Raw genomic sequence first — 72,089 nt, 5'->3', positions numbered from 1 at the left:
GAAATGTCTCAATTGAGTAGTCAATTGCGAATCAAGTGGGAGTTAGAAATAATCATGTGAAGACATGGAATTTAGTGGGAGCAATCATCTTGTGAAAGTTTACAACTCATTACTCATTAGGAATGACGAGCTAATACCTTCTTTCACAAAGAAGTATTTGAGTTTTCAATTCTGGATGAAAATGAACTATGATGAATCCAATTACATCAAGAGATGTTGGATTAGTATTGAAGAGATACACATCGAATCAACAAAAAAAAACATAGGTTATTCATGCAAATGAAAATGGAATTGCCATTAGCAGTCATGGTCGTTCATTGAACCTAAGAACGGTTGATCTCATGATTATTAGTAACTAATGTTTCCGCCATTAGAATAATCATGCACATGTCCAATGGTGAATCATATGCATAAGAGCATGATGATTCATTGGCAAGCCATACAAGAAACGTCATGAATTCTCGAGGAGAATCCGATGAGCGATTTCAGTGTTTGACAGAATACTCTGTTATGTGTCAAGAGATTGCACATATTAAAATTCAAACAACATGTGAGGATTTATGAAAATCCTAAGCTTTTCAGCTAAAAAGAGAAATAAGAATTTTTGAATAGTACTTGGTTGAAGTAAGAAGTTACTCAAAACTAATCTTTCATAAAATACTAGGACTTGTGAGAAGTGCTAGGCTAATCATCTTGACAAATTGTTGCAAGACTCTACAAAACATATACCTAGTGCATTGTGTGTGGGTAGAGTACTTGATCAGTGCAAGTCATATCATTCACCACAAATTCGTTTGTTATGTGATAATCGACAAAGAAGTTCTTTCAAGAAAAGGAGCCGAAACCGAGGTTTTGAACCTAGATTTGTACTTGGTAAGGTTCATGCTATGAGAAGATAACATGAACGTAAAGGAAAATGCGATTATAAGAAGTTTGAACTCATGGACACGTGGTATGTTAAACTTCTATTGCAATCAAACAAGTGTTTACACACTTACGATATGCATCACAAGGTTGTAATATGGTATTGACTACCGGAACGTGATGTCGACATTTGTCGTTTGAGTTATTATTAACTCACCTTATACTTTGTTACATCCAAACGGGTTGTGGAGACAATTGAACCCCGTTAAAGTGAACACGGATTAGCATTGTATTTGCCCATATTTACTTACATGAGGTGACGTCTCGAAGTAACTAGAGTGTGATGCGATTGATGGCAAGTTCAAGTGCCATAGAGTCATATGAGAATGACTAGTCGATCACATAGGCAGACTCTTAGGAACATTTTGTCGGGCCTTATGACCGCTTATAGAGTTCTGGCAAATTTATATAGCCTGGTCGTGGCGAGAGCTACTATAGTATTCGAATGAGTCGATTCTTTTGACTAAAGACTATTCGCCTAAGATGGCACAGTTTCAGATTAACTTTGATTTGTGTTACTACGACCTTCGTAAATGGGGTCAAATGGGCACATTTTGGGTTATGATGGTCAAGCTAGTCGAAGGGAATGAGTGCGATAGGAATTGTCCACCCCTAGTCAAGGTTATAACAATATCTCAGGGCCACTCGAGGAGTAATGAACTGGAAATACGTGGCCACGCTCGGAATGTATCCATGGTGGATAAATCCGGTCAATCAGTTGTTCTCCAGATCGAGGAAACCACTCTCGATATGATCACTTGCAAGTATGACCTGAAAGACACCTTGCATTGAGTGGGAGATAGTAATAGGACAAGAGAATTGGTGACGCACACTTGTCGAGGACAAGTGGGAGATTGTTGGAATTTGTGTCCTCCGACAATAATGCAATCACAACTGTTGATCATGATGATCACATGGGCTGACTAGAGTTTGACATTAATGTCGTGAGACGGTGGTGATCAGTTGATCCCCTTAGGTCATACCTAAAGGATAACACACTTAATTGATCATTTAATTGATCGTATGACGATACGGGTCAATTAAATTACTTAAAATTGACGGACGATTTTGGAAGTAATATTTACGTGTCTTATTGAAATTGATTAAATAAGATACGGTCTAAGTAATTGAATTGTTTCATTACTTAGATGAAATTATTGTTTAAGGAAACAATTGAAATTGAATGAATTATTATAAATACAAGTTATTGTGATTTATAAATTGGTAAAATATTTTGGTACAAGCAATTATGAATTGCTAAGTCGATTTTTTGTATATGACGTATTTTTATTAATACGTTGATTTTTAATATGTTAAAAATACATAACAAATTTATGTGACATATGACATGTGACATGTGACAAATTGACATTTTGACAAAGATAAAATGGAGTCCATTTTATCCGTGTTAGCCGAAAATAATGGGAGGATTAAGGAAATATTATGTTTATTGTGTGAGTGGTAAGCATAATGATTTCTCTAATTTTCTAGCCATGCAACCTAGTGATTATTGTGAAGAACAACTAGTGCATGCATTGGTCCCTTCTCTTCCCCCTCTTTACCCGGTTTTTGATGGAGCAAAGCCAAGAGTTTTGCTCTATTATTTACCTTATATTCACTATAATGTTAACTAGTGAAAAATTCATTCTATCATCCATCTAAAATAAGAACTTTTAGAAAGATAAAAACCTTCCTCTTCCTTCTCTCTTAACCGGTTTTAAGAGACCAAAATCAAATATTTTTGGGTCAATTTTTATACAAAATTAATATTGTTCTAGTAATAATAGTATTAATTTTATTAAGTTGTTGTCTTGGGTATTTTACTTTGGGAGGGATTCTACACTTGAATCCTAGTTCATCCATTAAGGAGAGCACAAGAACAAGAGAGTAGGAGAACTCTCTTGTGCCCATATAAACCGAAATACCAATGTAAGATGAAGATTTCTTCTTTATTTGATTATTGTTTGCATGCATAAGATCACCATTTAATTTAATGACTAAATTAACAAAAAACATATATGAATATGTTAGTAAAGAGATCTAGATTTCTAACAACTATTCCCTTTGTTTAGCCACAGCTCATCATGACCCAAGAGATGCCTATTTGACCTCATTTACGAAAGTCGTAGAGCATAACTTAAAGTCACTCAGAATCTGTGCCAACTTGGGTGAATAGTCTTTAGTCAAAGAATTGATTCAAAATAATACTATAGTAGCTCTCGCCACGACCAGGCTATATGAATTACCAGAACTCTATAAGCGGTCACTGCCCGACAGAGTGTCCCATACAGTCTGCATATGTGATTGACTAGTCATTCCTTATGACCCTATGGCACTTGAACTTGCCATCAATCGCATCACACTCTAGTCACTTGGAGACGTCACCTCATATAAGTGACTAGGGGCCAATAATATGTTAATCCAGTTCACTTAAATATGGTTCAATATTGTCTCGACAACCTATTTTGAAAAATAAGTATTATTTAGAAAAGAGTTTTGAATAAAACTCAAACGATGAGTGCATTATCACATATGTAAAATTGATACCACATCAATTACTACATAATCTATAATCCATACTTAATATTGTATATAACTATACATCTCAATTCAATTGAAATGGCATGACTTATCATGCTTAGCCTATATAAAGGCCTTGGTTAGCAAGTTTTAGCAACACCTTGAACTTTCCTAACCTTAATATATACTTTTTCCCTTTGTTATGTATAATCTTTATTATAAAACCCTTGAGTACGTGTCTAGATCCAATCTAGACATAGGCTCTCTTGCGTTAGGATAGCTCCCACTGTCCTCACAGCGAGTAGGGATAGGGCCTTCGGTTATTGGAACGAACTACGATAGTTCCTCCAATTCACAAAACCGAATCCTAATATCATCTCTTCCTTCTTGCATATCTTATTATTGCAAGTGTATTCAATTTCCGTTGTATATATCTCATTGTTCAACTGCCTAAGACGTTTCTATCAGATATCCTCCTTTAAAAATATAGCCAAGATGGTTCTCCCATCATCCTTATGTGTTTAGAATATGGTTTTTGTGTAACTCCTTGCACATAAAACCATCTCATTTCTAAATGCTTAGCTTCATATCCTTAGTACTTCCTGAGTACTAACTAATGAACTATGTGGCTATATAGAGACTTCTCTCAAAGATTCGATTTGTAACATCTCGTCATACACTAAGTATACGATGTTAAAGAATAGTGTTATATCTTAGTGTAATGAATTAATCCCGCAGCGGAAGAATGTGGATTCAATTTCTAAATGTTCAATACTTTTGAACTTGTCTAAACTCTCATCAATATAAGAATATTCATTTAACGCTAATATCCTCTTAGAACTATCTTTATAGGTCTGAATGCCTTAGAAATGTATTATTCCTCTCCTAAGTCTTTCATCATTCACAATGATCAATATGTCATTCACATATAAGACTAATAACACCACATTACTCCACTAAACTCCATGTATAAACAGAACTACTCGACAATTCGAGACATGTTTATCACATGATTAAAACATACAATTCAACTCCTTAACTTCTACTTAAGATTTCTTCTTAAGTTTGTATCCTACCTTAGGATAGTCGCGATTTACAAAACTCATTCAATATGATTTTAAAATCCATCTATATCAAATCATATCCAAATACAATGAAGCATTGTTGTTGCGTGCAAAACCCTTTGACATCAACCAACCAAGCTAAATAAACATTTTCATGTTTATGCTTATTTCGAACTCTTGTGGAGTGAGACTAGATAAAGCATCTTAATAAGTTACAGGTTTGTTACTTTCAAAAATAACATGAATCCTGTACACTTTCGGTTTCGAAGAAATAATTACTGATTTTGACCAAGAAGGAACATCTTCCTACGTCTTATTCTCAGTTTGTGGCTCTTGAACATTTTCTCCCACTTTGTCTATAAGAAATAATCCTCTTTTCTTTAATAGACAACATCACGAGCCACAAACCCTTTGTTCTCGTGATCATTTTGGAAGAGAGACCACATGTTTACTATCGAAACAAGCTACAACTTAGGTAACATGCCTAATCATATCATATATGAATTGTACTAGATTGCCTTAACTATGTTTTGTTTTAGTGGGAAAAATAAATACTAGACAAATTGTGATAGAAACTACTTCCAACTTTATAGTAAAGATTCAATCATATCGTATAGGATTCTTTGTATCCTTATAACGCACCTTATCTTCATAGAGTGTGATTATGATAGTGATCTTATGATACCATATCACACTCTATTTGGTGTAAATCAAAGTCTTCAATTTATTGTCCCCAATTTTAACAAAGTACTAATACTTTGGTTTTATAATCTGTAGGTTTTGATACCTTTTAAACATTCATTGAATAATTCAAAGAATTTCTCTTCTTACCTCATTAAGTGGATACCAAGTATCTACCTAGTGTTGGAGTATGTGTCCTCGACAATAGTTAGATCACATTATTAAAACTCATAATAAGAATACATTAAGGGATGATTCATTTTTATACATCAACTGATCAACATTAATCGGTAATGATTGGCTGACTAGAGTTTGACATTACTGTCGTTTGACCGTGGTGATCAGTTGATCCATTAAGGTCACACCTAAAGGACAATTCCCTTAATAGATAAAATTAATTAATTGTATAATGATACAGATTAATTAATTCCTTAAAATAGAATAATTCACGAATGTGAGTAAGAATATGAATCTTATTGTAATTCGAATAAATGAGATTCGTTTTAGTAATTAAGATGTTATATTACTAAAATTTTGTTTATGAAACAATTAAATTAAGAATGAACAGCTATAATTGCAATATGTTGTAGATTATATTAACATGGACCATTTTATTTACATGTAATTGGGAATTACTTGTCAATTATTGTATATAATTAAATTAATATATGTAATGATATTTAATTGTTAAGTATGCATTAATATTATAAATAACATGTTATATGTCACATGTCACACATTATATGCCAAAATGACAAATTGACAAAAATAAAATGGACTCCATTTTAACTAGGAAAACCGGTTTTATGGAGGATATTAGGAAGAAATGGTTAAATTATTTAATTGAGTGTAAAACATAATGATTACAATTATAGACTATTCTACACCCTAACAAGTTTTGATAAGAACAATTGCAAGAGCATTTTTTGCATGCATTGGCTCTCCTCCCTCTCTCATACCCACCGGTTTTCCCCCTCCTATATAATAAGAATTGTTCTTATTTTTACACATTTTCATTCTTACATTATTGAATATCTCACTACTCTCACATTCTCTCTAAAATTAGCTTTAGAAAATGATGCGTATAGAGGGGGGGTAAAAATTATAATAAATTTCAGCGAGAATTACAAATAAATTTCGTTCCAAAACCGAGCCCAAAATAAATACAACGGGAAATCAGGTCACGAATTGGCAATAAAAACAAGCGCGCGAAACGAGGAAGACGGACTCACAAGACCACGGCTAGGGCTGCCGTGTGAAATGGGCTGCGGAAATTCAAAATCTATTTTCTTTACTTGCTTCGTAATCTATGTTGTCAATTTAGTTTTCTTCCATAAAAATTAAATGGTTAGATGGTGATAGGAACTAGGTTGATTGTATTCAATATGGGTCAAATTATGGTCATCCCCCATCCCCCCTAGTCGACTACAAGGGCTATATAAGCCAAGCTTGTAGTTCATTTTTACTCATCTTTGAAGAAATTAAAAACTTGAGATTATTTCTCTAAAACTTGTCTTGTCTTCTTGTGTTGTTACACGAGTTGGTTTGGCTTAAGAGGTCGGAACGAGTATTTCGCACCTTGCTTGAACTAAGGACGCGCTCCAAAGTTTAAGTCGGATTGTTTGACGCGTATCGAACAATTCACCCATTGTTATCGCTATAGGTCTAGTGATAGCAAATATCTCCAAATTTCACAAAACAAAAAAAAATACAAATCACTATTCACGTGTACTGTTCACGTCACTATTCATAAAAAAAACAAAAAAAAAAATTTTATCCGTTCAAAATCCGCGAAAATGGCACTTAACAACGAGCAATTGCCAAAATCAAGTCAAGTCGCTTCCGTACCCATACCCTATACGCTGCAAATGGTATCAGAGCCTCGGCTCTTGATTTCCCTAAACCAAGACGATCCTATCGCGGAAACATCCGAACTTGAAGACTCATTTTTAAAATGCGAGTGGTTAACCTTTTCTTGTTTAAATGACGATAACGACCCGTTCCTCGATTTAAACAGCCCGCCCCTTTTTGACGAGGAACCCATGGATTTCGACTCACCCTTATTTATTCCATCAGAAAACCCTATTCTCCATCAAAGTCCTTCTCAAAATAATCCCTCCAAACCCATAACCACCCAATTGCCCCTTTTCACGGTTGAACGACGAACAACCGGGAAGCGAATTGGTCCAGCGAAACTCACGCCACCAGGAGTCTCGCCGCCTCAATCCAACGGACACGGTGGTTGGCTTGTTTCATCCTCGCAATCAACGGACTCCTCCGAGTCATTGGGCAGGGCCGACACCAGTAGCAGCGGCGAGAGCAGCACCGGGGACAACAGCGGCGGTAGTCACGGTTCTAGCAGCGGGGAATTTGAGGAGAGTGATTCCGGGAAGGAAGGAGAGGAAACCGACACCAACAATAGCAGCGGCAGCAGCGGTGACGGTTCCAGCGAAGGGTTAGAAACCGATTCAGTGGAAGAAAGCCAAGAGAATTCCGGGAATCAATTCGTTGATATCGAAGGTATGGATTCTCCGTCAAAACCATCACCGGTTAATGTATTAAGGGCCGCGGCAGTAGAGATGAAACCAGGCCCAAGTAATGTGGTAAAACCCGAGGAGGATTCCGACCCATGGCCGAAGGATTGGATTTGATTGAACCCCTACTCGAAATGGAACCGCAAAGAGACGGGGATTATCTTTCACGAGTCAGTTGAAGTAACGGACCAATTGACACCGACGAAGAAGAAAGCACGGCTACTTCCCGCCCTCCAAAACGACTTAAAAGAATAGCCCGACGCAAGAGAAGAAGGTACAAGAATCGGGGCGATTCTTTTTGAAGAAAGGGAGAGTTGATGCGTATAGAGGGGGGGTAAAAATTATAATAAATTTCAGCGAGAATTACAAATAAATTTCGTTCCAAAACCGAGCCCAAAATAAATACAACGGGAAATCAGGTCACGAATTGGCAATAAAAACAAGCGCGCAAACGAGGAAGACGGACTCACAAGACCACGGCTAGGGTCAGCTGCCGTGTGAAATGGGTCATGAAATTCAAAATCTATTTTCTTTACTTGCTTCGTAATCTATGTTGTCAATTTAGTTTTCTTCCATAAAAATTAAATGGTTAGATGGTGATAGGAACTAGGTTGATTGTATTCAATATGGGTCAAATTATGGTCATCCCCCATCCCCCCTAGTCGACTACAAGGGCTATATAAGCCAAGCTTGTAGTTCATTTTTACTCATCTTTGAAGAAATTAAAAACTTGAGATTATTTCTCTAAAACTTGTCTTGTCTTCTTGTGTTGTTACACGAGTTGGTTTGGCTTAAGAGGTCGGAACGAGTATTTCGCACCTTGCTTGAACTAAGGACGCGCTCCAAAGTTTAAGTCGGATTGTTTGACGCGTATCGAACAATTCACCCATTGTTATCGCTATAGGTCTAGTGATAACAAATATCTCCAAATTTCACAAAACAAAAAAAATACAAATCACTGTTCACGTGTACTGTTCACGGCACTATTCATCAAAAAAAAAACAAAAAAAAAAATTTATCCGTTCAAAATCCGCGAAAATGGCACTTAACAACGAGCAATTGCCAAAATCAAGTCAAGTCGCTTCCGTACCCATACCCTATACGCTGCAGAAAAGAAAATAAATTGTTCTCATCTAATATTATTTAGTTACTAAAGGTAGTAATAAGAAATATAATAAGATTATTTTTAAGGTCTCTAATTTAATATATCTAGTTAATATATAAATTAGTATTAAGGGTTTGTCTTGGTGCAATTGAAAGGAGGTTCTCACAATATTGAGACAAGGAGGATCATCCAATTATTTTGAGCTCAAGAACAAGTAAGAAAGGTGTTCTTGTTTGTGCCCTATAAACCGTTTTTCCTCAATGTAAGGAACACATTTCTTAATCTTTGTTTTATTTTGTTATGCATGCATAAGATCATCATCTATTTTCATGAGTAATTTAGATATAAAATTAAAGAGTTTAATTTGAGGGTTAATGAATCCTTTCAAGTGATATCAGAGCTTAGGTTGTTGCATGCATAATCGGCTTAGTTTTTCCGACTAAATTAAAACTTGAAATTTGTGATTTATATGATTAAGCCACGAAATTATTTTGCATGTTAAGTTTTCTAGTCCTAAAATGTATTTAGATCATTTTGATGATAATTTTTGGCTCATTTTAATGATTTTTAATAATTTTATTACATTTAAATGTATAAAATGGTAATTAAAATGCTAGAAATAGTTAAACTTTGTTTCTGACCTTGAATTTTTCATATGACCTCACATGCATATTTTACTTATTGTATATAAAATTTCGTATAAATCTGATTTATTTTGCATGATTATGATTTTTATGAGATAAAAATGACATAAATGGAGGTAAAATGGTTAAAATTAGTTAAACTTTGAAATAGGCCATGAAATTTTAATATGTTGTCACATGCACATTGTACTCACTGTGTGTAATATTTTAGATGAAATTAATTCATTTTGCATGATTTATGAATTTTTAGTGTAAAAATGACATAAATAGTGACTATTTTAGCAAAAATAGCTAAAACGAATTACATGGTGAGGAGACCAAAAGAAAGCCTCTTAGGTCAAACTCGAGACTAGTAAGGAGACCAAAAGAAAGCTTCCTAGGTCAAACTCGAGACTAGTGAGGAGACCAAAAGAAAGCTTCTTAGGTTAAACTCAAGACTAGTGAAGAGACCAAAAGAAAGTGTTCTTCAATAAAGATTATGAAGTGGTTATATCAAGAAAAATTTCAATTCAATTTATATAAGAGCCTAATGAACCAAAGTGAAATCTGTGTATAAGAGTTGTATAGATAAACATTAAGTTGTCTACAAACCTGAGATAAAGGGTAACTACGCTAAGATCCATATCATCATTGCTACACCTCAAAGTGTGAATAATCAAGTTAGATGTTAAGACCAATTTCTAAATAGGTATTTAGAAAGGGTGTGAGTGTGTGACATTAACACAAGGTTTTAATCAATACTTAGAAATTGCAATGATCATCTCACGTTATGTGATAAGAGAATGGTTTTACTCATGTTGTCGAGAAGCCATAAGTATACATGGATTTTAGTGGGAGTCAATATTGTCATGTTTAGACATGAAAGACAGTGGGAGAAATTTTAATATCATTGAGGATGACATGCTAACACTACCGTCGACGAAGGAGTGTTTTTGTTTTCAATTCTCGATGAAAGAAGACATGTTGCATTTTAAAATTTTAAATCTATCATTATATAGGGAATTGTAAGTTGGCACGTAGATAAGTATCTTATATTGATAAGATTCTTTATCGGTTTAATATCAACATAGGTTGAGGAGGTTATTCATCTAGATGAAAGTGGAATTACTATGATAGAGTCATAGTCATTCACCGAACCCCGTGAGTTGTTGATCACATGAAATCAATTGCTGATGTTTCCACCATTAGAACGATCATGTATGCCAATGTATGCACATGCCATGATGAATCATATGCTTGGAGCATAATGAGTCAATGGCAAGTTATTTTGTATAAAAGTCATTTGAAAGCCTTCAAGAACATCCACTATAATTCCTGAAAAGAAATGAGGATCCGTTCTTGTGTTTGGAAGACATACTAAGTTGTGTGTTGAAGGGTTACACAAACTTTAGTTTCCAAACCTATAAGGATTTAATGAAATCCTAGGCTAATTTTATTGACTCAGGAGAAAGTGACTAGAAAAATGTTTTAGAATCAATCATTGCAAATTCTACAAATGGAGTCTGAGTACATTGTGATAAGGTGGTTTATAAAGGGACTATAGGTAGTTCCTTCCACCAAGTGTTTTATCACAAGTTATATGATGACAGTGGGAGGGAGCATCTTTCAAGTTAAACAGCCCAAGTCCAAGAAGAAGTCTAGACATGTACTTAGAAAAGTTCATGACATTAGAAATGACATTGAAAAGAAGGAAATAGCAATTCATAAAGTTGGAATGAATGGATACATGACATATCCACTAACCAAGCTTCTATTGCACCTTGACAAGTGTAAAAGGTACACTTTAGATTATAAGATATGAAGTAGTAATATGGTATTGACTATTCATATGTGATAATCGCATTTATCGTTTGAGTTTCTTAAACTCATCTATTACCATGTTATATCCAAATAGGTTGTTGAGACAACATTGAACCCTGTTAAAGTGAACTGGATTAACATAGTAATTGCCCATGGTCACTCATATGAGGTGACGTCTCTAAGTGACTAGATTGTGAGTCGATTGATGGCAAGTTCAAGTGCCATAGGGTCATAAGAGATGACCAGTCGATCACATAGACAGACTGTAAAAGACACTCTGTCGGGCAGTGACCGCTTATAGAGTTCTGGTAATTCATATAGCCTGGTCGTGGCGAGAGCTACTATAGTATTATTTTGAATCAATTCTTTGACTAAAGACTATTCGCCCAAGTTGGCACAGATTCTGAGTGACATTAAGTTATGCTCTACGACTTTCGTAAATGAGGTCAAATGGGCATCTCTTGGGTCATGATGAGTTGTGGCTAAACAAAGGGAATAGTGCAATAGGAATTGTCCACCCCTTGTCAGGGTTATTTGAAATCTCAAGGCCACTCGAGGAGAAGTGAATTGAAAATGCGTGGCCACGCTCAGAAGGTATCTACGGTAGATAATTTCGGTCAGACAGTTTGATGTAAAATCTGGTCGATTTTATGGGTTTAAACAGTACGTTGGCCTGTTCGATTTGTGTTGTATAATACGCAGCGGAATATTAAACTTTTTATTTGATTTTTATATGTTTTTGAACGAAAATTAAAAGGATATGACGTGAATAAACTCTCCTCCCTCGCAAGGAACTCGAACTCACACACGACTGGGTTTTTGTGACTCTCACCTCGCAAGGATCAATCACACTCTAATCTCTCCCTCGCATGAAAGAAATAAGACTCTCAAAGCTCGCAAGCAATAAGCAACAAGAAAACTTGTATTAATCTCTAAACTTGAATGAATAAAACTGAATACAAAAGACCCTATTTATACTATAAGGAAACCGACCTCCCTTCCCTAAACTTCCTTAACTTGTCCTAAACTGATTAGGAAATCCGACCCATATTATGGCAAATTGCCTTATTACAATCTTGCTAAGATTAGGAAAGAAACTATAAGGAAATAACAATACTACCTTAAATTTATTGACTAGAATTAGGAAAGCAAAAATAAGGAAACTAATAATCTTAAACACCTCCATCAGCACCGACCTTGACCCTCCTTGGTTGGCGTGTTGACTTAGATGGACTCCAACACGTCACCTTGGCCTCTCCATGCTATCATATTCACGATACTTGAGCCCATTTTGAAACCTTCAGAAATGTGAGTTACATTTCGACTAATTAAGACTTCATTTTCATTTTCTTCAAGTGCTCCTGCATCATTCTCCCCTTTTTCTTGAGAATTTGACCTCAAATTTTCGTCATCTAAGTACAGTGACAGATCTCCAACATTGAATGTCGCACTTACACCTCCATACTCACTCTGCAATTCTAACTTGTAAGCATTAGTCCCATAGCTTTCAAGTATCTTGAATGGTCCATCGGCTCTTGGCATCAATTTATTCTTCCTCTTGGATGGAAAACGTTCCTTCCTTAAGTGTAACCATACTAAGTCTCCAACTTTGAAAACAGGTTGCTTTCGATTTTTATTTGCTTTCTCCTTGTATCTAGCATTGGCTTTCTCGATTTGTTCTTTAACTTGTTCACAAACTCGAAGAAATGCAGCTTGTCTTTCCTTTGCTTCGAAACTCATCACATCCTTCTTTGGTATAGGAACCAAATCAATAGGAAGATACGGATTCACCCCAAAAACAATTTCGAATGGTGATCTTCCTGTGGTCATTGATGGCGTTCGGTTGTATGCAAACTCAGCATGACCTAACTTAACATCCCAATCTTTCGTACTCTTGCTAACCAAACCTCGTAACAAGCTTCCCAAAGTTCTATTAGTCACCTCGGTTTGTCCATCTGTTTGTGGATGATGAGAAGTACTAAATAACAACTTCGTTCCAACCAATCTCCATAATGTCTTCCAAAAGTAGCTTAAGAACTTAACATCTCGATCCGACACAATAGTAAGTGGAATACCATGTAATCGAACAATCTCTTTGTAATAAAGTTCAGCAATATTGGTAGCGTCATCGGTTTTATGACATGGGATGAAATGCGCCATCTTTGAAAATCGATCCACGATAACCATAATTGAATCCTTTCCTCTTTGAGTTCTAGGTAAACCAAGTATAAAGTCCATACTTACCTCATTCCACGGTTGTGTAGGTACGGGCAGGGGCGTATAAAGTCCCTTATTGAACGTACTCTTTGCCTTTTGACACACCACACACTTAGCCACGATCTCTTGCACGTCTTTGCTCATCTTTGGCCAATAAAAATGCTCACTCAAAATATCATTAGTCTTGTTTACTCCAAAGTGTCCAGCTATTGCACCACTATGAGCTTCACGAATTAAAAGCTCTCGAATGGATCCGTTGGGAATACATAATCGATTGCCTTTGAATAGATAACCGTCTTGAACAGTATATAACCCCGTTGGCTCAATAATATCCTTAGCAAACTCTGGATTAGATTTGTACAGTTCTTTGATATGTTCAAACCCAAGCATTCTCGCATCTAACTTGATCAATAAAGTATGTCTTCGAGACAACGCATCAGCAACAACATTAGAAGCTCCCGTTTTATACTTTGATGAGAAAGTAAAAGATTATAGAAACTCAACCCACTTGGCATGTCTTTGATTTAACTTATGTTGTCCATGAATATGCTTCAATGCTTCATGATCCGAATGTAACATAAATGGTTTAGGTCGCAAATAATGACCCCAATGATCCAATGCTCTCACAATTGCATAGAACTCTTTATCATAAGTCGAGTAATTCAATCGCGCACCACCCAACTTTTCACTAAAGTAAGCTACTGGCCTTTTATCTTGCACCAAAACAGCCCCAATCCCAACTCCACTCGCATCACACTCAACTTCGAATAATTTATCAAAATTAGGAAGTGTTAAAACAGGTGCGGAGCTTAGTTTAGATTTTACCTCTTCGAATGCCTTCTCTGCACTAGGAGTCCATACAAATTCACCCTTCTTCGTCAACTCGGTTATAGGCGCCATGATTGTACTGAAATTTTGGATAAACCTTTGATAAAATGAAGCCAAACCATGGAAACTACGAACCTCAGTTGTTGATTTAGGAACCGTCCATGCCTTGATTGCCTCCACCTTAGACGGATCCATGCTCACACCATTCTCACCAACAATATAACCTAGGAACACCACGCTTGACACCATGAACGTGCACTTCTCCATTTTGCCATATAGTTTCTGTTTTCGTAGCATTTTAAAAACTTCACGGAGATGTTCAATATGTTCCTCCTTGCTTTTGCTATAAATAAGAATATCATCGAGATACACCACCACAAACTTGTTTAAGAACGGCCTCAACACTTCGTTCATCAATCTCATAGACGAACTAGGAGCATTGCAAAGACCAAATGGCATAACGAGCCACTCATACAACCCTTGCTTAGTCTTGAACACTGTTTTCCATTCGTCACCTTCACGAATTCTCATTTGATGATAACCACTTCGTAAATCAAGCTTCGAAAATACTCGTGATCCACTCAACTCCTCTAACATATCATCCAACCTCGGCATAGGAAATCGATATTTTATTGTGATATTGTTAACGGCCCTACTATCAATACACATCCTCCAAGTCCCATCTTTCTTTGGAACCAATAGAGCTGGTACGGCACAAGGACTCAAACTTTCTTGAACATAACCCCTATCTATTAATTCTTGTACTTGCCTTTGTAATTCTTTTTCTTCTTCGGGATTACAACGATAGGCTGGTTTATTTGGTAATTGAGCTTCTGGAATTAAGTCAATTTGATGTTCAATACCTCTTAAAGGAGGTAATCCAACCGTTAATTCTTCGGGAAATACATCGCAAAACTCCTTTAATAGTCCTCGAACTTCACGTCTGCTTCCTTCACCATTGGCTTCTAATTCACAAACCATAAGAACATAGGCTTGTTCTCCACGAGCTAGAACCTCTTCAACCTCACGAGCTTCCATAAATAAGCTCCCCTTCTTTGATTTCAGCTCCTTGATTTTATTAGGTGATAAAGGCTTCAAATTGAATGTTGTTTTGCCCTTGGTCACACTATATATGTTAGTTCTTCCATCATGTTCAACCTTTCGATCAAACTGCCATGGTCGTCCCAATAGAATATGGCACGCACTCATAGGAATCATGTCGCACCAAATATCATCATTATAAGGTCCCAAGCTCAAAGAAACTAATGCTTGCTTCCTTACTTGTATTCCATTGTCCCCATTCAACCAATGCAATTTATATGGCTTATTATGATTCTTGGTTTATAATTTCAGCTCATCAACTAACTCCTTTGACACAACATTGGTACATGATCCACTATCAATGATTAGATTGCAAATTTTAGAATGTACCTTGCAACGAGTGTGAAATATTTGCTCCCTTTGTTCAGCTTCAATCGGAGTTGTTTCGACATGAAGATTACGAATTACCAAACACTCCTCTTCACTCAATGGATCAACATCATAGGCGACACCTTCTTCTTCGTCCTCTTCAATATTAGACAGTTCTGTTGACTGTTCAGTTTGAACGAATGCTGGAACTATGTTGCGCAATTCTTGAGCGGTAAGTGCTCTCTTTTGTGGACATTCATTAGCTATGTGACCATAGCCTTGGCATTTAAAACAGCGTCTTAATGAGCTACCCTTAGGTTCCACGACACCCTTACCTTTGTCCTTTACTTCTTCTGTCACAACTTCCTTTTGCTTGCTCGTTGTTGGTTTAGAATAAGAACTCGAGCCAGAACTTGCTCCTTTCGAATAGGTATAGGATTTCTTTGTTTTGTCTTGCTTTTCGAATTTTAGAGCCAAACGACACACATCATCAAACCCATTGTAAATCTGAACCTCAAATTTTGATGCAAGTGACGGTATTAGACCCTTGATGAATCTTGCAACTCTAAGCTCTTCCTTCTCTTCAAGATCACAAACAATCATCATCCTTTCGAATTCTTTAATGTACTCGGCCACGGACAGATTTTCTTGTGATAAAGATTGCAATTTTAGGTAATTTTCTTGCTCATAATCTCTTGGTAAGAATCGCCTCATAAGGTGCTTCTTAAGTTTCTCCCAAGTATCAATCTTGCTCTTCTTATCTCGCTTCCTTTATTTTTTCAAGTTTCCATACCACAATGATGCATATTTAGCGAGTTTTAGAATAGCCACCTTGAATTGTTTATGCTCATCGTATTCCTTGTACTCGAAAACTCGTTCAGCTTGCCTAATCCAATCCAAAAACTTTTCGAGATCCAAATCTCCATTGAAATCAGGTATGTCAAGTTTTAGACCTCGATCATCATCGTTTTTGTTCTCCTTTTTGGACTTGGAAACCGCATCATCAAAATATGATCCACGAGACCTACTACGACTTGGACTTCGTTCTCTACCTCGTCCAATTGGAAGGTTCTTCATCATATACTTTAGCTCGGCCATAGCTTGTTTCATCTCATCTAGCTGTTCTTGAAGTGTGCTTGAACCATCACCGGTTGTCTTGCTGGAATCGTCCTCTCCCGGCATCCTTACTTCCCAAGATTAACTTGTTAAGAAACAAATTAATAACCTTGCTCTGATACCAAATTGATGTAAAATCTGGTCGATTTTATGGGTTTAAACAAAGATACGTTGGCCATTCGATTTGTGTTGTATAATACGCAGCGGAATATTAAACATTTTATTTGATTTTTATATGTTTTTGAACGAAAATTAAAAGGATATGACGTGAATAAACTCTCCTCCCTCGCAAGGAACTCGAACTCACACACGACTGGGTGTTTGTGACTCTCACCTCGCAAGGATCAATAACACTCTAATCTCTCCCTCGCAAGAAAGAAATAAGACTCTCAAAGCTCGCAAGCAATAAGCAACAAGAAAACTTGTATTAATCTCTAAACTTGAATGAATAAAACTGAATACAAAAGACCCTATTTATACTATAAGGAAACTGACCTCCCTTCCCTAAACTTCCTTAACTTGTCCTAAACTAATTAGGAAATCCGACCCATATTATGGCAAATTGCCTTATTACAATCTTGCTAAGATTAGGAAAGAAACTATAAGGAAATAACAATACTACCTTAAAATTATTGACTAGAATTAGGAAAGCAAAAATAAGGAAACTAATAATCTTAAACACCTCCATCAGCACCGACCTTGACCCTCCTTGGTTGGCGTGTTGACTTAGACGGACTCCAACCCGTCACCTTGGCCTCTCCATGCTATCATATTCACGATACTTGAGCCCATTTTGAAACCTTCAGAAATGTGAGTTACATTTCGACTAATTAAGACTTCATTTTCATTTTCTTCAAGTGCTCCTGCATCACAGTTACTCTCCAGATCGAGGAAACCACTCTTGATATGATCACTTGCAAGAACGACTTGCAAGACACCTTGCATTGAGTGGGAGATTGTAATAGGACAAGAGAATTGGTGACACACATTTGTCTCTCCATTAATGTGCACATCCCTTCTGTGGCGGGTTCCACAGAAGGCGAAACTAGGGCGTGAAGTCACTCCCGCAAGTGACCTCACTCAGCCGAGGCCACGCCTCGCGAACCATCAACAACGATCACAACCACAATTACAGTACAATTATTATATCAAACAACCAAATACAATACATCAACCAATATCCCATTATGGGACTAATACGAGTAGAAATCCTACCCGGTATGCACACAATCGACGGTCTCTCTCGGCGAGTCAAAAAGCCTCTTCTATGAACCCTCCTCCTATCATACAACACATAGAGGCTACCAATCACATACTACACATAAAACCCCCAATCTCTAAATTAGGGTTTAACCAAATCAACGGAAATACAATAAAAAGGGTACATAGATCTTACCCTCGACGCAAGGAACTCAACGGTACGAACAACGACAAGAACTGACCGTCTGAACTCCGGGAATTGCTAAGAATGCGATTAAGAAGATGAACTTGTTTGCTTTCTCTCTTAAACAGGAATTTAGGTTTTGTAAAAGTGATTTAGAATAATGACGACGAAGCTTAAATACCTTAATCGCATAATTAACAAAACCCGAGAAAACTCCCCGTAAAACCGGACACTGATCGAGTACCAAAGGTACTCGATCGAGTACCCCTTACTCGATCGAGTGCCCCAGACTACTCGATCGAGTACCCAACAGTCGAAACTATTTTATTTCGCAACTTACCCTTACTCGACAGAGTAAGGCCTACTCGATAGAGTACCCCAAGACTTATAAATACGGAGTATTACAGTCTTCCCTCCTTAAAAGGAACTTCGTCCCCGAAGTTCAAACCACTACTAAACAAAGGTACTCCCATAACATTCCCAACTCAACAACCTAAACAAAATTCAACATAAAACATGATACTAACCCAACTCATCCCGACAAACATACCGACACAACATATAAAAGGGGTATAAAACTCTTAAAAACTGCTCGCGATCATCTCCTACCCCCCTAAAAGAAACAAGGTTACGTCCCCGTAACCATACATACCTGATCAAAAAGGAAAGGGTAACGCTCTTTCATAGCTTCCTCTGGCTCCCATGTAGCTTCCTCGGTCTCGTGGTTAGACCAAAGGATCTTAAGAAAAACTGTCTCACCACCCCTAGTCTTTCTAACCTTTCGGTCTAGAATCTGCTTAGGCACCTCAAGATATGATAAGGACTCATCTAGATCTAAGCTCTCTGCTTCTAACACATGTGACGGGTCACTCACATACTTCCGCAGCTGCGATACATGAAACACATTATGCACTCTCTCTAACGCAACTGGTAAAGCCAGACGATAAGCAACTTCCCCAACTCGCTCTAAGATCTCATAAGGCCCTATAAACTTCTGACTTAGCTTGCCTTTCTTCCCAAACCTCATAACCCCGCGCATAGGAGACACTTTCAAAAGAACCTTGTCCCCAACTTGAAACTCTATGTCCCGGCGATGTAGATCTGCGTAACTCTTTTGTCGATCCTGAGCTGCTCTCATCCGTTCCCTGATCATCTTAATCTGTTCCACCATCTCATGCACCATCTCTGGTCCTAAAACCACCGCCTCAGCACTATCGTCCCAACAGATTGGACTCCTACATCTCCTCCCATACAAAGCCTCAAACGGTGCCATACCAATGCTAGTGTGATAGCTGTTATTGTAAGAAAATTCTATCAAGTCCAACCTCTGCTCCCAGCTACCACCAAAATCCATCACACAAGCTCGCAACATATCCTCAAGAGTCTTGATTGTTCTCTCGATCCGCCCGTCCTGTCGCAGGATGAAATGTCAGTACTCATCTTCAAAGTTGTTCCCAACGATTCCTGCAACTCCTTCCAAAACCTCGATATAAACCTCGCATCTCTGTCGGACACTATGTCCTTAGGGACTCCATGTAACTTAAGCACGTTCTTTCGATAGGCCATAGCCAATTGTGCCTTAGTCCATGTATCTTTCATTAGAACAAAGTGAGCGACTTGGTCGACGATCCACTATCACCCAAATCATGTTGTTACCTTGTTGACTCTTTGGCAAACCCACAATGAAATCCATGGAAATGGATTCCCACTTCCACTCTGGTACCTCTAAAGACTGAATCTTACCTTGTGGTCGTCGTTGTTCCCCTTTAACTCTCTCGGCATGTCAAACAACGGATACAAACTCAAATTGCCTCTCTTTCTTCATCCCAGGCCACCAAAACGTTTTCTTCAAATCCTTGTATAGCTTGTCTCCACTGGATGAACCGAATATGGTGTGCAATGAGCCTCTGCCATGATAGTCTTTTTCAGCTCCTCATCATTAGGAACACACCACCTACCATCAAACCTCAAACTACCATCTCGTATGAATAGAAAACCGGACACCGTCCCTTTCTCTACTCCACTCTCCACTCCACTATCTTAGGATCCAAAGCCCGCTACCTCGAATATCATCATAAAACTCAAGATGTCTTGTCATATCACCCATGGCATCTCCTTTCGCATCATATGTATCCCAAAACTCGCTACCTCATCCTCGGCCTCATCAAGGATAGAGTCTGTACACGAGAATGTACACTCTTCCTACTCAAAGCATCAAAGAACAACATTGGCCTTCCCTTCATGGTAGATGATTTCCATGTCATAATCGCCAATCCGCTCCATCCACCTCCTCTGTCTCATGTTCAACTCCTTCTGCGTGAAGATGTACTTGAGACTCTTGTGATCAGAAAATACCTTAAAGATTGCTCCATAAAGGTAATGTCTCCAAATCTTGAGAGTAAACACCACCGCACCCAACTCCGGATCATGAGTAGGGTAGTTCTCCTCATAAGGCTTCAATTGCCTAGAAGCATAGGCAATCACTTTACCATTCTGCATCAACACACATCCCAGCCCATTCTTCGAGGCATCCGTATAAACCTCAAAGTTCTCGCTCCCTTCAGTAATGCTAAGACTAGAGCCGTGGTCAAACGCTCCTTTAATGTTTGGAACGCCGTCTCACAACTCTCATCCCAACGAAACCTCGTTATCTTTCCTCATCAACGCCGTCATAGGTCTAGCTATCTTGGAGAAATCCTTCACGAACCGTCTGTAGTATCCAAATAAACCCAAGAAACTCCTAACCTCAGCAACATTCTTCGGTGCTTCCCACTTTGTCACCGCCTCAATCTTCGCCGGATCCACAGCTACCCCATCTTTAGAGATCACATGCCCCGGAAAAGCAACTTTCTCTAACCTTAACTCACACTTGGACAACTTAGCATACAACTCATGATCCCCGAAAGTCCGCAACACGATCCTCAAATGCTCCTCATGCTCCTCCTTAGTCTTAGAGTAGACTAAGATATCATCGATAAACACCACTACAAATCGGTCCAAGAACTGTCTCAAGATTCTGTCATCAAGTCCATAAACACTGCCGGCGCATTAGACAACCCAAACGGCATCACCACATACTCATAATGGCCATACCTCGACGTGAAAGTCGTCTTTGGTATGTCCACCTCTCTAATCTTCACCGATGGTACCCCGACCTCAAATCAATCTTAGAAAAGACTCACACCACTCAACCGATCAAACAGGTCATCTATCCTTGGCAAAGGATACTTGTTCTTTATCGTCACACGGTTCACTCCCCCGTAATCTATGCACAACCTCAAACTCCCATCTTTCTTCTTCACGAAAAGAATTGGCGCTCCCCACGGCGATACACTTGGTCTAATGTATCCCTTCTCTATCAGATCATCCAACTGCTTCCTAAGCTCCTCCATCTCCTTGGGACCCATACGGTACGGTGCCTTAGAGATCGGCCCCGTCCCCGGCTTTAACTCAACAAAGAAATCTATCTCCCTCTTCGGTGGCAACCCCTAATCTCCTCGAAAAACATCTCGCAAACTCTCCCACCACCGGTATCTCATCAATCGTCGGACTCTCTATCCGGTCATCTCTCACATGGCACAAGATCAAAGGGCATCCCTTCCTCGGATAAGACTTCAAGGTAATACCAGAATCAACTTAACTTTGGGTTTGACTAGAAACCCACGATAAGACACACTAACACCCTTAGGACCTCTAAAAGACACTTTCTTTTGATGACAAATATCTTAGCTTTATACTTTCCTAGCCAATCCATCCCGACTATCATCTCAAAACCGTTAAAAGGAAACTCAAGCAAGTCTACAGGGAAATCAACTTGCCCAACTATCAAAGATACATCTCTCGAACAATCTCCCACAAGATACGATTCACCCGAAGGTATGAAAACTTGCTCGCTAATGTACTCATATACTCTCAAACCCAACTGTTTAACATGACTCGAAGACACAAACGACCGAGAAGCCCCCGAATCAAACAAAACAAAGGTAGGAATACCATTAACAAGGAATGTACCGGTGATAACGTGCGCATCTTCCTCACCGATTTCTTCTCCATCATGAATAACTTGCCCATCGGTCTTCCGCCCACCTCCCCGGACAAGATCTTGGTGATGTGGTCGCTTAGCACCCGACCCTTGATTGTTGTTGTTGCTCGCTGGTGGTTTCTCGATAAGAATTACCGTCGTTGCGGTTGCCTCCACTCTGTAACTCGACTTCCCGGTTTGGCCATGATCCCGCCGGTGGCCTGCTTTGCTCGCGAAGCTCTGCGCAGTCTCCGGAAAGATCCCGGTGCACTTGTGCACTCATGTCTCTTGTGGCCTACACCACCACAAACCTATAGCAGTCACTCCCCAACTATTACTCACACTTCCACGGCCACGCCCAAAGGAAGCCCCAAAGATCAACCCACCCGGAGAAGAAAATCCCTTAGATTGATTGTGGTTGCCTTTCTTGTGATTCGATTGGCCACCACCCTCGCTCTCGGACTTCCTCTTCTCACCACCTAACCTCTCCCGAGCCATCTCCACCAACCTCTCGGCTCTCCCCCACCCTCTCATAAGCTTCCTTAACATCGCAAGGACTCCCACGGGTAACTTATCCATAATCTTAGGGGTCAACCCCTCTCAAACCTCAATGCCGATTCTCCTCACTCAAACCCATATCCTCGGATACCTAGACTTCTCATTGAACAAATTTGTAGTACTCACCACGTAAAATCTCAAATATCATCTTAAAACCATCAAACTCTTCTCTCAACTTACTCCTCACATGTTCCTAAGTACAAACTCCTTCCTCATAGCTCTACGAAACTCCTCCCAAGGTATAGCAGGTAAGCCTTGGTTTGTATATATCTCCTTAGCACTCACTTTCACCGAATCCCACCACTTGCCTTGCCTCCCTCGGATAGAACGCACTGTTCCACTCTCATCTCATCGGACGGTGAACCAAGTCTAATATGTTCTCCATCTCTCTCGGAACTATCAAGAAGATTAGGCTCCCCAACTCCCTTGTACTCTTTCGGGTTAAACCTCGCAATGTAGAGGCCGATTTTGAATGGTCAACCTCCTTCTCCTTATCCTTATTCTTATCCTCATTCACTTTCTTTAGGGTCTCAGTAAGAGCATCCTGGTGCTCTAACATCTTAACGATGTCATCCACGATCATAAGCTCAGCTCTCGCATACAAAGCAGTCCTCTTGGGCGGCATCTTGAAACTATACATATATAAGAAAGGGTAGATATGAACACACGTACTAAACTTCTAAACACGAAAACACGCCACCCAGGACCTACTCGATCGAGTTCCCAAACCCACTCGATCGAGTAACGGGCTACTCGATCGAGTGCCCAACATACTCGATCGAGTACCCAAACATCAGACCCCTAACAGACCTTCTGATCTCTTACCTACTCGATCGAGTAGCTAGGCTACTCGATCGAGTAGCTAGGCTACTCGATCGAGTGACCCCCTACTCGATCGAGTACCCCTAGTTACTCGATCGAGTACCCAAAAACACGATTCTGGACTCAAAATCATCAAAAACCCACCCGATCGAGTCAGTCCCACTCGATCGAGTCATGCCAATCTTAAAAGCTACCCGCATGTTACGTCATATGCTAACATGCTAAACTTATAAACCACATTATATCATAATAAACATGCTACGCATCTTTTCTACTATCTACGAGATCATTTCATCATGTTATTAAATGCCACATTGTAAATCATCCAACATGTTATCATCTCATCAACAAGTTCCCACATATCACCATTTTCTTTCACATGCTCAAGTTTCTACTTCAACACCCAACAATTAACACATTTCATCACATTCTTACACACGTTAACCAAACACACATACGACTCGACAAACACTTCCCCCATGTGACCGGTTCAAAGTTGTAGGGCGACCCCGCGACTTTAGGACGTCTCCCAAGCCTTTGCATTAGCTCCTACAACTTTTACCCCGGGTTCATTTTAATTGACTCCCTATGTTCATTAGGTTCATTGGTTACAGGTTTCAGGATCGTCGCTCTGATACCATTTGTAACACCCCCATACTCCAAGTGCCTTACCAGGACCACTCAGGTATGAAGACATTACCATCTCGGTTACCCGAGGCAATGATAATCAAACAACAATGAAGAAACAACGTTTATTATAAATGATTAACGAATAGTTACAATCCTCAAAACCAAACCAAAAGTACGATACATGTTCTCAAACCGACTGTTTCTAACCGAAATGTAAATAAACTAAAAACTACAATGGAAGACTCCTATCATCATGTCGTGGCATCCCGGCTATCCCGTACTCATCTCAATACCGCTCAATATCTCGCTCACCATCCCCGAATGGATCACCGCAGTTTACAAAAACAACACCGGGTCGCACTAATCACACAATCAATATAAACAACAATGATAAGATAAACAGACGGCTTAACTGAACACACACACACACACGACCAACCAATTCCCATCATCAATCATACGATCGTCCACTTTGGACCAGCCCCCGCGCTAGTGGGGGACCGCAGCCGTACCCACCAAATCCCCGCTCCACATAGTGAGCGATAAACCCCGTCCATTAATGTGCACATCCCCTCTCGTGGCGGGTTCCACGAAGGCGAAACTAGGGCGTGAAGTCACTCCCGCAAGTGACCCCACTCGGTAGAGGCCACGCCTCGCGAACCATCAACAACGATCACAACCACAATCACAAGACAATTATTATATCAAACAACCAAATACAATACATCAACCAATATCCCATTATGGGACTAATACGAGTAGAAATCCTACCGTATGCACACAATCGACGGTCTCTACTCACGAGTCAAAAGCCTCTTCTATGAACCCTCCTCCTATCATACAACACATAGAGGCTACCAATCACATACTACACATAAAACCCCCAATCTCTAAATTAGGGTTTAACCAAATCAACGGAAATACAATAAAAAGGGTACATAGATCTTACCCTCGACGCAAGGAACTCAACGTACGAACAACGACAAGAACCGACCGTCGAACTCCGGAATTGCTAAGAATGCGATTAAGAAGATGAACTTGTTTGCTTTCTCTCTTAAACAGGAATTTAGGTTTTGTAAAAGTGATTTAGAATAATGACGACGAAGCTTAAATACCTTAATCGCATAATTAACAAAACCCGAGAAAACTCCCCGTAAAACCGGATCGAGTACCCCCTTACTCGATCGAGTGCCCCAGCTACTCGATCGAGTACCCAACAGGTCAGAAACTATTTTATTTCGCAACTTACCCTTACTCGACAGAGTAAGGCCTACTCGATAGAGTACCCCAAGACTTATAAATACGGAGTATTACAGTTAGGGCATGATTAAACGATACTAGAACGATAACGATGTAGGGATGACTTACCACAATAGTTCAAAGTTATAACCCTTCACGATCTCGCGCGGTTTCTTACTCTTTGTTCTCTCTCGGTTTCTCTCCTCTTTCTCTCTTTTAGGGTTTAGAATGAATTGTGTAAAAGAATATAAGAGTGTGGGTTGGGTGGTATATATAGATGTAGGTATGATAGGGTTTACGTAATAAGCTATAAACGTACTATCGCTGTTGTTGTCAATCAACATATATGCCTCTGTCGATCGACCAAGCTCAAGCTTTCCTCTGAACCTAAACATTGTGTCGTTGCAAACATCCTCCTCTCGATCGACACTCCCCTGGTCGATCCACACTCCCCTCAGTCTATAGACAGTCAGTATATAACTCATTAGACAAAGCCAATAGACATCACTCCTTACTCATTAGACGATATCGCAAGACTCACACAAGTTAACAAAGCGTATAAATACTCTTATAAATTACGCATTCATTCTTATAATTTACAGGGTATTATAATGATATGTCGGGTCCAGAGACCGGCCCCCGATTGACCGGGGGACATCCCTTCTTTTTGCTTCAGTCAACACTTTGACTAACATATGCCTTTCATTCGGCGGACCAGGCGTTGGTCGACCGGTTGAGAGCCCTCTTCCACTTTCTTTACAAAATTTCCGTCCAAATTGTCAGCGGGATATGTGTCGGTGTGGGGACCAACTCTCTATCACCGGGCTCCCTTGTTCTTTTTTCTCGCCAAAAACATTTAGCGGGATTTGCCCTTATGCTCTAGTAGGCCTCCTGCCCATAGGATGAGAGCTACTGCTCAAAATTGCACTTAATACTTACAATTTTCACCAAAAAATATTTAACACTCAAAATCAAGCTCTCTCATTCACCTTTACCAATCAAAAATCCTTCAAAATCAAATGGAAATGTTAGTCTCACGTCCTCTCAACTCGAAATTAAATGATAATGAAATATCTAAGCTAAATTGACGGAATTTAAATCTAAGGTAAAGGAGAGTAATATTTACAAAGTGGTGGTTCTTCGGGAACTCCACCAAACCCCTTCATGAAAGAGAGGAGAATTAGTCGGGGAGAGGATTCCCAGGACATATGATACAAAATAAAACTAATAATAAGATATTATTTTATTAGTTGTTAGATCTTATTGATTAAGTTTAGAATTTTAGTTATCTTTTAGTTAGTTTATTAGTTATCTTTTAATTATCTTTTAGATTTCTTGTTGGTTAAGAAGGCTATAGTTATTTATAGGGAGTTAAGTTTGTTATTTTCGGGAAGATCATGAATATTAAAGTTTGAAAGAAACAAAAACCGTTGCAAGCTTTTGATCATTCCCGATCAGTTTGTATACAAAAATTCGAGATTGTACTTTGAATTGGAGTTTGAGGATTGGGCTCCAATCTCATCGTTATTAGCACCGGGTTCGAGGTAGAACTACGGACTAAATTAGTTCGGTTGTCACGCTTAACACGTGATATCCTTAAGTTCGTGTTAAGTCGCTTCCGCATTCGTATCAACATAGCTTCAATCACACCTTTATCATCACCCTTGAAATATCGCTTCACTCGTTGCCCGTTAACTTCGAAATATCCACCTTCCTCACTCCAAAGCTCAAAGGAACCACAAGGGGAAAAATTCACAGAGGCGAATTCAACTGGCTGTGAAAGGTAGCAGCCGCTACCCATACAAAAAAAGTTCAGTTAAGACGATGATGACAAGCTACCCCAAAACTGTGTATTTGTGAATAAATAAGAAACAACGCATTAAATAGACATAAAAATTGGATATTCCAATCAGAATAGCAGGGTTCGAATCCTGCCACAATCATGTCATTATTATTTTTTTCCTTGTTTCAATGTCTTCATTAAATAATTGTTTAATGGGTCTCAAATAAATTCGGTTAAGTTCCCAACTTTTTTTTTATGTTATCATAAAATATCAAAATTGAAAATTAAATGAAGATAATTTGTCAAATTATAAAGTGAAAATTTTAAGTCCTTACATAGTACTAGTTAAGTGTTTTTTCTTTTGTATCACAAAGCTATATAATCATTTCGAGGTGGTTTGAAAGCCGGTGGCTTTAACTTACCTTTATCATTCGAAAGGATGAGATAGGTTGGTCCTACCTTAGAGAATCAATCTAGTTTTATTACCTTTATCAAAAAAAAAAAAAAAAAAAAAAAAAAAAAAAAAAAAAAGGGCTATATACTCAAATTTAATGTCGAAAAGTAAAATAAAAATAAGTTGTTACATTGTAAGACGAGAACTTAAAGTTAGTTTGGAGCGTTCATTTGATGGTTCAGAGTGCGTTTGAAATTTGAATTTTTAGATCTTATGTAGCACATTTTTTTAGTAACTTTTCATTTTTCTGAATAGTTATCCGCTTAATATTTTTGCTATCCCCGACTTAAAATCACGTTGACCACCTTGAATAGTCCCGACCATGTAGAGCGAAGCTTACTCGAAAACACCTTGACTTTTGAATTGTAAAGGAGCACATCTCCTATGTTCACTTCTTTCCTCGATATTTTGGCATCATGCCATTTCTTCGATTGTTCTTTGTAGATTTTTGAACTTTCATAGGCCTCCAACCTTGGTTCTTCGAGGTCATGCCTTTGTAACAATCGTTATCCGGAGGCTATGCAGGGATCAAAGTTCACTTCCTTAAAAGCCCACCATGTTTTGTGCTCTAGCTCAAGGGCAAATGAAGTGGTAATTAAACATTACTTTCGTGAGGCCAACAAAGTTGCTGACTTTATGGCCTCTATTGGACATTTATGTCCAACTTTCTTGAGGTGGTTTGAAAGTCGGTGGCTTCAACTCACCTCGCTCATTCGAAAGGAAGAGATACGTCTAGAGGATCAATCTAGTTTTCTTGCCTTATAAAAAAAAATAGATATTTGTCCAATTGTAAAACATAAAAACGAAAAAAAAGTCATTACTCCATATGAGTATATACTATATATCTATGAAATACAGGAGTCTAATGTGATCCCTTTGATTCAATAATTGTGAAGTTGATTGTAATGTGTTCATTTCACATCATTATCCTGCTAAATCATTTACGCGATTCTCTTGCCTGTTGTTTCAAACTATAAGCTTCTATGAATCTAAGAGAGGGACAAGTGACTGTAAGGTGTCGAGGATCTCTACAATTCTTCAAGTTGGAGGATCATTAATCTCACGGCTACAATCAGGGGTGACAATACCATGCAGCTTCCATCCACCAAGTCCAGCTGATGTGAATGCCTGCAAGATCAAACACACTCATTTTACCGAGACAAATTAAGCCTCATCATAAGCAACAAAACGAGGAAACAAAATTTGAAACATGTAAAAGACAGAGTAACAAGTATAAGCAGCAGAGACAACACCACAAGTCCTATAGGCCATAGCTCCGGCAGTGAGTGTAAAGAGAAAAATGTAAGATTTCCTCAGCATTAATAAATAAATGGAACAAAAAGGCAGAAGGTAGAGTAGAGAGGAGGATGACGGAACAGGTAGTGGGGGGTTTGGAACACCTTCCTATATGAAGATCTGGCAAATAAAAGACCAATTGTTGCCCAAGCTTTAAAAATACTTCGTAATTACATCATGTTCGCTTGGTTCACAGAATTACACTTTCCTCCATTTCTCACCATCTTAAACCAAGTGAAAGATACACAAACAGAAGTACAAAGAATAGCATACATGAAAATCTAACTCTTACGAAGAATAGCATACATGAAAATCTAACTCTTGAAAACATATGCAGAACTCATTACATGATGGCAGCTCTTGCCAAATATATTTCTTATACTAGTCTGAAAGCCCGTACTTTGTCCGGGGTAATGACCTTGATTATTTTAAAACTAAGTTATAGAACATTAGCGAATAGGTGTTTGAAGTGCAAATCCGGGTGTCACATAATTCTAAAAAAAAAAATGAAATATCCTAATCCCTTATGGTCTCTTGATACGTACTTGATTCTAAGCATTAAGTAGCCTCTAAAGCTTTGTTATCTCGAATTCTAGCAAAATTTATTAAGTACTACTTATCATAGTGTAAGGGAATCAGAGCGTTTTTTTTTTTCTTGGCAGCCGATACGAAAGGTTTCTACATTCTCATGGCCCTACGTGCCAGGCCATGAGCCCGTTTATTCAAACCCCTAGGAATGTAACTAAAGCATAAACAGTGAAAGAAGGTAGACATCTTGTATATCTCTTATGATTAATATAAAGATAGGTGTGAAATTAATGAATAATTTACATTTGCTGTATTTTGTGAGGGGGAATAAAGCAAATGTAAACTATTGACTGAGGAGGGAGTATATATTTTGTTTGAACCATATATCTACCCTTCAAATATGGACAATTTACTTACACATGTCATGTTTTTAAATTAGTCATTTCAAATTTTTTTGTTCAATTAATAAGACCGTCTTACATAACCATAACCATAACCATAACCATAACCATAACCATAACCATAACCATAATCATAATCATAATCATAATAATAATAATAATAATAATAATAATTAATCTTCTAATTACTGATACACCGAGTTCATTTTTATGTATTTTCTTTCTCAAAGCACATGTAATGTGTACTCCTATGATCATCTTATTGCTATTATTCCACCGTAAAGGCGTAAAAGATAAAGCCATCTATGTTTTTTGCCACTATAAGCAAACATACAATTTAGTGACAACAAAATTATAGTTTGTTAAATTTTAATTTTAACCGTTAATATATAATAGAAATACTTAATTTTTATGTGTGACATATAACATACTAAGAAATACATGATATCTTTCGCACCTAAGTTCGACATCGAACTCGATTTAATAACGATTTGTTCTTTGGAGTCAGGCCTCCTACTCCCCCTTAATTGATGTATGAACTCTGTTTGTAAGTCTTTTAATTTAAGTACCTATTTAAACAAAAAAAAGATTGAAAACGGATAATTCCGTCTCAAATAAAAATTCGTGATAATAAAATACAAATAAATTTGGGTTAATCCACATGAATAATCCAAACTATTACCCCTATTCTCATAATAATCTGAACAATGTTTTAACTCACAATAAACCTAACTCTAAATACCCTTCTCTTAAAATAGACAGGGTGACCGGTTACCTTCTAATCAAGTCAATCTTTCTTTTATTAAAATTTGAAAATAATAAAGAGAATCAATAATAATATTCTAGTCTGTTAATTCCACTATCAACTATGTTCTGGCTAATTTCCGTCCTCAACTGCCATCATGTTCAACTACCTTCTTCGCACTCATTTTCGAGTAGCTCACTGCCTCATCACCCACGAGCTCCTCTAGTCCTCCCTCTACGGCTCTACCATGAACTCATTTGCGATTATTGGAGAAATAGATAATAATTTAGGAAACAAGAGAAAGGGATATGTATGTGGGAAGAGGGATTGAAGGGTTGGCCAACGGGATTTGGAAAACTGGTGTTTCAGTATTGATATGGTTGTCGTGACTCGTGATTACTCACACATCAGATTCAAGGGGAAGGTGGTTGCTTGCGGTGACGGTGACGGTGATGGTAATTTGGTTGCTCGCCGAACCCAGTTCGTGAAATATGTCCATTTCCGCTACCTTCCTTCTTTCTTACCCTCTAATTTCAGCAATACTTTCAAATTTTAACCACGCCTCCGACGAGACAGTTGAGAAGTATTGAAGGGATGCTAAGATGGATAAGGGCACTGTAGAGGGATGAGATCTAACTTGTAGAGCAGGATTGGAGTGAGCACCGATAGAAACTAGGGGTTATAGGAAGGGCGAGCCACCACGCCAGAGGAGGCAGGTAAAGTCGGTACTCCGTGGAGTCAGTTGTGGGAAATAGGGGTAGGTATAAATTGTGGTAATTAGCTTCATATTTCAGGAATTGTAATTTAGGAAAATTTATTTATTATTATAATTATTAGCAAGTCATGCTGACCCGAAACAGTAGGTCAAAAATCAAGCGTATTATTTTGAGAAGATGATAAACAAACTTAGGGTTTATTATAGGTTAAAATATAGTTCGGATTATTTTGAGAAGATGGGTAATAAGATAGATTATTCCTATGAATTAACCCAATAAATTTTGTATTAAGACTACATAAGCTGTTATGGCCTATGGGTCTTTTAGGAAAATGTTTTTGTAATATTTTATTATGAGTGTGTTGGCAGTTCCTAGAGCTAAGATGGTAGCTGAACCATGAGCTCTTTCCTATACTTTGATTCCTTCAACTGTTGGCCGCTTAATTATTTGACTAATATTCAGTGAGTTGTGCCCATTATAATGAAATCATACCTAACTCGTTTTGATATTCCCATTCTCATTAAATTGTTGAATAATTAAAACATTATAAACATTATAACCCATTTTAATATAGGAAATATTATTATAATAAGGAAAACATTCTCCACATTATTTTTTATATCATATTGTGAAGATAATGATACACTCTTAAAAACTATCTAAGACAATACTCGAGATACTCAAAAGATTTTGGAGTGTGAAATAAATTCCAAAGATGCCTTCTATTTATAATCATAGGATTACCCCACTTTATGCTAATCTTCCGATGTGGGACAATTTTTATTATTTATGTTCAGTGTGGAACATATAAAATACTAAGAAGTAGATCATCTTTAATATGTGCAAATAATATGAAATCTATAATCTAATGATAGCATTTTTTACGACGAATCTAATTATATTATTTTCAGAATTTTTTTAACGATACTTTTTTCTTCAAATGAAATGTAAAAAGTTTTTATATAAAATTAGAAAATCACTTGATTATAATTTAGGAAATATATATTATAATAATTAAAAGATTGTTTACTTTATTTTTTATGGTTATTTAATGAGAATACTCTAAACTATGGGGGTGCTGCTCAAAATACTACAAACTCTATTTTAACTACCAATAAAACCAACTATTGCCCCTTCACTTTGAATAGAATTGTTGTTCGGTTTACTTGGAGTAGCAGGTTCCCCTTTGACAGCCTTCATCGTCTTCTTTATTCTTGCTTGCAAAGTATTTTTTTTTTCAAATTTTTTCTCCCTTTTTCATTTGAAAGGTAACTTATCTCTCCTTAATTTTTAATTTCTCTTTCCTTCTTCCTCAAATGAAGCGCTCACACCATCATATTCATCAAATTCGACATCCTAAAAATCCTAAAAATTAATTTTAAACGTCCTAAATCTGGAGTTCAATCCATTGCCAAGCAAAAATAAAAGATTGGCTGAAATGAAGATACATATAGGTAAAGAGAGTCAAATGACCACTAAATATTCAAAGTTTCTGGAACTCAATCCATTAATCTGGAATTCAATCCATTCGCAAGTTACTTCTATTTAATTAATAGTGTTTGCTTTTGAAGGTACTGCTATTTTATTCAATAGTTAAAAAAGTCTTTTTACAACAGCCACTCCATCAATTAAACCCTACAAAAAGGACAAAAGGGGAAAACTTGCAATTAATTTACAACAAGACCAACCACTAAATAATCAAAGTTTCAAATAACATAAAAATCGATGAGGAAACTTTACTCGTGTCATTTTGCGAAAATAGATGCCTTCAACCAGTACACAATACGCTAGTAAGAGAGGATGAATTTAAGAAATGATCAATGGGACATTTTGGTGAGGATCATCAATGGCATGTTGGAGAAAAGCGGGAGTTTTAATGGTGAATAGATGAAGAGGTAAGGGAGATGGTGAAAAGGTTCACACAGGAATGAAAAGTAAAAGGAAAAGAGGGGATAAAGAAGGGATTAAAAAATGGTTAACATGGTAGCTGGTGAACCTATTGTGTTAAAAGTGAAGAGGCTAATAGTTGGTTTTATTCGTAGTTAAAATAGAGTTTGAAGTATTTTAAGCAGCACCCCCATAGTTCAGAATATTCCCATTAAATAACCCTATTTTTTATATCAAAAAATATTATTTGTGATACTTTCCTAAATTGATTTTTGATGATGTGGACAACTTAGAATCGCTAAAAAAAAGCCTCTTTTATAAATATATATAGAATATAGATATAGATATAGACTAGGTTGAAAGCCCGTGTGTTGCACGGGGTAATTAACTTAGTTATAATGAAAAAAATATTATTAAGGATTTAATTTTTACATATAATTATTTGTTTACATATGATTACAATATTTCTTTCAATGAAAATAGAAGATAAATACATACATACCTACCGTTTATTACTTATGAGAGAAAAACAAATAATAAATAAATTTCGCTATTGTAGAGATAATAATAGAAACTCTAATAAGAGAGCTTTAAGACAATACTTAAGAGACTCAAAAGATTTTATGTTACTGACACATAAGTTCAAAGATGACTCGTATTTATAATCATAGGAATATAGGATCACCCCAATTCGACTCTTTATACTTTATATATTAACCATATTTATATTATTTTTCAATGTGGGACGAATAACATACCAAGAAATACACCATCTTTTTCGTACTTAGTACTATACTATGTTCGTACGTTTTTGTTTTCTATTTTTTTATCATAATTAAAATATGTGCAAATAATAAGAAATATATACTCTAATGGTAGCATTTTTTTACCACGAATCTAATTATATAATTTCCATAATTTTTGTTTTTTACGATATTTTTATGTCAAATGAAATGTATAAGTGTTTATATAAAAATTATAAACATCACTTAAATATAATATAGGAAATGTGTATTATAATAATTAAAACATTCTCCACATTATTTTTTATATCATATTGTAAGAGTTCTCTAAGACAATACTTGAGAGACTCAAAATATTTTGGGTTAATACCTAAGTTTCAAGGATATGCATTCTATTTATAATCATAGGATCACCCACCTTATGCTAATCTTTCGACGTGAGACAATTCTATTATTTATATGTTCAATTTAGAATATATAATATACTAAGAAGTATACCATCTATAATATGTGTAAATAATATGAAACCTATACTTTAATGATAACATTTTTTACCATGAATTTAATCATATTGTTTTCATAATTTTTTTTAACTATATCATAGGATCACCCACCTAGCTTATGCAATTATTGATCTTTGGGAATATAGAATAAGTATTTCACTAATCTAATTGTTTAAATTACATATTTTTATTTTTTTTCCTAACACGAATTTTAATATGAAATGGAGGAATCAATAAAATGTATAAATAAATGTAAAATGCTTTTTTTTTCGGTGCGATTTCGATAAATGATTAAAAATAATGTTGTGTTTTAGTCTTACTCAAATGTTATGAGGCATAATAATTACCTATATTTGAAAGTTAAAAAGATTAAGTTCTACTATTTATCAAAGTAAAAAGCTAAATATTGATTTGTTTGTGTATTCACGATCTTTTTATACTATCGATTGTCTTAAAATAATCATATTATAATATCACTAATATGTAATCGCCTTTATAATTATTTACGTGATTAATATTTGTATGTTACGGAGTATTGTTGTAACTAAGGCATGCCGTTAATACAAACTCTTATAAGAGCTATCTAAGATAATACTTGAGAGACTTAAAATATATAAGAGCTCTCTAAGACAATACTTAAGAGACTCAAAATATTTTGAGTTGATAACTAAGTTTCAAGGATGAATATTGTTTATAATCATGAGATCACCCACCTTATGATAATTTTCTGATGTGGAAAAATTCAACTATTTGTACGTAGTATTCATAACACCTCCATTACTTTTCAATATGGAACGAATAATATACTTAGAAATACACCATATTTTTCGAACCTACTTTGACATCCAACCCGATTTAATAATAAGCAAATACTATACTATCTATTAATATTCGTACGTTTTTTTTTTTCTATTTTTTATCATAATTAAAATATGTGCAAATGATATGAAACCAATACTCTAATGATAACATTTTTTTTACCACGAATCTAATTATATAATTTTCATTTTTTTTACGATGTTTTTTTTGTCAAATGGTATAAGTTTTTATATAAAAATTATAAACTTCACTTAAATATAATATAGAAATATATATCATATTTTGGAGATAATGATACAAACTCTTAAGAACTCTCTTAAGAGAATACTTAGGCCCTGTTCTAATAAACTTCACTTAAATATAATAATACTAATAATAATAGTAGTAGTAGTAGTAGTCGTCGTCGTAGTTGTAGTCCAATATTTGACAATGGGAAATGTGGAAGTACACTCTAATGGGAAATGTCCTAGGAGCTAAACCAACCCTCAAATGACTGAGTATGTCCAGAAATATTAGATTTCTAGCACCTTACCTGTTGTCCAATATTTTAAAAAAGGTTGGTTTAGCTTCAAGTTTGACAATGCCGAGGATATGCAAGAGGTGTTGATGAAAGGGCCATGGTCTGTTGGTCCCAATTCTCTCATTCTTAAGCAATGGACACCCTATTTCTCATGTATTATGGAAAGTGTCTCGCCTGTATGGATGTATGGGATCCTCTTTCCTGATTTGGATCCCTACATGTAGATTGATTATGTGCTAAGTAAGATGGCCAGTAAAGTGGGCAAGCCTCTCTTTGCTGATTTGACTACTACATGTAAAGCTAGGCTGTCCTTTGCTAGGGTGCTGGTGGAGGCTGATGTTACAGCAGATTTGCCTGATCAAATTGTCATAAATGCCCCCTTTGTTGGCCTAGAGAGGGTTGTTTATGAGTGGCTTCCCTACGACTGTAACAGAGGATTGTTTATGGTGGTACCTCAGCTCCTGTGGTAGAGGATCCAGTCCCTTTGACTGATGGTGAGGGCTCAGAATGCAGTGAGCTAGGCCCTACTCTTCATGTTGAGGTGGTTGGTCCCTTATCCCAGGAAGCTGTAAAGCACTCAGCATGCAGTGAGTTAGGGTTAGAGTCTGGTCAGGATGTCCCTGGTCACGTCAGGTCGTTACTGGGGTTGCAGGAGATGGAAGTGGAGTCATGGTTCATGTTGAAGGTGGTGCAGATGTTGGGGGGCCAATCCTTTACCCTAACAGATTCAGTATCCTGTCTGTTGATGGAGTTAATGGCACTGATCAAGTTGGTTTCTTGCATCCTGCTGAGGAGATCCCCCTAATGTTTCTTTTAAATGATAATATCTACTTGGAATATACGAGGCTTTAATAAGCCAATAAAACATATAGAGGTAGCTCAATACTTGAGGACTAATAAAATTGACATCCTTGGGATTTTGGAAACAAGGGTCAAACAGAAGAAAGCTAATAAAGTTCTGAGGAACAATTTTGGTAGATACTCATCTTACTGTAATTACAATAAACATGTCAATGGCAGGATTTGGCTCTTGTGGAACCCTGTCACTGTGCATATTTCTGTGCTAGAGGAGCATGCCCAAGTTATACACTGTCATGTTACGCATTTAGTTACTGGTAGAGTGTTGTATCTTTCTGTTGTTTATGGGTGCAATAGTGCTGATAGAAGAAGGGAACTCTGGGATTCTATGACTCAATTTTCTTCTCTGGTCCCTGGCTAGCAATGGGTGATTTTCATGTTGTTAGATATCCTACTGAGAAAATCAGTAACCATCCTCCTGTTGCTTCTGAAATGATGGATTTTAACTCTTGTTTGCTCCAAAGTGACCTAGATGATATGCCTGGCTCTGGTCATGAGTTCACCTGGTTCAACAATGGTTCAACAAGCAGGAGCATAACACCAAAGTATACTCCAAGTTGGATAGAGCCCTTGTCAATCCTGCTTGGACTAGTCACTTTGATCAAACCTCTGTAACATTTCCCTCTCCTGGTATCTCTGATCACTGCCCAGTAGTGGTCACTTTCCATGATGATCCCCTGCCTCCAAAGCAGTTCAAGTTTCTCTCAATTGCTGGGTTGATCATCCTAGTTTTAAGCAACTGGTGTCGTGGAGGGGTCACTGGAAACTCCATGTTCAAACTAATGAGCAAGCTCAAAAAAGTCAAGCGGGCCCTTAAGTTCCAATGGGCAATGTGTGGAGGATTCTGACTTTGATGCTCTCATCTGTCCTGTAACCAGGAACGAAATAAAAGATGCTCTCTTCAGCATTGGTTCGAATAAGTATAGATGGGTTTTCTTCTGGGTTTTTCAAAGCTGCCTTGGACATTGTAGAAAAGGATTTTTGTGCTGGTGTGGAAGATTTTTTCAAAACAAGTTTCCTGCCCAAGCAAGCTAATGTCGCAGTCATCTCCCTCATCCCAAAGAAACCAGTTGTCCAGACTGTAAGAGATTTTCGTTCTATTTCTTGTTGCTCCATCATTTACAGGACTATAAGTAAAATCTTAACAAACAGGATGAAGACCCTTATGCCTAAGCTTGTTGGTGAGGAGCAAGCTGCTTTTGTGCAAGGTAGGAGTCTCTTTGAGAATGTCATGTTGACTCAAAGTCTTGTCAAAGGTTATGCCAGGAAAGGGGTCTCCTCTAAGATGTATGTTAAAGGTTGATATCAGCAAAGCTTTTAATACTCTTCAGTGGAGGTTCATTCATAGTATGCTCACCCATCTAAAGTTTCCTGCCACCTTTATTAGGTGGATTATGGGGTGTGTTCAAGGCTCCTGGTTTACAATAAAGATCAATGGTGCAAACTGTGGTTTCTTTAAGGGGAAGAGTGGGATTAGACAAGGGGGTCCCCTATCCCCTTATCTGTTTGTACTCAGCATGGAAGCATGGAAGCATGGAAGTATTGTCTAGGAGCCTCAGAGGGATGTGTAACTCTCCTGATGTTTCCTTCCATCCTAAGTGCTCTAGATTAGGCCTTACACACTTAATTTTTGCAGATGACCTAATGATTTTCACTAGAGGGGACTTGCCTTCTCTGACAAAGGCCACTGAGGTACTGGATAGGTTTGCTGGATGGTCTGGTCTTAGGGCTAACCTAGACAAAACAGAGGCTTATTTTGGAGGGGTAAGGCCTGATGTCAAACATCTTATTCTCTCTACTGCCTGTCTTAAGGAAGGTTCCTTTCCTTTCAGGTATTTAGGGGTCCCCATTCATTCTTCCAGACTATCCAAAGACATGTATAATGGTCTCCTTACTAAGCTTCAATGTCTCTTGCAAAGGTGTTCTATTCGTGCCCTTTCTTATGCTGGTAAACTGCAAGTTATAAATTCTGTTATTTTTGGCTTAGGGAACTTTTGGACTTCTGGCATGTACTTGCCCAGGCATGTCTGCAAGTATGTTACCAAATTCAGCAAAGACCTATTCTGGGGTTGTATGGATGGGAAACATAGGCTTGTGTTCAAGAGTTGGGAAAGCATTTGCTCTCCTTGGTCTGAGGTAGGCTTCCAGGTTAAAACTTTCTCGTGCTGGAAGCCTGGAACAAGGCACTTTTCCTCAAATGGTTGTGGCATCTAGATCAGCATCAGGAACAAGGACCATTTCTCAGAAAGTTTTAGGGGCATATTGCAGGTTAGAGATGCCTGTATTCAGCAGCTAGGCAGTCTGCAGGATGTGCAGGAATTGCTTTCTAAGTGTACCATTCAGGGAAAGTTTCCGGCCATCACTGCCTACAATGAGCTAAGACCTAAGTTCCCTGTAAATACTTGTTTTAAAGCAATACATAAGGGTATATTCCTCCCAAGGCACAAGATTATACTCACGCTTGCAGTCCAAAAGAAACTCGCTACTTTGGACCAACTGCAAAAGAGGGGAATAAATTTGGTAAATAGATGCTATCTGTGTTGTAAGGGTGCTGAATCTGCCCGTCACCTGTTCTTTCACTGCCCCTATACTCGGGATACTTTGGCTGCCATCAAGAAATGGATTAGGTTGCATACGGATGACAAGAATGTACACTCTCTGCTGGTATCTGCTAGGAGACGAAGTAAGTCTGATCAATGGCAAGCTAAATGGATTAGTTGTGCACTTGCCTGCTTGGTGTACAGTATCTGGACTGAACGGAATAGGCGGATATTCGAAGATAAAGAGAGATCTGTAGAGGCTCTTTGTAAGGAGATCAAGTTAAGTGCTGTGTTGTTGAGTCGAGCCTCAGGGCCTTTGTTTGATGTCCTAGTTGATGTGTTAAACACCTAATCGGGTGGTTAGCATAGTGTGTATAGTTGGCTAGAGGCTACTCTCTTTTGTAAGAAACTCCATGTAATTCTTTTTTAAATATATGGAAAATACCTTCTTGCAAAAAAATAAAAATAAATAAATAAATAAAATAGTGACGATGATGATGTTGTTGTTGTTGTTGGAAGAGGAAGATTACTAATAATAATATATATACTAATAATTATACTAATTTGAGTGTTTAGGTAGCCACCACAAACCACCTTCTATCCTAATTAGATGGAATAATAGATCACCAATTCGTGTAAGTATCATACTAATTTGAGTGATTCGGTAGCCACCAAGAACCACCATCAATCCTAATTTAATTAATTAAATAAATAAAAGTTAACAAATCCTAATTTTATCTTTAACAAACAAATAAATTTTGAATGATTAATTAAAAATCAACAAATAATATTAATAATTGATAAATAAGTAAAATACTTTATTAATTGTTAAATTGGAATCAATCTTTTGAGTCATTTGAGCAATTAGAATAAGTTTTAGGAAAAATGATGATTTAAGAGTTCATTTGGTTGGGTTTTAGGTAAAAAAGGATACTAAATGGAATGTTTAAGAAAAAATGTATGTGAAAAAATAAAGTTCATATTTGAAAAAAAAAACGTATTTATAATAAAAGTAATAATAGTAATATTTTTAATAATAACATTAGTTTATTAAAATTAATAGTAGCAATGTTATTAATAATATTATAATTAATTAATATTCATATTAATAAGAGTATTACTAATTGTATTATTTATATTAATATCGATATTATTGATTGTAGTAATCACAATATTCATTATAATAATAATAATAATAATTATTGTGATGATTAATTAATTAATAACAATAATAAAAATATTAATAATATTGATATAACAATTTTAATATAATAATAATAATAAATAAATAAATATTAAAATATTAATAAAATCTATTAAGTTTAAGATAAGTAGAAATGAAATGTGCTGAACTTAGTGGGACTGAACTGAACTAAATGAAGCTGAGTTAAACTGAATGAAGCTGAACTGGACTGAATTGAATTGAATAAAGCTGGGATGTACTGAAGTGAGCTGAAAATAAGCCAGAAAGAACAGGGCCTTAAGAGACTCAAAAGATTTTGGGTTGATACCTAAGTTCCAAGGATGCCTCCTATTTATAATCATAGGATCACCCCCACTTTATGTTAATCTTTCGATGTGGGACAATTCTATTATTTATACGTAGTATATTTACCTCACCAACATTATTTTTCAATGTGGGGCATATAGCATACTATGAAATACACAATTTTTAACATATGCAAATTATATGAAATTTATACTCTAATGATAGCATTTTTTACCAAGAATCTAATTATATTATTTTTATAATTTTTTAAATAATGTTTTTTTGTCAAATGAAATGTAAAAGTTTTCAGGTAAAAAATAGAAACATGACTTGAATATAAATTAGGAAATATATACTATACTAGTATATTATAATAATTAAAAGATTCTCCACTTTGTTCTTTACATCAAAAATTATTATTTATATACTTTCCTAAATTAATTTTTAATGATGTGGACAGTTTAGAATCGTTCGAAAAACCTATTTTATAAATATATATAGATATAGATAATGAACAAGGATTCGCCTTTTGGCATCACATCAGAGCTAAGTCCAAAAAACAGTTTGTTTCATGGCTCAAAATCATCGATTTTATTGGAAGAGGACAAAAAAAATGTGGTCATTCTCAAAGTTTGCCAAACAAGGCCATATATCACTTCAAAGAAAAATGATCTGGTTGATTATAATCAAGTACTTCGTATCAAATACACCCTTACGGCCTTACCACATATCCTTTCTCCAGCCAGCCACACATTTTCACTCATTTTCACTGCTCAAATATTAATTGTAACCCAGAACACTCAATTATGTATCTCTCCAATTAGCTGTCACGAAAAAACGTGTTGAGGGATGAGATTATGTTGATTTAAAGTATAGGTTTAATGGCAAAGGAAGCACGAAACTAGCAACGGTTACTTATATTGTCCAATAGTCCATTTTCTTCAATTTATGATCGATAGAGGATCGGATAGGATTCTGGCACACATAATCAACGTTAGATGGTAGAAAAGTTAAGATGATTGAAGTGAAAGGGTGTTATAAGATTCCTATGTGATCATCGCATGCGCTACAGATAAATTGTAAATCCTTCCCTACGAATAAGGCTTCAATTCGTGTATGGCACCAAGTGTTGGTCCTAAACTAATGTCATGTTCGAAAGATAAATGTTGAGGAGTATGTGGATATTACAACCATGCTACAAACCACTGTGGATGTGTATAAAAAAGGATTGACTATGAATTGAGGTGATTGGGAATAAAGTAAAAGTTGCACTAATCAGAGAGAAGATGGGGAATAATCGGTTAAGGTGGTTTGCACAAGTGAGATGGAGAACAAGTGAGCCGCCAGATACGACACTTGCAGAAAGAATAAGAAAACATGGATAGAGGTGATGGAAGAAAATATGACATCTCGAACTCGGGAAGAGGAACGAGAGGAAAGAATCAGATAGGCAATCGAACTTGAAGTCGAGTCTACATAGCCTACCAAGATGTTAATGGATAAAAAATGTCCAATTTATTTCACCGATAAATGAAATAACCAACTATTAGAGAAATGAACTCAAACAATGCATAGGATGTTGCAAACATTAATGCGTGCAAAATTGGGTACGAAAATCCAAAACAATCAAATCCGAAAAGCAATTTTGAATTGGATTCCAAAAGGCATTTGAAGTTTATTTGTAATTATGTTATGTTATGTTATTCGCATAGCTATCTTGAAATTATAAGGTCGGATATTTATGGTGGAAATTAACATACTGATCTTGCTTTTCCAGCTCTCTCCGTCTCCTTGTAGGCGTTGGGACTACAAGCACATTAATAATAGTCCTGCTGAAAATGTTGGTCAAAGCACAAACATGACTCTCTAGTTTAAGCAAAAAGCGACCACCGGAACACTTTCCAAAATCCTAAAATTATCGCTCTCATTTATAATTGTTTATGTACTCAATCAACCAGATTTCAATATTTTCAACAAGACATGTAGGGTAAGCATTGTTTTTCAGATCCATCTTAAGGCATAATAAGCCAACAATTGAGGAAAGTAATGAAAAGATTGATGACTGAAGTTAGCAATAAAAATCTGGTGAAATGTAAATGATATACTATGTATTCTAAACAATATCAACGCGACAAAACGAAAGACAGATAGAGATATTGAGTGGCTGAAAAGTAGTACTACCCTACTCAATTGACTCATTTGGAGCCCAGTATACCTTTTTTTTCAACTCAGTGTCTCCGGTGAGAGGTGAACTCGGACAAACAAACAAGAACTAACCCTATCAATTGACAGAAAAAAGTCTTGATTACAATGATGTTCTCCTAAGTAACATAAGCACACTGCACGTAGTGTCCAACACAAGACATTAAACTTTAGATTATATGCATATGTTATATAAGAGTCATAAACAGCAGTCTAGTCATTTATATATCATCTAAGAGCAACATTTGAGAATAAGAAAGTGATCTTACCTCTTCCCAAGATTTTCCCTTTGCTTCAAGCAAAGCAGCATTGCATGTCTTTAATTCAATCACTGAAGCAGTAAATGTTGACGCTGCTTCCTCCCATCCTTTGTTATGTCCCATACACCTGTACAATTACACAATATGTGTCAATTGAAATGACCAGAATATGCTTACCTATTCATATATATGGAGCAAATTTATAATAGGAAGGACCATTGCAAGTCCAGAGTTTTTATATAACATGGAGCAAGCAGCCGCTAATTTTTATGCACACTGAGTACAGTTCACGGCATAAGTTGTACCTTACAAATTTGCATGCAGATAAGTTACTCTACTACGCTAGGACTAGTATCACATGCAATGACTACTCGTAATAACAACTGACAAGCTCAATTGCCCATTTTATAAGACCACCACCTATGAAGATCGAATACATACTATCTGTTTAACCCTTACTTCTGGACACTAATTAATTACAACAAACAATTGCATTTAAAAAGTGGATTTGGAGAATTGACAGTTCCATCGTAGCATGAAAACAAATTCAAAAGAAATAGATAAAACACATCAAGAACACAAAAGGCCTGAGGTCTTACTAGGGTCTGTTTATTTTTGTTTACTTTGATGGCATACTGGTTTCAAGCAAGTCCGACTCTGGTTGCAACAATTGTTTCATAAACTTAAGGAGCAAAGGATATTTGGGAAACTTGAGAAATGCACTTTCATGGCTGAGAAAGTGAAATTCTTCGGGTACGTCATTTCTGGAAGGGGAGTGTCTGTGGATCAAGAAAAGATTGAAGCCATTAAAACATGGCCATCATTGAGGTTAGGAGTTTCTATGGCATAGCATCATTTTATAGGAGATTCATACAGAATTTCAGCGCCCTTTGTAGCTCCTATTACTGAATGTATGAAAGAAGGGAATGTTTAATTGAACTAGCACTGCCCAACGGGCCTTTCTGTGCTTTGCTTGATAGTTACTTCTTGTTCTGCCTAATAGAACTAATTTGAGTTAGCCAGAACATCATAGACCCTACCTTTGGTGTTTCACTAACTGGGGTTCGAGCATAGATATATAGAATTGGGTCGAGAGTAGGAGTTGTGTGCCATTTTGGATCATAAGTAGGACAGAATGGCTAGGAAAGGAGACATGTGAGGGATGATGACAGAGTGATGACCAACTTCAAGGGGGGCAGAGGTTTCCGAGAGTAGGTGAAGGATCACGGAATGGTTGAGGGGTGTGAAATGAGTTATGAGTTACGAAGGAGGTGGAAAATATCATCCAGGTTTGATTAAAAAACGAGAAAGTGAGGAAGGAGGAACGGAAAGAGCGGTAGAACAAAAAGTTGATAGAAGAGTTTTTTAGATGTTGAAACAGATATAGTCAATGGGATTATTTAGGAGCCTATAGCTAAAAGCCTAAAACAAGAAAAATACGGAGTAATACACTAGAACATAGTTGTGTGCAAGTATGCAACTGACAGTTAAAAAACAACAATTATATGATAGTTTTGTAGAGATTATATATCATGGATGTCTACAAATATTCATGATAAATATTATTTTTACCATTCTAATTTTCAGTTTGAGTTTTATTCTCAACACAGATTGTGAATCATTCACATCTATACATGGACAGCACATGAAATCATCTTATCAAAAGAACTTCTACAGTGACAAGTTTGAAGACTTTGATCCAGGAAACCATATTGCCCTTAATCTGATAAGACGCAAGGCCTGCCTCTAGCACTACAATAGGCTACCCTTTCAGATTTGCTCTTTTGCAGGCCAAATGAAGACACCGATGCCATCCCTCAAGTTCAGACATCAGTCAAATAGAACTGTTGTGAAGAATGTCTTTAGCATACACATTTGATGTCAAGCGAGGAAAAATTTGCAGATATAATAGAGCACACTCCTAAAAATATTTAGCTTACAGAAGGAAGATTATCTATCATAGAAATTCATATATAAAGTCATTGAGCTTTTAAAAGAAGGCCAAAGCTTGGAACCACATAATCATTAACTGTACTGTGACAAACACTTGAAAGTTGAAACATTCTCATCTCGATGCCTTCACGGGTCAAAATGATATTGCGTCTTTATCCTACATCACAAGGAGGCGCTCTTTAAGCCTTGATCAAATCATTGCAAGAAGCGGTTTACACTGGAGCTAAGCCTTCCCCAAACCATTGAAAATTCATAATAAATAGTCAAGGACAATGAAACATAATTCAGTCCCCTTCAATGTTGAGTGATTGCTCAGAATGCTCACTATACCTCAAATTTCACCAGTGTACTCTATCTCGGCAACAAAATGCCTGACAGAGTTTCTATTAGACAAGTTTCACCAACTTGTCAAACGATTAACATGACAAGCTCTCCTTTCCACATACAATTACAAGCTTGTCACAGTAAACCATACAGTAAAAGAAAAAATTAAAAAAATGTTGACACAATAAGAACTTTTGAATTCGCAATTGATATTCCAACATTATATGCCAAGAGAAGAGTAACAAATGCTTTAAAAGAACATCATCTAACGCCAACAAATCAAGATTCAGAGATTCATAAGAGCATGAGAAACAAAAAACAGTAAATTGACTCACATAACTGTAAAAATGTCATCACTGGAGAATTTGCATATCATTTCTTGAAGGTGTTCAGAAGTCTGGCCATCCATAGCAGCAACTGAATAAAAACTTGGACAGAAATGTACTGCAGCATGTAAGAAGCTTCGAACCTGCTCTTGCATAATTGACAGTGTTTCCTTGGTCCTCGTGGCATCACTGCCAAAGTGAACAATTGATGCCAGTAGGTAAGCAGATAGGCCCATGGTAGAAAATATAGGTTGACGCTAAGTTATCAAGGTTTTGTTTGTCAACACACATCATTTTGAGGCAGCATGGGCTGCATTTATGCAGCGATGACCGAGAACAAGCCACAACAACCGATTTCAAGATCAAGTCTCAAAAAAAGATTATATACCATTGATGAGCCACCAAGGTTGACACATAAGGAAAACCAAGTACAGTACGGTGAATGGTATGCGAAGTCCAGCAGTGACAAACCTGCAAAGGATCAGCTTGGGAACCCAACCCAGTTGTTGAAGCTTGTGTGCAACATTTGCAGCAGCAGCACGTCCAACGGCACTTAAAGGTCGGTCATGATCTATTAAGACCAGCACAGAAAGCTACAGTTGGAATATGAGAGACTACAACACATTAACACATGTACAAGTCCGTTTTAATAATTCCAAATAGCTACTAGTAAGCACATCCATTATTAATAGATCAAGGCATCAAGCAGTGAGGAAGGGCGAATAAAACTGAGTATGAAACTCCATTATATGATATTTGAATTTATATGAACTAAACCTACGCACAAAAAAAAGAAACAGATGTGAGAATTCAAACATTAGTTCTCACAAATCGGTTTGCTCAACATTTACACCACCCTGTCCAAGTAACTCAACGAATGAGAGAGCAAAAAAAAAGATCTAATGTGTTTTAGTTCAGTTCTCAAATCACAACAAAAAATATAGAACGGGCGTGGTTGTGGCTGTATTGACGGCATAAAAAAGAATGAGAAGAAATTGGCTTATATTTGAAACAAAGTGGTGTTGGGCCTCTAAGAATAAATATACCTTGCACTGACCGCGTCCGCGTTTGCAGGCTGCTCTATGTTGAATTGCTAATTCAGATGGGTCAATTGAGAAAGTGGCTAGTTGAGTATAGGGCTTGATTGGAATGTGGCACTTCATGGCTTAAAGTGCACTCTAGGACCCATCAGGTGGACCTTTGGATTCATCATGGGCGATGCAGTGATTGATAATGACACGGACCCTGAGGCATACACAAGGGAGGTGATGCATTGTCATGTTCAAGGCACCAGTATGGCCGTATGGGAGTGACAGGACGTGATGCAGATGACTCATCAGTGTGATGCACCAACTCAAACTACTCAAACTCCAGTTCTATACATTAAGGGAGGAATGGAGCTTGTGCCTAACCTACTCAATCTTCCAGTTCTACTCATATTAGGAGAACTGTATTATTCTTCATATTAATTGGACTAGGGAATGAAGAAGCTTTATTTTTTCCTCTTTTATAATTTACTTGGCTTAGAAGTTTACTTTTCTCTAGTATAAATAAAGCTCTTGTATACAATTGATATATTTCTTTTTCATTTCTTTTAGCACAAATAAAAACCGCTGAAAGTGCTTGAGAAAATATCTTAGAGCTAACAAGTATTTTAGTTCTTTACTGATTTACCTGTAGAGATTATGGATCAAAGATCCAACCAGGGTGAGGTAGTCTAAGGGTTCGTTACAGTACTCACATACTCAAATTCGACCTCGTTTTTCCACATCCAAATCTATTTCCGTTAACTTAGAAATACATAAAATTCAATCCTAAAGAGCTTCCGCAAGCATATAATAAATTTGTCATCAAGTAACAGTTAATGTTTTAGTGAAAAAGTGTTTTAAGTAGACAGTATTCAGACATGATTTATGGTTGGCTAACAAACATTCATCATCTGAGAACAAAATATATCATTTCAAAATATAATGTATGACAGACCTACCTCAGTCTGAAAACAAAAATACCAAATAAAGTTAGGAATCTGAAAATTACAAGGCGTGTAAAGATTACCTTTTAGAGAAAAGTTATTCCATGCACTTTCAGCATGACGTAGTAGAATTAAACGGCGGCTATCAGAGTCTAAAATGGAATCCTTCATCGTAGAGCCTTGGGGATTCTCGAGCGCTAGAGAGAGGCATCGCGTTCCAATTGACTTTTTGCAGGGCAAGGAAAGAACAGGAAAGAGTGAAATTAATGCAGTTGAGCATAAGGCAGATTGCAGAGGCATGCAGCAGAGTGTGGTCTTCATTGTGGCACTCAAGCATTAGCGATTGACCACATAATCCTACTTGTATCACTAGTATGTCAATTCTTGGACACCAGATTACTGAAACTGCTTTCTAGGAATACAACAGGACAAATTAACATCAGTCGAAACATACTAGAACCACTTAATTAAATTAGCCATCAAACATATGCATTATTGTATAGCTTATACATGAGATTCTGGATTCTAGTATGTTATTAGCATGGTACAATATTGCTCTCATTCAGTTAACACCTATTACTTAATGGAATACCATGCCGCCATTAAGTTATTTTTGGCAAATTCGGTGTTCCATAGAAAAACACTGATATATTGGCTGCATCAACCAACAAATCAAATATTGCCGTTACTCTACAGACTTCGATACTTAGTCTATCTATACTATCCATTAATTTTGAGAAAAGATGGGAAACATTTATATATGAAAATAGTCTTATGTATTTGTGAAAAATAGCAACTAATAAGAGAGAGGAGATAAGTTATGAACGTGGAAAACTAACTTAAATTTCAAATTTTGAGAAGAAATGACGATTGCTAAACATTTGGAAAATGTTGAAAGAGCGGACGCAATGAGAGCCACATGATATGTTACAACAACATCTCAATACCAATGTTTCGGACTTACTGCAGCTGCAAGGCCCGCAACCGAAGTGCATTTTATCACCGTGGCTTTTATATGTAACAGAGAAATATATTGCACTTTTTTCCCCATTCAGGCTTTTACTTGAACATGTATGTTTATTCAAATCGGGTGGTTATGCAAATGCAACCAAAATGCATAAAAAAATGTTTATAATGTAAGCTACCAACTGAAAGCAAAAATGAAGAAACGAAAAGAGAAAACGTCGACAAGTTCTCGAACATGTAGCTAATATGAAGGAATTTAAATACAAGCTGAAGCATCATGACGGATATGACTCACATGACCTCATTAGTGTACTGTGTACATTAGACTATCAGAGATCATTTATACAAATTCAGGGACTTTATAAACTTAAAGAGCAGGGAGAAAAGGGCAATTATGTGAAACGGTGCAAAATAAAATAAACTACAACCCAGTTCATTATGGACGAATGTTGAGATAAAATGTGCAGGATTTATCATGTAAAGATATCCAGTCACAGACATAGATTCACTTGACGAGGCAGCAATGCAGCATGATTAACTAATATTTAGATTCAGGATTTTCTAGTTCAATTTTAGGTCTATTACCTTTGAAATAATCAACTCTGAGTAGGAAATTGAAAACTAAGGATTTTGCAAATTTCATCACAAATTCGCTAAAAAATAAAACAAATCAATCAATCAAATAATAACAGAAACTATTATTATGGTACAAAATCCAGTTAATAAAGGATAGCATAAAATGAAAAAGAACTAATAAATAAATGAGGAAACAATCACACAGAGATTGGAGGTAACATACTTGGCTGACGCTCAGAGAAAGCAATCCAATGAGTAACACGAATATTTAGAGTGGCTAATAAGCCACTAAACGGATTGGGAGGCCTTCCATATATTCACGGCCAAAACACACTCGGATAAGGGATTTCTCATCACACGACAAAAATAGCAACGTAGGGTGGCAAGTTGGCAACTCGCAAGACAAAGGTTCTATTATTTTGGACTCAAATTGTCTGAACTGAATTTAATGGAACTGAACTTAAGTGAACTTAGACCATGTTCTTTTGGACTGAAATTGTCTGAATCGAATCGAATCAACTTAATGGAGCTGAATCAATCGAATCGAATCGAATCGAATCGAATCGAATCAAATAATAATAAAAAGATAATAATAATAATAATAATAATAATAATAATAATAATAATAATAATAAATATTATAATAAAAATAATACCAATAATAATAATAAATATTATTATAATATTATCGATTAATAATAATAATATAATCTAATAATAATAATCTAATAAGATATATAAAAAGTAAAGTATTAATACAATAATAAATATAGTAATAATAATAATAATAATAATAATAATAATAATAATAATAATATATTAGTAATATAAATGATAACATTATTAATAATAATATAATATATTAATAATAATAACTAAAAAATAAATAATAATAATATAATAATAATAATAGGTCTAATATAATAACTTATTAACATAATAATAATAATAATAATAATAATAATAATAATAATAATGTGATTAATAATATTAATAATGAGTATATTAATAAAATAATAAATATTAAATAATAACTTATTAATATAATAATAATAATAATAAATATGTTATGAATAATATTAATAATAATAAATAAAATAAAATAATAATAAATATAATATAATAATAATAATAATAATAATAATAATAATAATAATAATAAATGTATTAAATATAAATATAATAATATAAAGTGTTCCGGGTGTAATTCCGGAGCAGGATTTTGACCACTTGAGCTTGTGGAATGATGTCGTTGCTTGTCTCTTCCTTTCACTCTTTCCTGTAAAGATGAACAAACTGAGGGCTCGGCTTGGTACCGAGCGTACTCACTCCGACGCTCAAGTCAGTAAACTTAGAGAGATAAGTTGTGTGTTGAACTTGGCGAAGTATATTGTAGAGAGATAAGGGAGTTTATACCAGATATTCCAGTTAGTTTCTCAATGAGAGATGATGAGTATTTATAGACTTTCACCTTTTGTCACGTAGTGGTCAAGTGGCGTAGCAGGTGGAAAGACTGTCTTACCCTCGCCGAGGGACCCATGACAGCGGGCGAGCTGGTTGACTCCATCTTTGCCGAGGGACCGGATGTGAGTACGCGGATATGCCTCTCGGCCAGTTACCGAGCCGAGACCCAGTGACAGTGACAAAGCTTTGTTCTTAGGTTGTTAATATGTTGACTTGCTTGTCTTTTTTAGCTTTGACCTTGCTCAATATGTTGACTCGGTCGTGGTGCGAAATATGCCCCATCAATTTGCCCCAGCCGTAGTCATGCCGTGGTATGGACCTTCGATGCGTGTTGAGCGTATTCTGCGCATGTCGAACTCTTCTTCCTCGGCGTGGTCCTGTTCGTGCCGCACCATATCCCCTCCACATTGTTGTGTAATGGACATCGAATGTGGAAAAGAAAATGGCGCCCGGTCGAGACCAAGGTTGGGAGTGCCGTGTGCTTTTGATTGCCCCCACGGCGTCTTTGCCAAGCTTGGTTGATCACCGGCGTTAGCAAGTAGATACCAAGGAGCGTGTCGAAGAAGATTTGTCACTGTATGTCGATTGACATTCTGTGGCTGCATGCTCGACACGTGGCCTGGTGTTGATTGGTGGACGCTTCATGGGCTTTGCTCGATTGGTCCATCGAATGGGCTTTGCTCTATAAATAGAGCGAGATGCCCCTCATTTTGACCTGCAAACTTCTTTTTCTTAAAAAAATTTCCTCTCTCTAATTTTCGAAGCGTTTTCTCTCTCTAGTTTTCGAAGCGTTACTCGGCGTAACACTTTCTTTCAAGGTAAACAAACAAATTCTTCCCCAACTTTTATTTGTTAAGTATTTGTTGCCATCATGTCTCGCCGATGCTGCTCGCCTAGTACCTCAACCCGGGGCGAACCGCCGCATCCTCGATGAGCAGGAGCCATCGGTTGTCACCCCGGTAGGGTTCGGGGTCGCAAGTCGCCTTCTCTCAAATCGACGAGAAATTTCTCGAGGATTTTGATGATGACGAGGAGGAAAAGACCCAATCTGATTCAGAGAGGCCGCATTACTTGTGGCACGGCGAAGCCTGCTCGATTAAACCCGATCGTGTTTGGACGAACAAGTTCGCTAATGTCTCCGGGCCTGAACTTTTTGAAGACCATTACTCCTTCCTAGCGGGGGTATAGAATTATTGTCCCCGAGGGTGATCGAGCGTCTGTTGCCCTCCCTCCCGAAGGTTGTATCGGCGTGTATATTAGACATCTGGAGTATGGGCTCCGTTTTCCTCTTAATGAACACGTCGCGGCCATAATCAAAGCAATGAATGTCGCCGTGACACAACTGCATCCGTTGGCCATTAGGACGATTATTGGCTTCGTATGGTTTTGTCTCTTTAAGGGGGAGGCCCCAACGGTGAACCTTTTTCGCCGGCTCCACCATCTTCAGCTGTCTACCCAAGGCGGCACGGGGTGGTACAGCGTGCAGACCGAGCCGGGTTACGTGACCGTCTCCAAGCTGACGTCCTGCAAAGACTGGAAGGGGCGGTGGCTATATGTCGAGGTTCCGGAGGACTATCCACTGCCCTGGTCCTTCCAGCGCCGCGTCAATTTGCGCCGTGAGAGTCAGGGGGAGCATGAAAGATATGTCTCCCATAATAAGATTAAGATGGACGCCAAGAAGGTCTATCTTAAGGACGACGAAGTGCGGGCAATGGGCATGTTCGAGGCTGAGAGGGATGGCACGCCGAAGGGATGGATGCCTCCGACGCAGATCGTCCTTCAAGACGAGCCGCTTTGTCACGTCGACCTCATACCGGCCCTCAGCCAGGGTGAGTGGGGTCGGTATGAGGCCCACCTTTGCTTTTTATGCTTCGGTATTTGAGCCCTGGTTTACTTCTTTTGCTTAACTGTTGACTTTGTTTCTTGCAGATCGATTTGGCCGGGATCTCTCTGTCTCCATCCTAAACAAGTTGGGACTTGACCAGGACGGGAGAGTTGTTGAGCCGCACCCTAAGGCCGCGCCGCGATCGCAGACAGGCCCGCACGAACTCATGAAGCGGGCGTTGAAGGCAATGGATGTGGGGCGACTCAAGCATAGATTGGCGGTAACGTGCGCGCCGGAGACCAAAAACAACGCTCACGGCGGCTACGACGTCAACTCCAACTCGATCTCCAATCCCCGCAGTCCAAAAGGATAAGGTGGTCGTCAATGTTGACGAGGACGTCACCGTTCTCGAGGGTCCTCCTCCTTCAAATAAGAGGAAAGAAACAACGCCCCGCGCTGCTGCTTCACGAGGCAGGCGGGGAGAGGAGGGGTCACCCCCTCAATCCAAGAAGGCCAGGATCGTACGGATCTAACCCATGGCTCGGATTTAGCGATTCCTTATGCATTCCCGATGACAAAGGCTTTCGATATGTCGATGAATGTTGACATGGACACTTTGTCCGGGTTTTTATAGATCGGCCGTCCCAGCCACCGTTGTTCTCACCGAACGGCAATTGGAGAAGCGACTGACAGGCAGAGACGGCGACAAAAATGTCGCCGCCGACTCCTCGTCCGAGAAGGTTTCCTTCGTTCAGCTCAGGGCGGACGGCATAAGGTTGGCAAAAAGGTTGGTGAAGTGGGCTGAAGTTGCCGGTACTCATCTTCTCGAGCAAGAAAAGCTCGTGGCTTAAACTGCCCCTACACTCGAACGGCTTAAGCTTGAGCTTGCCGCTTCTAGGGAGGAGGCCGAGAAGACGATGCGGGACTTCCTGGCCACCATGAAGGACTTCCTCGCTGAGCGAAAGCTTAAGGAGGACGCTGAGAAGGTGGTCCTGGCCGAGAGAGCCAAGGTTGAGTCTGCGTTGGCTGATGCCGCTAAGCTGCGGGAGGAGAGGAACAAGCTTGAGGGTGGTTACAAGGCCATGGTTGAGCAGAGGGAAAGATGGAAGGCCCTGCATTTGGCCGAGGCGAAGGAGCATAAGGGCACAAAGGCTATCCTTGCTCAGAGGGAGAAGGATATTGAGATCCTGAAAACCGTCATCATCCCTGAAATGTGTGCCCGGTACCGGGACCAAGCTGAAGATGCTACCAGGGATGCGATTAAGGCCCTCCTTCCTGAAGGCACTTTTCCGTGGCAAGATTTTGACAAACTTCTTGATGAGAAGGCGGCTGCGGAGGAGGCCAAGGCCGCGGCAGAGGCGAAGGCTGCTCAGGAAGCAGCGGCCAAGGCGGCCCATGTGAAGGAAATGTAGATCTTTATACATAAACTTATTCATATATGATTCAATTTAATTTGTCATAAAATTAAATATGGATTTTATGCATGCAAACAAATGATAAAATAGAGGAGAAATCATGTTCTTACATTGGTGATTTCGGTTTTATGGGCACAAAAGAAATCTCCTTTTCTTTTGTTCTTGAGCTTTCCTTTAATGGAAGAACCAAGATCCAAGTGTAGGATCTCTCCCTAAGCTTTATACCCAAAGCTTTCTCTTAATAGAATTAATATTATAGGAACTAGTACAATATTAATATAGTAGAAAATTGACCCAAAATATTATAAACACTTAAATATTTCGGTATATTGGAGGAAGAAAAGGAGAGCTTTTTATCTCTCTAGAATTCTAATTTTTGGATGATCAAAAGAATGAATAATCACTAACACATTTTAGTGTAATATTAGGTAAAAATGAGATGAAAAACCATAATGGTTTTCTCATCAAAAACCGGGTGGAAGGGGGCTTTTTGGGGAGCCAATGCATGCACACATTTGTCTTCACAATGAATATTAAGGTTGCGTGGCTAGGAATGTAGGTAATCATTGTGTTCTTATAATAATTAAACAAACACAATATTAGCTTCCACCACCCCTTAATTTCGGTACACTTGATAATATGGGATCCATATTATTTTTGTCAATTTGTCAATATGTAGCATGTCACATGTCACATAAATTTATTATGTATTTTTAACAAATTAAAAATCAACGTATTAATAAAAATACGTCATATACAATAATTGACTTAGTAATTTCATAATTACTTGCACCAAAATATTTTTCCATTTATAAATCGTATTCATAATAATTCATTCAAATTTAATTGTTTCTGTAAACAATAATTTCATCCGAGTAATTATACAATTTGATTACTCAGACCGTATCTCATTTAATCACATTTCAATTTGATACATAAATTTTACTTCCAAAATCGTCCGTCAATTTTCAAGTAATTTAATTAACTCGTAACATTATACGATTAATTAAATAATCAATTAAGAGTGTTGCCCTATAGGTATGACCTAGGGGGTCAACTGATCACCACCGTCGCACGACAGTAATGTCAAACTCTAGTCAGCCAATCATTACCGATATATGTTGACCAGTTGATGAAAACAAAAATTACTTCCCAATTGTATTCTTTATAATGAGATTTAAACACGTGATCATCATGATCAACAGTCGTGATTGCATTATTGTCGGAGGACACATATTCCAACAATCTCCCACTTGTCCTCGACAAGTGTGCGTCACCAATTCTCTTGTCCTATTACTATCTCCCACTCAATGCAAGGTGTCTTTCAGGTCGTACTTGCAAGTGATCATATCGAGAGTGGTTTCCTCGATCTGGAGAATAACTGATTGACCGGATTCATCTATCATAGATACATTCCGAGCGTGGCCCCGCATTTCCAGTTCATTACTCCTCGAGTGGCCCTGAGATATTGCTATAACCCTGACTATGGGTGGATAATTCATATCGCACTCATTCCCTTCGACTAGCCACAGTCATCATAACCCAAAATATGCCCATTTGACCCCATTTACGAAGGTCGTAGTAACACAAATCAAAGTTAATCTGAAACTGTGCCATCTTAGGCGAATAGTCTTTAGTCAAAAGAATCGACTCATTCGAATACTATAGTAGCTCTCGCCACGACCAGGCTATATAAATTTGCCAGAACTCTATAAGCGGTCATTAGGCCCGACAAAAAGTTCCTAACAATCTGCCTATGTGATCGACTAGTCATCTCACATGACTCTATGGCACTTGAACTTGCCATCAATCGCATCACACTCTAGTTACTTCGAGACGTCACCTCATACAAGTAACTATGGGCAAATACAATGTTAATCCATGTTCACTTTAACGGGGTTCAATTGTCTCTACAACCCGTTTGGATATAACAAAGTGCAAGGTGAGTTAATAATAACTCAAACGACAAATGTCGACATCACACTCGGGTAGTCAATATCATATTACAACCTTGTGATGTATATCGTTAGTGTAAACACTTATTGATTGCAATAGAAGTTTAACATCCCATGTGTCCATGTGTTCAAACTTCTTACACTTGCATTTTCCTTTACATTCATGTTCTCTCTCATAGCATGAACTTTACCAAGTACACATCAAGGTTCCCGACCTCGGTTTTGGTTCTTTATCTTGAAAGAACTTCCTTATCGATTATCACATAACGACCGAATTTGTGATGAATGATATAACTTGTACTGATCAAGTACCCCATCCACACACAATGCACTAGGTATATGTTTTGTAGAGTCTTGCAACAATCTGCCAAGACGATTGGCCTAGCACTTCTCACAAGTCCTAGCATAGTTAGGAAGGATTAGTATTGAGTAACTTCTTATTCAATTAAGTACCTTTCCAAAACTTCTTATTTCTCCTTCTAGCTTGAAAGGTCAAGGATTCTCATAAATCCTCACATGTGCTCGGATTTTCATTAATATGCGCAACCTCTTGACACACAATAGAACATTCCATCAAACACTGAAATCGCTCATCGGATTCTATTCGAGAATTCATGACGTTTCTATTATGGCTTACCAATCAATCATCATGCTCTTATGCATATGATTCATAATTGGACATGTACATGATTATTCTAATGGCAGAAACATTAGTTACTAATAATCATGAGATCAACCGTTCATAGGTTCAATGAACGACCATGATTTCTAAATGGCAATTCCATTTTCATCTACATGAATAACCTATGTGAATGTTGATACGATGTGTATCTCTTAATACTAATCCAACATCCCTTGATGTAATTGGATTCATCATAGTCCATTTTCATCCAGAATTGAAAACTCAAAAGCTTCTTTATGAAAGAAGGTATTAGCTCGTCATTCTTTAATGAGTGATGAGTTGTAAACATTCAAAGGATGATAGCTCCCACTAAATTCCATGTCTTCACATGAGAATTTCCTAACTCCCACTCAATTCTACACATTTCGAAATTGACTTCTCAATCGAAATTTATCAAGAATTGAAATATAAATTGCATTGCCAAGTTATTAGGATAAAACCATATATGTTCCCATCATATCCTTTCAAAATACCTATTTTGAAGTGGTCTCATCTTAACCTTACGGAAAGAGATTTTAAATCTCCAACACACTCATGTCATAATGATGTGTAGCAATGTCATTATTCAAATATAAATAATATCTAGAATACGTCCTTCGCAAATACCCTTTTGGAAGGAGGTTTAACCATTTCATAATGAGGTTAAGCAATGACATTTGCGTGGTTAAAACTTTGGCCATTGAAGATATCGGTAAATCAATCTTTGCAACTCGATCATAACTAGTATGTTACTATGATTCATTTAGGCTCTTAAGTAAATCTCAAGGTTGAAACTATTTGTCAAATATTTCATAAACTTAGTCAAAAACTTGTTAAGACTTTACATTAGTCATTTTTCTTCCAAAACTTTCTTTTGGTCTCCTCGTGTAGTTATCTTGAGAATATACTCTTATGATTACTTCACTTGGTCTCTTTAGTCATATAGAACTAACTTGAGACCATAGATCTCATCTATTCGGCATACTATGTAAATAGATATACCTTCATTCAAATCATTCTCTCTTGCGTAGATCTTCATTTACACAAGTACACAATTTTATCTTGCCTTGTGTGTTGTGTCCTCATTTTTCTCCCACTCTATCTTTAGAATAAATACACTATAGATTCAAAGATAGCATATGAGACACAAATAATGATGTTGAAGTATAAGGAGAACTATCTCATAGATAGACTAATAGTTATTGATTTCATATGTGTACTTGGTGATTGACATACCTTTAAGAGAGTTCATAGACTCAAAATCACTTTATAAATGATCATACACAAGCCTTAAGCATGTGGACATGTAATGAAACCCGTCATTATATTAGTCTATTAGATCACTTTAAGTGAATAATCTTATGTTTCTAAGAGCAAGCATTTAAAGATGAATTTTAGAACATAAAAGGATAAATGATAAAACGGGTGACTTGGGTTGCAAACCAAGTCACCATTATCCAAAATACAAATCATTATCCAAAATACCTTTCCATGTCGAACACGGAAATTTAAAGTTCTAAAAATCCAAATCATAATTTAAAATAAGACAATGAAAAGCAAAGCTCCACAAAAGCTATCCATAGCTTCTCCATGGTTTCTCATGCTTGCTTTTCTTTTCCCTTGTCTTTGCTTGGTGGAGGCCCTATTTACAATAAAAAGGGAGATACATTATCACAACTTTGCATCATAATACCATAGTTGAATTAGAAACATAAAAGAAGGATTGTCATTTACCTACTAGAGTAATCTTTCCAGCCTTAATATCACCAAGGTATTTGGAACAATTTCTTTTCCAATGTCCCATACCATTACAATAATGGCATTTATCAAGAGGACCCTTCTTGATCTTTGAGGTGCTAGCTTCATTAGGCTTAGCTTTGGTGAATGTGGGAGCTTGCTTTTTACCCTTTCTTCCACTCTTTTTGAACTTCCCCTTACTCTTAGTGCTTATGTTAAGCACATCCTTTGGTGGGTTCACATTTAACCCCATGTCCCTCTCGGCTTGCACAAGTAACGTGTGCAACTCCTCAAGAGACACATCCTTGTCTTGCATGTTAAAATTCACCCGGAATTGCACATATGCCTTGACTTTGGACAAGGAGTGTAGAATCTTATCTACGATGAGTTCTTTGGGGATTTCAACCTTTTGAATTTTCAAGGTCTCGACAAGCTCCAATAGTTTGAGCACATGAGGGCTAACCTTTTGGCCCTCTTTGAAGTCGAGATCAAAGAATGCCGCGGCCGCCTCATATTGGACGATCCGCGGAGTTTGTGAAAACATGGTCACAAGTTTGGAGTAAATCTCATTAGCATTGCCCATTTTAAAGGCTCTCCTTTGGAGGTCCGCCTCCATCGCAAATATCAAGACATTTTTCATTGCGGCGGACTCCTTTTGGTAAACCTCATATGCTTCCCTAGTGGCCGCGGTGGACCTAGTGGAGGGTTCGGGTGGAGAGGCCTCGGTAAGGTAACGAAGCTTGTCGTCACCTTCGGCGGCTAATTTGAGTTGGGCATCCCAATCGGAGAAATTTGACCCATTCTTTTCAAGTTTACATCGATCCATAAAGGATCGGAGCCATGACGAACTAGCGAGAGGTGTGGCGTTCGGAGTTGGTGTTGGTGTTGCCATTTGTTATGAAAAAGAAGTGGTCTACAAAACAAAATATAAGGAGTAAAACAAATGTCGTTTTAATAATACTCGTAAAAATGTATGATTTAAACAAGTTTTATGCATTTTTCTAGTGACCTCTACCCAACTAGATAAATGATTCCAAGACCCAAATTCATATCGACTTAGGCACGGTAGGGCCGATTCATCCTTTATCAATATAACTCGGTGGATTAACGTTTAATCGATTCTACTTTTAGAACTCTTGGTTGATAATATTACATTAACAATTATCTTTAGCCCAAAACACATTCGACAAGGGCACGGAGGGGCCGATACATCCCTTATCAAAAACTTTTGTTGAGTTCAATCCAAATTTCGAATAAATGTGTCCATGATCCAAATCCATATCAACTTGGGCACGGTAGGGCCGATTCATCCCTTATCAACACGAATTCGGTGGATTAACATTCATCACCCACTTCCCCTACGTAACAAGGTTTGTATCCCGGTAGGGCCGAGTGCACTCCCTCGCGAAATAGGTTTTCATGGTTTCTACTATTTGGTAAGGCTATGTCTCAATTGATTGTTTTAGCGAGAGGTCATGTCAATTTATTATCTATCACGTTTTAAGTGAACTAAAGCGGTGAACTACGATAATTTTAATTGACACGGTCGATAAACTCGATAAAATAGGATGCATGTTTTAGTTATGGCGATTTAGCGATGCATGCGACATAAAATAAAATGCAAGCATAAAAATAAATAAATCCTAGTATGGCCTTTCCTAAAATAGAAAAACTATTTAACTATTACATATTCGGAAACCAACTCCATTGGTCCCTTGAACTTCGGTTGTGGCACGCATCTTGAGGTAACACCGTCTTTATGTATCGTCATTCTTGAAGAAATCCGTCTTTGGGAACTCCGAGATAAATAAAATTACATAATAAATTACATAATTTCCTATTATACATTTGTAACTAAAATAAAATAAATCTATTAAATTACAAAACGGTGATACGAGATCACAATAAAATTACAACCGAATCGATATTTCCATACATTCGGGAAATACCAATTAAAATCTAAGGCCATACTAAGTAAAATTACATAATTCAAAATTACATAAATTAAAATTATGACAATCATAAAGAAAAAATGCAGCATTATAATATGTATGAACATGCTCAATTTTATGCTAAATCGCCTTTAATAAGCCAATATCGTATATTACTCGGTTTTTACGGATTTGCGTGATTTCAACATTTTATAATCACAAAAATACATAAATTCATATTTATTCATAAGTTAATTACCCTAACCTCTTAGGACTCAAAATTTAGTCTTCACTAATAATTTGACCATAATTAACCCATATTTTATAAAATTGTTCATAAATGGACCAAAAATTACAAAAATAAGCTATAAACTTCAAATAAATCACAAAATTTCAAATAAATTCAAAATTTGAAATTTAAACTCATGAACATTCTGGAAAAATACCATGACACTCATAATGTTCAAAATCTTAGGTTAAAAATTTCGAAATTTTTTCCGGAAAAACAATGTTGCGGTTTATCGATTTTTAATAAAATAATCATAAAAACATGGAAAAATTATATTCATTAACTTTTCAATTTTAGATCTGAAAAAGATAATAAAAGGCAACATTAGACGTTTTTCCTAAGTCATAGATTATGTTTTATTAATTTTTCACTAATAATGTCACTATTTATGCTATTTTTCTTCAAAAATCCATAAATCATGCAAAAAGACTTCTTTATAGCCAATTATTTTAAACACATCTTGTAAAATTGCATGTGACAACATATTAATTTTCTATGACCAGATTCGAAATTTAACTCATATTAACCTATTTTTCACCTAAATCTGAATTTAATAATGAAAAATCCATTTTTCGAGCATAACAAGTCCAAAAATTATGAAAATTTACAGGTTATCTCAAAATAATATATGTGACAACATATCGAAAAATTAATGGAAAATTCGAAGTATAGCTAATTTTAGACCGAAAATGACATTTTTACTCATAAAATCATATTTAAATGTCATTATTGTATAATATGAACAATAAAAATCCGTAAAATTAACCAAAATATCCTAAAACATTTTAGGACCAGAAATATTAACATGCATAAATTAATTTCGTGATATATCATAATAACACAAATTTTACAAGTTTTATATGTTATTCTTATAACTCGGAAAAACTTTTAACCGATTTGCATGCAAACAACCGTGGCTCTTGATACCGATTGAAGGAAATATAGATCTTTATACATAAACTTATTCATATATGATTTAATTTAATTTGTCATAAAATTAAATATGGATTTTATGCATGCAAACAAATGATAAAATAGAGGAGAAATCATGTTCTTACATTGGTGATTTCGGTTTTATGGGCACAAAAGAAATCTCCTTTTCTTTTGTTCTTGAGCTTTCCCTTAATGGAAGAACCAAGATCAAAGTGTAGGATCTCTCCCTAAGCTTTATACCCAAAGCTTTCTCTTAATAGAATTAATATTATAGGAACTAGTACAATATTAATATAGTAGAAAATTGACCCAAAATATTATAAACACTTAAATATTTCGGTATATTGGAGGAAGAAAAAGAGAGCTTTTTATCTCTCTAGAATTCTAATTTTTGGATGATCAAAAGAATGAATAATCACTAACACATTTTAGTGTAATATTAGGTAAAAATGAGATGAAAAACCATAATGGTTTTCTCATCAAAAACCGGGTGGAAGGGGGCTTTTTGGGGAGCCAATGCATGCACACATTTGTCTTCACAATGAATATTAGGGTTGCATGGCTAGGAATGTAGGTAATCATTGTGTTCTTATAATAATTAAACAAACACAATATTAGCTTCCACCACCCCTTAATTTCGGTACACTTGATAATATGGGATCCATATTATTTTTGTCAATTTGTCAATATGTAGCATGTCACATGTCACATAAATTTATTATGTATTTTTAACAAATTAAAAATCAACGTATTAATAAAAATACGTCATATACAATAATTGACTTAGTAATTTCATAATTACTTGCACCAAAATATTTTTCCATTTATAAATCGTATTCATAATAATTCATTCAAATTTAATTGTTTCTGTAAACAATAATTTCATCCGAGTAATTATACAATTTGATTACTCGCATCAGTATCTCATTTAATCACATTTCAATTTGATACGTAAATTTTACTTCCAAAATCGTCCGTCAATTTTCAAGTAATTTAATTAACTCGTAACATTATACGATTAATTAAATAATCAATTAAGAGTGTTGCCCTATAGGTATGACCTAGGGGTCAATCGATCACCACCGTCGCACGACAATAATGTCAAACTCTAGTCACCAATCATTACCGATATATGTTGACCATTGACAAGAATAACAAAATTACTTCCCAATTGTATTCTTTATAATGAGATTTAAACACGTGATCATCATGATCAACAGTCGTGATCGCATTATTGTCGGAGGACACATATTCCAACACCATGATGCTAAGGTGAAGGAGGCTAAAGAGGAGGCTGAGAGGGCAAGGGCACGTGAAGCTGCCAAGTCGTCCTCTGGGCTGCCCACCGACGGTGATGCTGCTGCTGCCGGTGGCGGCAAAGAACAAGCATAGGGGAGACGGGCGGTCGTCACCGGACTCACTGGCCTTTCGGACGACCTTCAAATGTTCGGGGTCAACTTTTGAGCCTTTCCTCCCTGCCATCCTTTTGGCGCTTCAAGTCTGAATGTTGTAATTTTTGTTGTTCCTTCTTCTTTTTTGTTTAAACTTTGGTAGGTTGAGCTTAGGCTACCCCCATGGGGACGGCCGTCGATTTTATTTTGTCTCACCTGTAAACATTTTTAATGAAGTTTGTTTATCTGCCTTTGGCTTGGCCGAGGCTTTGATCTCATCCTCCATTTAGTTGTCTTCTTACGTTTTTTAAACATATTGAGCGCTTTTTCGTTTTTACCTTCGGCTTGGCCGAGGCAATTAGATTGCGTATCTCAACTGTACTTAAACGTTTTTAGCATATTGGTCGTGTCCTTTCTTTCGCACCCGAACAGTAGAGGTAGCAAGATTCACGTTTCCCAATTTGCTTAGCAACATGTTGGCATGTCGGTCGCTTCCTCCTCCACTCCCGGCTTTGGCCGAGGCGGTCAGATTTGCGCTTCCCAACTGCTGTTGTAAACATGTTAGCATATCGGTCGTTTCCTCGTCACTCCCGGCTTTGGCCGAGGCAATCGAGGTTACGGCTCGACTGCATTCGTATCTATAGACATATTGATCGCTTCCTCTGCCACTCCCGGATTGGCCGAGGCAGTCAGATTTGCATTTCTCAACTGTACTTATACGTTCTTAAGCATGTTGGTCGCTTTCGCGAGTATCAACTGCATTTGTAGTGACTGCCCGGCTTTGGCCGTGGCGTCTACTTTGGCACGACTACGGAGGGGACAAGCATTTCGACGGAAAACTTGGATCATTCTTCATTAGATATAATCACGCGTTGGGGTGCCCACAACGGTCTCGGACACCTCCGCCGCTATATGAAATATTTCCTAAGGTTGTATGTGTTCCAGTGGCTCATTAGAGGCACACCCTCCATGTCTGTCAGCCGGTATGTCCCCGGCCTCATTTCTTCAACCACCCTGTAGGGTCCCTCCCAGTTGGCCATCATCTTACCATGGGTGTTTTCTTTGTTGGTTGCGGCCGACTTTCTCAGGACTAGATCTCCTACTCTTAAGTCCCTTTTGTGGACCCTACGGTTGTATGTTCTTCTCATTCGGTTTTGATATACTGCTAAGTTGAGCCGTGCCGTATCTCGGCTTTCTTCGACCAGGTCTAGGGAGGCTCTCAGGCCTTCTTCATTTTCGGCTGGGTTAAAGGTTTGCGTTCTGAATGTCGGCACCGCTGCTTCAATTGGCAGGATGGCCTCAGACCCATAGACTAGGTGGAATGGACTGTACCCTGTTGCTTCTTTCTCCGTGGTTCGAAGTGACCACAGGACGCCGGGTAGTTCATCAGCCCATCTTCCCTTTAGATTTTCAACCTTCTTCTTCAACCCGTTCAGTATTGTTTTATTAGTCGCCTCCCCGCCCCGTTGCTCGAGGGTGGCGGACGAGGAGTATGCAAATTTGATACCGAGTTCTTCCAACCAATTCATCACCATGTCGCTCCAAAACTCTCGGCCGTGGTCAAATACAATGACTTGGGGTAACCCAAAACGAGTTATGATGTTCTCCCAAATCACCTTTCTTACGGCCGCCGTGGTATTGGCAGGTACCGCGACAGCCTCGACCCATTTGGTGAAGTAGTCAACGACGACGATCAGGTACTTCCTTTCTCCGGAGGCCGTCGGAAATGGTCCTAATAAATCCATCCCCCACTGTGCAAATGGTAGGGGAATAAGTACCGGTTGCAGGTCTCGGGAAGGTGCATGTATTACGGAGAGCATGCATCCGACAATTCTTGCACTTCTTGGTTTTTGCCCGAATCTTTCAAAGCATGGTAGGCCGAAGTAGCCGGCTCGGAGAGCTTTGTGGGCTAGCGTTCTCGCCCCATGTGATGTCCGCAGATGCCTTCGTGAATCTCTGTCAGTATAAGCTCCGCGTCGGCTGGGCCGACACATTTCAAGAGTGGTCTTATTACGGACCTTCTGTACAATTCTCCTTCGAACACTAAGTACCTTGTAGCGATCCTTCTTATCTTCTGAGAGAGACTGCGGTCCTCCGACAACTCTTTTGTCAGCTTGTATTTCATTATCGGAGTCATCCACGTCATCTCGGCTTCGATGTCGCCCACCATGCCGACGGTCTCGGTGATGCTTTTAGCATTTCGATATCCACCAAAGACGGTTCGACCGACATTTTTGATGCTTGAACTGGCAAGTTTTGAGAGAGCGTCGGCTCGGTTGTTCTCGCACTGGGATTCACCGTATTTGGAAATATTTCAATTTTGAGGTGTCGATTTTACCCTCTCCGGTACCTTACCATCCCATCGTCTCGAGTCTCATACTCTCCTCCGATTTGATTAGTCACTAAGAGCGAGTCCGTCTTCAACACAATATGCTCCGCCCCTACAGCTCTAGCTAACTCGACTCCACTTATCACCGCCTCATATTCGGATTCGTTATTTGAGGCCGAGAAGGTAAACTTCAAGGCGTACTCAAACTCGTCTCCGTTAGGGCCGATGATAAGGATGCCGCTCCCGAGCCGTTCGCCGTGGAGGACCCGTCGGTATATACTTCCCACACGCCGGGATGTGATTCTTCTTGGTATGTGCACTCGGCCAGGAAGTCCGCAAGCGCTTGCCCCTTTATCGAAGGCCTCGGCTTGTCTTGAATGCCAAAGCCGGAGAGCTCCACTGCCCATTTGATAAGTCTGCCGGATTTCTCGAATTTTTCTAATGCTTTCTCCAATGGCTAGTCAGTTAAGACCGTCACGGGATGTGCGTCGAAGTAGGGTTTCAGCTTCCTTGCGGCAACGACGACGGCGAAGGCTACTTTTTCGATTAGTGGGTAATTTCTTTCGGCGGCCAGCAGTGTATGGCTGATAAAGTAAATTGGGTATTGCTGCTTATTTTCTTCCCCGACGATTACGACGACCGTGGCCGAGGTAATCGCTAAGTATAGATATAGCGTCTCCCCAGCGTCGGCTGGGACGACAGTCGGTAGTGTCGAAGGTGGGCTTTCACCGCCCGAAAGCCGTGCTCGCCTCCTCCCCAGCTAAAGTTTTTATTCCCCTTCAAAGACTTTAAAGAACGGAGTGCTCTTGTCGGCCGACCGAGAGATGAAGCGGGCGAGAGCCGCCATCCTTCCGGTCAACGTCATAACCTCTTTTCGATTTCTCGGCTCCGGTAGGTCTAGTATTGCTTGGACTTTCTCTGGATTGGCATCAATTCCCCTGGCGCTGACAAGCACGCCAAGGAACTTGCCGGCCCGGACACCGAAGTTTCATTTCTTTGGGTTAAGCTTCATTTCATATTTCCTTAGTGAACAAAATGTTTCGCTCAAATCGGCTAAGTGCTCGCTGTCAGACTTGCTTTTTACAATAGCATCGTCGATGTAAGCCTCGATGTTTCGCCCTTTTTGATCTTGGAACACTTTGTCCACCAACCTAGTGTAAGTTGCGCCAGCGTTCTTTAAACCGAACGGCATCATTTTATACATGAATGTGCCGTGTATGGTGATGAATGCGCATTTAGGCATATCTTCCTCGGCCATAAATACCTGATGATACCCTGAGAAGGCATCTAGCAGGCTTAGCATAGTGTAGCCTGCCGTGGCGTCAATTAAACTATCTATTCGAGGCAAGGGATATCAATCTTTAGGGCACGCTTTATTAAGATTGGTAAAATCGACACACATCCTCCACGCCTCTGACGATTTCCTCACCATTACAACATTTGCTAGCCACTCAGGGTAAGTACAAGGCATGATAAAGCTAGGGGTGTTCACCGGTCCAAAACCGGACCGGACCGGACCGGACCGGATGAACCCGCGGACCGGATAACCACATATCCCAAGACCGCGGACCGGACCAAGTTAGAAGGGACCGGACCGGACGACCGGAACCCTTTAGGTCCTAAGTTTTTCCGGGTTTGGACCGGACCGGTACTAATTTATAAGGCAAATTTAGTTTTATTTTTTAATGTGGACCGGACCGGACCGAGACCGTCACCATATTTTTTTGGGACCCGAGACCGGATCGGTATGTATCCTGGCCGACCGACCGACCGGCCGGTCCGGTCGGTCCGGTTTGCTTGGTCCGGACCACTTTTTGTTCACCCTAGATAAAGCCCGCCGCTAATAATTTGTCTACTTCGACTTTGATGGCCTCATTCTTCTCGGCGAGGAGTTCCTCATCTTCTCGCTTGACCTACCGAGCGGTGGAGAGTACGTTCAGCTTGTGAACGATCACCTCCCGGCTCACGCCCGGCATCTCGGCAGGGTGAGTATGCGAAGACATCTTTGTTCTTCCTCGCAGGTCTAGGAGATCAGCTGAATTTTGGCTCCGTGTCGGCACCGACAGCGATTCGGTGCGCCCTGGGTCAATTTTCACTTCCTCGGTCTCGGCTCCTTCGACCATGCCGACATTAGTATTCATCAGGTCGTCCTCCTGCTGCAAGGATGGGCTCTTCCCTTTCTCCGACTTCTTCGCCACTTTGAGGGATTGCATGTTGCACCCCCTGGCAGACACTTGGATATTGACTATTTCATCTCTCTCGTCCTTTGAGACGAGCTTTTGTGCTTCCCTCCGGTCCGAGACGTACATCAATGTCAGGGCCCGGATGGACATCACTGCATCGGCCTCGCTCAAAGTGACCCGGCCTATGAGAACATTGTAGGCAGACGAACCGTCGATAACCACGAACTCAGATAAAACATTTTTAGCCGCATCCGCTTGGCCGAACATCACCGGCAGTCTGATTGACCCCAGGAGTACCAGGTCGGCCCCAGAGAAGCTGTATAACGGGTTAGTGCAGGGGCTCAGGTCTCCAATCTTCAGACCGAGATTGAGAAAGCACTCCCTGAACATGATGTTTGTGTAGGCGCCTGTGTCAATTAGGCACCTTTTGACTAAGTGGTTGGCTATATCCAGGTGGACTACAAGCGGGTCGCTGTGCGCGGCGACGACTCCCTCGTAGTCCTTCTTTCCAATGGTTATATTGGGGATGGTGGAAGCGGGGATCGCTGTTTTGGGCACAAAGTTGATGGCTTGGTATAACTCATTTAGGTGCCGTTTGTGCCCATTAGCTGACCCACCGTTCTCGTTTCCCCCGATGACAACCTGGATTACTCCCATCCGTTGAAAAACTGATATTCTATTCGACCCGTCGGCGCTTGTTTCTGGGCCTCCAGCTACATACTTGCTGAGGCTCCCCTTTCGGATTAGCTCTTCGATGGCGTTCCTTAGGTGTCGACAGGTTGTCGGTTTATGGCCGGTGTGGCCGTGGTACTCGCAAAAAGCGGCTTGCGTCCACCGTCCCCCCGCCTTGGGGATCTTGCCCACTTCATCCATCATTCTTGCTTAGGGTAAAGACCTCGGCCGGAGATGCGACCGGGGGGTGAGACTACTCGTACCGCTTCTGGTTGACGGTCCCGAACTCCCCCCTGCGCCCGCCGAGTGCTGTTTCCTATTAAATCTCTCAGGCCGTGACCTATTCCCGTCACGACGACCTTCATCTATGTTATCCCTACGGCGCTCTTCCTCTCTAGGTGCCCACTTCACTGTGGCCTACCCGTGTTTTGTGATAGTCTTCAACCTTTACACTCGGTCGGTCATCTTTCCGAGTCTAAGTTGAGGTCTTCGCACTTGATCGCCTCGTTTTTAAACTCGCCTTTCGGAGGCCTTTCATCGCTGAAAAGGTCGCCGCTTCGGTGTTCACTCACGGATCCGCTGAACCTTAGCGTCGAACCTTTTCACGTAGCCGGAGGGACTCGTCCTCCCGTCGGATGGTCGAGATCGATGTCTCCACGGCCCTTCTCTTGTTGCAAGCATACCGGGCTATGAAATTGTCTCTCGGCGGCATAACAAGATACCGAGCCATTAGGTAGCCCCCTTGTACCAACTCCGAGCCATCCCATGCAGGTCGTGGGGAAGACTCGCACCACACCTCATCAGTCGCTCCCCATACCGACATGTACGACTCGAAAGCCTCGGCATGGTCGGTTGGGTCGCTATCCCCTTTGTATGATATGGGCGGCGCTTCACTTAGTCGGTACAGGATCTCGAGGACATAGGCACCGAGGGGTCGCTCGAACACGTGTCGAATGACACGCGGCGATCGGCTCCTCGCAACCTTAGTCCGGCTTCTCTCCCTCTGGCGGGAAGGGCTTGTTGTCCGACTTTGGTGAGTCGGACTTCTTTCATTCCTTCGGGGCTGGCCTCGTTGCTGCCGCGGCGACGCTGTCCTCCCGCGAGTGGGGGAAGGACTCAGGTCTGCCACTGGCACCACGGGCTCTGCCGGCGTTCTAGCATGCCCAGCTCCTTATATCGCTTCGGACAAGTTATTCGGGGTCACTTTATGGGCCCTGGTAACCTGTGGATGCGTTGCCGTCACCGTCGTCGTGACAGGGGTAATCGGCGTGCTACCCATCAGGTCCAGGAATAGCTTTAATTTGGCCGCATCGACCACATGTCCCATGACAGTGATTTGGTCGGTAGGCAGCGGTGTTTCTGGCTCTTTCGGCATCTCGTACGCCGTGTCAATGACTCGACCGGTGGGGGACTGCCCGATCTCAGAATTACGGAACGTGTCATCCTGGAAGAATGCAGTTCCTTCACTTGTAGTTTCTTGTTGCTTTGACATCTTCTTAGCTCGCTGAATGGTTTTTTTTTTGTGTAATGTAGGTGACTAGCTTTTAGTGTCTTTTTCCCACAGACGGCGCCAATTGTTCCGGGTGTAATTCCGGAGCAGGATTTTGACCACTTGAGCTTGTGGAATGATGTCGTTGCTTATCTCTTCCTTTCACTCTTTCCTGTAAAGATGAACAAACTGAGGGCTCGGCTTGGTACCGAGCGTACTCACTCCGACGCTCAAGTCAGTAAACTTAGAGAGATAAGTTGTGTGTTGAACTTGGCGAAGTATATTGTAGAGAGATAAGGGAGTTTATACCAGATATTCCAGTTAGTTTCTCAATGAGAGATGATGAGTATTTATAGACTTTCACCTTTTGTCACGTAGTGGCCAAGTGGCCAAGTGGCGTAGCAGGTGGAAAGACTGTCTTACCCTCGGCCGAGGGACCCATGACAGGCCGGCAGGCCTGGTTGACTCCATGCCGAGGGGACTGAATGTGAGTACGCGGATATGCCTCTCGGCCGGCTAGTTGCCGAGCCGAGACCCAAGTGACAGCCGACAGCTTTGCTTTGCCATTAGGGTCATTAATATGTTGACTTGCTATCTTTTTAGCTTTGACCTTGCTCAATATGTTGACTCGGTCAGCGGGTGCAGAATATGCCCCATCATAAACAATACGAATTAATTATTAATATATATAATAGTAATATAATAAATATAAAAATAATAATATAATAATAATAATAACAATAGTAAATACACTAATATAAAAATAATAATGATATCAATAAGAATAATAATAGTAATGTTGAAATAAACTAATATGAATCAATCAATCAATCAATCGATTCAATCAATCGAATCAATCAATCAATCAATCAATCAATCAATTGAGTAATCAATCGAATGGAGTCAATCAATCAATCAACTTATTAGAACTGAAATTAAGTCCAAAAGAACAGGGCCTTAATGGAGCTCACCTAAACTGAAGTTATAAGAACTGAAATTAAGTCCAAAAGAACGGGCCGGACAACAAACAGTAACTCTCCTATAAGACCGTCCAATAGCATAAGACAGGCCCAATAGAGAGAATAGCCCAAAATAAAAGACGTTAAATCTAAACAAGACTAAACAAAAAAAAAAGAATTGCTAACTTCTCTCCTTCAATACACGTTCAAGTTCTAGCTACATCTTACACCACCTCATCCCATCATCTCCTCCACCGCGTTTCAAGGCCAAATCCTCACCAGTCACCACCACATCCACCTCCTTATTGTGTCTGCACCGCCTTCACCATTTTCATACCATTACATATCAACACACCTCTCTCACCAATTAATTGAAACAAAAACATGACGATCGCTGACAATCATTGTTGACGACCCTCGACGCCAACCACCACCAGACTGGCACCAGCTAGATTTTGAAATGATCTTCAAATTTTCAGATTCAAATATTAATTCAATACTTTGAAGATTAATGGTTATAACTTTAATACTCATGGTTTTATATTGAAAACTTTGAATTTTAAGTTCAAAGTTTATAACTTAAAACATGATGCTTTCAAGTTAAAATCAAGTTTTAGAATAAAGTGTTGAGTTTTACCTTACATAACTTTGAATGAAAGAGATTCTAAAGTTTTCAAACTAAAATCATGATTTTCCAAATTAAAACCTAAAAAATTCAAATATAGAACACTGATTTTTATATTATTGCTCCCAATATTTATCTGGAAAAGTTATGGGATAAGATTTAAATACTTGTAGGGCTTGTTTGGATTGTGAGTAAAAGGGGGAATGAATAGGGGAGTGATATGTAAGGTGCGTTTTCCATGTTTGGTATGAGAGTAATTATTCACCTCCTGAATCTATTACCCTCATGGAAGGTTAACGCATTACCCACCCTCTCCCGAGTAATGATTAAGGCAGTAAAACATCTCCCAATAATCATTACTTCTATATGCCAAACCTATATTTAAGGAACTCAATATCCAAGTATTTAACTTCCCCAGTAATTATCATCTAATTAAAATTTACCCCCTGATTATTCTATGAATTCCAGGCAAGCCTATTTAGAAATAGTAGAGAAGGTAGTCATATGAACTTAGGAAAAAGAGAGATGAGATTCCAGAAAAGTCACCTGGAGGAGATGAAAGGGTTCAAAAAGTGCGTTGATTACATTGCAAGTTTGATTGACTTAATTATCTTGTGCTTTTTATCTAATTGGACTGGTCTTATGCAATAAGATCGTCCTACAGAATAATTTGTGTTTTTAGATTTTAGTCTATCTTAGGCCCAATGACGAAGCTACGCCTAGGCCGAATGAGCCATGGCCCAGGCTAGATTTCAGAAATATGTATGAAAAAAGTGGCAATTAAATCAATGGTTTAGATTTGGCATAGGGGTAAGCGCAGGACTCAATTGTACATTACGTGGCATAAGAGATCGCGTGTTTAAAGCAACAAAC

At 38.4% G+C, this 72,089-nt stretch overlaps 1 protein-coding gene across 3 annotated transcripts; it reads right to left on the bottom strand.

Moving 5' to 3' along the window:
• Window positions 1-28,508: 28,508 nt before the first annotated feature.
• On the bottom strand, window positions 28,509-49,729 carry LOC141637468 (uncharacterized protein At3g52155, chloroplastic). 3 transcript variants are annotated; one of them, XR_012541796.1, is made up of 7 exons: window positions 49,582-49,729; window positions 47,900-48,228; window positions 46,316-46,415; window positions 45,854-46,033; window positions 43,251-43,368; window positions 42,995-43,057; window positions 28,509-28,862 (listed from the first exon to the last, which is right to left on the bottom strand). XR_012541796.1 is itself a non-coding variant. In XM_074446944.1 (7 exons), exons 2-7 carry the CDS (start codon window positions 48,135-48,137, stop codon window positions 28,773-28,775), a joined length of 654 nt encoding a protein of 217 aa, XP_074303045.1. In that variant the 5' UTR covers window positions 48,138-48,228; window positions 49,582-49,729; the 3' UTR covers window positions 28,509-28,772. The 3 variants fall into 3 exon arrangements, 2 of the variants coding, with proteins under 2 accessions (XP_074303045.1, XP_074303044.1); XM_074446944.1 differs by lacking the exon at window positions 42,995-43,057 and having other exon boundaries at window positions 45,854-45,915; window positions 45,988-46,033; XM_074446943.1 differs by lacking the exon at window positions 42,995-43,057.
• Between the last annotated feature and the right edge of the window lie 22,360 nt (window positions 49,730-72,089).

The sequence above is a fragment of the Silene latifolia genome, unplaced genomic scaffold (assembly GCF_048544455.1).
Source record: "Silene latifolia isolate original U9 population unplaced genomic scaffold, ASM4854445v1 scaffold_112, whole genome shotgun sequence".
In the NCBI taxonomy this organism is placed as follows: domain Eukaryota; kingdom Viridiplantae; phylum Streptophyta; class Magnoliopsida; order Caryophyllales; family Caryophyllaceae; genus Silene; species Silene latifolia.
Note: the sequence above shows the minus strand (reverse complement) of the source record. Positions and strands in the feature narration are given on the sequence as shown.

What these genes read in the sequence shown, in the direction of transcription:
- LOC141637468 (XM_074446943.1), bottom strand. Translation starts at nt 48,137, where the DNA reads ATGAAGACCACACTCTGCTGCATGCCTCTGCAATCTGCCTTATGCTCA. An exon ending in CCCAAGCTGATCCTTTGCAG is followed by an intron (nt 46,034 to 46,315) that starts GTTTGTCACTGC and finishes TCACTTTGGCAG; the next exon opens with TGATGCCACGAGGACCAAGG. An exon ending in AGGGAAAATCTTGGGAAGAG is followed by an intron (nt 28,863 to 43,250) that starts GTAAGATCACTT and finishes TTGATCTTGCAG; the next exon opens with GCATTCACATCAGCTGGACT.